We start from the raw sequence: 72,089 nt of genomic DNA, 5'->3' as shown, positions 1-72,089 counted from the left end.
ATACCACATTATAGCATGCAAGCTTTGAGTCATATATGCATGATGTAGATGTTCGTTTAATTCTTATAGTTCATTTCATTCAAAATCATTTAGTTTTTATAAGAAAGCTAATCTATTTTAAGATTCATGGAATTGTGCATCGTAAGACATAAAGTAAAAACAAATAATGGCAAATCATGTAGAAAAACATTTGGGCAATTCTGATACCGAAGATTCTAGAACAAATAAGAAGTGCTTGTGTTTTGATGTTTGTGCATTATGCTTAAGTTCAACCATGGAGTCTTCTAGATTATACATGTGGCGAAATCTGGTGGAATCTAGATGATATCCAATGGCCAGTAGTGCTCAAATTTGCCATCTTTGGACCGTCGGATTCGCCTCATCCAACGACCATCTTTAAAAGTTAAAGTTACCCGCACACAATATTAAAAAATATAAAAAATAATATATATAGGGGTATAGATATAGATATGTGATGCGAAAGCCGCCCATCATCTCCAATTAGAATAGTGTGTCCATGCACGGATGCGACGTGGCCAAATGATGTCTCCCATCGGTATCTCAAATTCAAATCAGTCTGACCTTGTTCAATGTGTATACATTACAACATGCTCGTTTCCAAACCACACCGTGCAGATCTCCGTTATATTCATGCATGCATGGGTTTCAAACATCAGGATCTCTTATTCAAATATTTGAATTCAACTTTACATTGATTATGACCTCACCTATTCTTCTACACCCACACAGTAGTCTTATCTTTATAATTGTACCACTAACTTTCTCTCGTGCATGCATGCATACACACTACCAGTCGGCATTATCCATCGCACGCATGCAATGTTTTTCTTCAGGTCGGTCTCCCATGAAGGCACACACCCACACACATCCCCCTCTCCATCATATCAGGAATTCTTTATCTCTCACGCGTGCATGCGCAACGATTGATGTTCCTCTATGTATGTGTGTATATAGCTAGGTATTTCATAGTTTTCCACACAAACCGATCAATCGATATATCCAGTGAGGTCTCACCCTCTTTTCCACGTCCACACCGATCAATCTATACCTCTCTATATAGGATTAACATATATAGCTAATACACCCACATTAATTATATATCCAACGTCCCCCTCTCATCATCAATGCCTTCCGCTTCATCTCTCAGATGCATGCACAATGGCGAAGACAGGGGGCAGTAAGGGCCCTGCCCCCTCCCCCCTAACATCACTATATATCGAGGCTAATAAGAATGTGATCATTAGACAATTGCTGCTAAAAATGGTTTAAGTTCATGAATTGACCCTCCTCGTAAAGGATTAGCAATGCTTGGCCCCCTAGCTCATTTATTTTTCATGGCTCCGCCACTGCGTGCAACAGCACACGTGTTCGCCCCCTCTCTCTAAATATCGATCTCCCACTTGTGCATTCCTTCATAGTCTCCCTCCACTCGGCCCCTCGCACCATCTTCTAGCCCCCACCAGATTTTCCCACATGTACAATCTAGCAGACTCCATGGTTGAACTTAAGCATAATGCACAAACCTCAAAACAACAGTGGTTCTCTTTTGTTCTAGAATATTCCGTATCATAATTTCCCAAACTTTTTTTCTAGTTGAATTGCCATTATTTGTTTTTACTTTATGCTTTACAACACACAATTCCATGAATCATAAAATAGATTAAGGGCTTCTTTGATTCAAAGGATTCTCAAAGGAATTTTGGAGGATTCTAATCATTAGGAATTTTTCCTATTTTGGTTGTTTGATTCGTAGGATTGTAAACCATAGGAATTTTTCCATATGATTCATTTGCACTATATTTCATAGGAAACATCCCATCCACTCAAACCTCTTTGAAAGAATTCTGCGTTTTTTCTATGCACAATCAAACACTCATACAATCCTGTAGGATTCCAGACGACATTCCACTATAATCCCATGTTTTTCCTATTCCCGTGTTCTTAGATTTTTTTATAAAAACTAATTGATTTTGAATGAGATGAACTATAAGAATTAAACGAACGGCTACATCAGGCATATATGACTCAGAGCTTACATGCTATAGTGTGGTATTTATTCATAATTTGGTTGCAAAATCTGATGCGTGCAATGCGCGTGTACCTTACTAGTACTTCAAGTATGTGAAAAACACGTAAATTAGAATACCAATGGCACGCTACACAGTGTCTCTCTTATAGTTCATGAAGCCACGTGGCACATGTGGAGGCGTTGTCACGACCTCCTTGCGTGGATTGATCACAGTGACGTGCTGCTGGTTCCAGAAGAATGTACTCGTCCTTCCTGAGCCATACTGGCGGTACATGCATGAAGCGAAGATGTGCACGCACGCCACGCACGCACTCATTCCCTCACACACACATGAGAGTACACGAGCGGACGTAATTTTGTACCAAGATCCACCCCATGTGATAATTTGACGCGTGTAAAGTCATTCACTTCATTGATGGTCAATTAATACAGCGCATGCAAATTGAGTGGACGTGAGGGCGGAAGAAAGACATTATTACTCCACTGCGCGCATGCGAGTAGTTAAATCGTGGGTTGCTAGTAGTACTTCCATTGGTCTCCTTCGTATTTTGTGCCAATTTTTGACAGTAACATAATATTTACGCATTTGAGCAGTGTAGTACTTGAAATTTATGTTCTGCTAAACTCATCGGGAGCCGTTTCGGGCCTCGAAATCAAAACCATCAATTAATCTTTACCTTGTTCCCATCACATTCGAAAGCCTGCTCACACCTACTAGTATGTACCAAACCTGAACGTGTTCTCACTATGCAGGTATTAGTACTAGTGCTAGTACTTAGGTTATAAAAAGGGGAACTACATAACCGAAAATTACTCTACCTTTCCTCCTCATAAGTGCTTCTTCTTCGTCCGTCGTTGCCATGGCCGGTGAGCAGAGCTCTAGGTCGAGAACTACTCGTAACAAGGGAGCGGCAACCAAGGCTGTGGAAAGAAAAGAGGGCTCGCCGCCATGCAGAGACCTCGAAAGATCTCTCACGGGCAGGCGATGGCTCCCAGGAGCGCCCTAGCCGCGGAGGCGAACATGCCGAGCCGGCGGAGCTGGAGTCGTTATCCCTCGACGGCATGCCCGATCTGCTCAATAAGCACCTCAATAAGCAGACGGAGTTCATCCAAGGCTTGATGGAGTTGCTGAAGGAGAACCTCGATGACATGCCCGCTGAGCTCAATCAGCAGGGGGAGTTGACCGCCAGCTTGGTGATGCTGCTGAAGAAGAGCATTGCCTCAGAGAAGAAGGCGACCGGTGAAATCATGCGACTTCAGGAGGACAAGGCGAAGCTCTGCCACAAGATCGACCTGTTGAAGGAGAAGAACGCCGGCTGGAAGAAGCCGCATGAGAATAGTAGTTCCTCGATGAAGATGCTGCAGGCCCTCGTCATGGAACAGAAGGAGGAGTTGGCGAAGCTCCGCATCGAGCACCCGGCTGCTATCAAGGTACGTAATGCGGCCGTGGAACAGATGATGAAGGCTCGCGTTGAGAAATCCCGCGTCATGGACAAAATGAAGAAGATGGCGGAGGAGACGCGCAAGGAGATGGAGGTCGGGGAGGAGATGAAGAAGCAGTTACGACTCCGCGGCGAATTAGATCATTTGGGGTGATAATCTTCCTTCTTCTTTTGCTCCTGTGTTTCATCTTTTGCTTCGGGTGTTTCTCCGCACGTGTCACGTTCTCTGCGAGGCATGAATAGAACAATGGTTTTTTTGAGGGAATGAATAGAACAATGCTAACAATGAGATGACTAGCAAATTAGATCATTTTTATCGCCATATGGCACTGGGTTGCCGTGTTTCGTGCTCCTTCATCGCAGTACTACTCGAGTGGAAAACTTGAGTATACCGCACGGTTCTTTGCTCCTCCTCGATGAGGCCGTCGGCGCATTTATACGAGCAGTCAAATCACAAGGCCCCGCCTTCCAGCAGTAATGAGCTGTCAAATCAGAAAGGCCCTCGCCTCTCGTGAAACTGACCAAGCTAGACTGCCCCGCCCTCTAGCCTTTTAAAAAATGTATACTTTTGTACAACAGTAGTATCGATGGATTGCGCCATGGAGCAAAACTTGAAATTAAAAAAAGATGGTACATATGGAGAGCGCTCGTCGCCAAATTATGCATATAGTACTATTAAAAAGGCTAGTCACAATAATGGTGTCCAGCACAACCCACCCCTCAAATAAAACTAAGAGGGTGCTTGGATACGTTTTAGTCCCATGACTAAAAGTAGTGGGACTAAAACATGCTAGCCTCACCCATGCTTGGATCCAAATACTAAAAAGGCTAAAATCAAGTTAATGAGCATTTATTATCCTCCAAACCCTCCAATCCAGAACTCGCCCGTGTTAAAGGAGAGGAGTTAAATGAGTAGAGAGAGGACTAATCCACATTTTAGTAGGGGTACCCCTGACTAAAAAAAATTTAGTCTCAAGACTAGTTTTAGCCCCTCTTTAGTCAGGGGTGCTTGGAACTTTAGCCTCTTAAAGAGACTATTTTTAGTCAGACTAAAATAAGTCCCTTGGATCCAAGCACCCTCTAAGCATCCTGGAATTCTTTGACAAAGCTAAGCACCCTGAAATTCTTTGACAACTAAACTACTGGCTATATGATGTTTGCCATATATATTGTACGTATATAATGTGAAGAAACGAGTGGTAGTACTATACCAACTAAAAGATGAAATGTAAGAAATACTAGTATGTACGTACTGAAGAGTTAAAGTAATGAGAAGAAACATAACATAGTTCTGCTGGGGGCTCAGCACAACACACCCCTCAAATTAAATTAAGCACACCTGAAATTAAACTTTGCAACTATTCCGGTAGACACTGCATTAGAACCACCATGAGCAACGACAGTGCCACCTTACTCGGAGTCCTCGTCCATGTCCTCGACTTCGTCCTTGTCCCTCTTCCTCTTGGCCGATACTTCTTTGCTTGAACCGCACACTTAGCTGTTGCTCTTCATCCAACCCTTGTAGATATTGAAGCAAAGGTAGCCATCCATTGCAGCGTAGTGGATGTGGTCTATATCTAGTACATTCCGCTGCCATGCATGACGATGAAACGTGTATGGAGGTTTCTCCAGTTTACCGTATGAAGGATGAACCATGGCTCCTGCCAGGGTCAGCATTGAAGGCTGACAAGAGGACACCAGCCGATTCTTCTGGAGGTCGAAGGGGTTGCCTACAACGAGACCTATCCGACGCAGGACATCCCTGTCATTCTTAAAGTCTATAGTAACAAATTTCACTATTTTGTCCTCGAGGAAGTTCTTAAAATCCTGGCACTCAACGTCGTCATGGCATATGTGGTAGACCAAGCAAACGTTATGTACGCAAACCTGGATCACAGCGGGCTTCTTCCTCTCTTCGTCCTTTAGATCCTTCTCTGGTCCCAGGACTGTGGTGTACTCAACATCTAGCCCAGCAACCCACTCATCATCTGAGTTTTCGAACATGCGTCTGAAGCGAGAAAGGCATCCTTTCACCATCGCGGAAGAACGGGTGTAGATGACGTCGAACTCATCGCCTGTGATGGTTCTAACCTTGTACTCACCGTCGATCGTGGAGATTTGGGACGCCATGGATTTGGGAGGAGGGTTAGGATTAGTGGAACTACCGTAATGTGAATGGATGGAACGACTAGGAGCGAACCGTCGTAGTATTGAAGGACGTGCAGGGACGAGTAGGAGCGAACTGCCAGCGTGCGAACGGCAGGGTAGTGGCTTTCCATTCTCCCATGACACGGGCTTCCGAGAGCCCTTGGATCTGAGATCGAACGGTTGCATGGCGTGATTCTAGACCTATGGGTGAATATCCTATCCTGGAGGGTTATTCTGCAAATTTTCAGCAACTTAGCATGCGATCGTTTGATCTCAGATCCAAGGGCTGCCAGCAGCCCGTATCATGGTCGTGCCTACCATGACCGTCGTGTCGCTCGCGCGGTCGCGCCCTTGGAGATTTAACACGGTGCGTTAGGCTATCTGATGTTGGCATGTCATACATAGTCATCACTTAGTCACTCATACTACAACAAGGTTGGCTATAAGGTTGCCTATAAGTGTATTTTTTACTCATCTCTATCTCTTTCTTCGTACTCCCTCCATCCCATAATATAAGAATGTTTTTGACACTAGTGTAGTGCCAAAAACGTTCTTATATTATGGGACACAGGGAGTACTAGTATTTATTGCATTTGCCAAGGAGTGACCTCTTCCAATAAAATGGTGTTGCTAAGTTTGCTTCATTTAATTAGCTATAGACTCAAAATTGTCTTTTCACCTAGGTACACGCGCTTAGCACTGTTTCTTCCTTGGGTCACCAAACTAGTCTCTCTCTTCTTGATTAACTTGCCACATCAGACTTTATGCCTATGTGGCAAGCTTAAGCACCTGTAGGAGCAAGTAAAAGTAAGTACAATAGTGCGCTTTACATGGCATTTTTGCATATGTGGAGGAAAGAGAGGCAAGGAAAAAGTGGAGAAGTGGGCTCTCATGCAAGAGCCAGCCTCTACTACTTGGTGGAGCATTGGGAGAGGCACCTGTATGGAGGTGGTCAGGAATCGGGAGACTCACTCCGGTCATAGCGCCGCAGTTAAAATGATAATGGCAAGTCAAATCACGGGGCCCCACCTGTCCAGCAGTAACTCGCTGTCAAATCACACAGCCCTACGTTTGCAGCAGCCTACTCCCTCGTCTTCTCGCATCTCTGTCGAACCGACTAGGCGGAACTGCCCCGCCGCCTACCACGCAGGAAAAGCCCCACCCTCGACTTTTAAATAGTATATAGTATACTAATTTTGTGTCCATGGATTGCGCCCGCGCCATGGAGCAAAGCGTCTAGAAAATGGAGGAAAGACGCTGGTCTTGCAATAGAGAAGAGGGAGAGGCGAGACGGTGGTTTTGGAATGGAGATGATGGAGAGGAGAGGAGGTGGTTTTGCAATGGATAAGATCAGAAGAGGGAGAGGCGAGATGGTGATTTTGGAATGGAGATGATGGAGAGTAGAGGAGGTGGTTTTGCAATGGAGAAGACGGAGAGGAGCGTGCGGCAGCGATTTAGGATTGGACGAGAGGGCCGGCGCACTGTGACTGGATCAAAATCAAAATCAATTTACCCTTCAATTAATAAAGCGACCCCACATTAACTAGTCTCCCTTTTATTCTGGTTCATAATTGACCATGATTTTTGCACATAAAATATAAGTTATACATTGCAAAAATAATATAATTTGAAAGTACACTCAGATACGAACCAAACGATAGAATTTTTGGTGACATGCATTCACATTTTGCTTGTCAAATACAGTACGTGGTCAAACTTTGACCCAAAATACGAAAAACAACAAAAAAACTTCCAAGACCAGCGCCGCTCTTCCGCTCTTCTCCTCTTAAACCACCGCCGCTCCTCTCCTGTTCCAATCTAAATGTAGTGTCGCTCCTCTCCTCTTCCATTTCAAAACCACCGCCCCTCCTCTCCTGTTCCAGTCCAAAACCAGCGTCGCTCCTCTCCCGTTCTAATCCAAAACCAGCGCTGCTCCTCTCCTCTTCCATTCAAAAACCACCGCTGGCAACTGAAGGTGCTATGGAGAAGTAGATCGATGAAGGAGTACAACCGATACGCGAGGATCACAGACGGTGACCCTGTGAAGCTAGCTAGGATGTTGGAGATACAGTCTTGGTTTGACAACAAGGACCAACTAGCGGCGATGGCGACATCCATGGTCAAATACCTGCAACAGAGCGAAAAGGCGGCGATACTCCCGGAGGGAGTCGCGCTGGAGTACATAGAGCTGCTCCTCTGGGCCATGGAGCAAACAGATTCACCGAATCTGATCGTGAGGGAGCGGTGGTGGGAGTATCGATCCCAGATGGAGCATCCACCAGAGATTGAAGGATCGAGCATCTACAGGGTGTCGTTTGTGAGAGTGTCCTTCCAGAGCGAGCCGGTGGAGTCTTCATCGACCGAACCCAACTACAAGAGGAGAAAAGCAGTTGGCCCAACGATGCTTCCCCACCATCGTCTCCCTCGCCGTTCACATCGTCTCACGGGGCGGTTGTCTGCCACCGAGGAATAGGAGGGGTCTCCCCCCCAGCCCAATAGTCGGGCAGGTTGTGAATTGTCTGGAGGAGCTTAGGGTTGTTAGTATTTGCAGGTTGTGAATTGTGTTTTGTGTTGTGTATTTTGAGAGTACTTTCAGATATGAATGTCTTTGGAATTTCAGATTTGCAGTATTGAGCATATGAAGTATTTTATGAATTCTAGATATCTATTTTTAGCACTTAAAAAATGTAGTTTCATAGGAGTATAAAAGTGAAGACAATGTGATTCTCAGATAAGAAACTGCAAGTTCAGTTTCAGATAAGAAACTGCAACTTTCAAAGGCAGAGCATTTATATTAACACGGCCTTTTCAAACAGGGTTAACATCATGTTGGAAGTTTTATTCATGGTCGAAAATGGAACTACCAGCCAGTTAACATCATGCTGATCAACATTCATGCATAGCACATCTTCATATGATGCACAGTCAAAATGCCCACACAATGTCGAGTGTGCGAAACACAAAGAAAACGAGGGACGAAGTTTTGGCAAGTGTTGGACGTGGTTTTGGGCTGCCCCGTCTAGGCTTTCATTTTTAACATGTGCAACCCACGACCTCGGATGGGAGGTCCATAGGCCTGTTTGTATTTTCTTAGGGCCGTCATGTATCGACCGGCCTATGGACCTCCCATCCGAGGTTTTATTTTTGGTAGCCCAATTTATATATTTTTTTTGAAGAAAACGAAGAGGTCTGTTCTATTTTTCTATATAAGAATAGGAACGCCATGTCCAACTTATGTTTCCCTTCTAACTATATTATATATATTTAAGTTATTTTCTACGTTGACTGTTTAGTTCACATAATTGGCAAATAGATGACCGCTCTCGCGATCCCCTTCGCCCCCGCCACCACCTCCACCCTCGCCGCCGCCCCCGCCACTACCTCCACCCTCGCCGCCGCCATAGATCTCACCGCCACCACCCGCCCCTGACTCCGGGCGTGCCTGCCCCCCTCAGCAAGTCTGCTCACACACCCCATGGAGTCGCCGGCCATATCCACGGGGGAATGGCTGGAAGATAGGCAGATGTACAAGATGCATCTCCCACATGTCTACAAAGCCTTCCCACGGATGCTCCAGCCGCTCAACTCTGTCACGCCGGCGGTGCTGCAGGAGACTCGAGGGAGGAGGTAGAGGGAGCGGGTGATGCGGATCCGCGATGACGCTCTCTCCTGGACCCAGTGCACGCGCGAATGGATGGAGGCAGAGGAGGAAGCTACGAGGGAGGAAGCCAAGGAGGGACCGAATCCGTTCTCTCACTCGCGCAGGTATGCTCGGATGTGCAAGGATCATGTGGATTGGGAGCTACTGAATCTAGCCCTGCGGATCTACTTCGAAGGATATTTCTCGGAGAAGCACAGGATGCCCCACCACAGGGAGCCGCCAATTATGTCCGTTCGATGGGCGGAAGGAGAAGTGAATTCAGGAGATCCACGCCGTGCTGCGAGATGGGAATGCTTGACTGGACTCATGCCCACCAGCATGCCACCGGAGCCGGAGCAGGTGGATCCCCTACCTTACCTCTCCCCCAAACCTGCAGAAGATTGAAATTAGGCTTGCAATCTGCTTCAATTGAGCTGTCTAGTGGTTATTTCTGCTTCCTGAGATACAACATCTGGCTGGAGGACGAGAAGGAACTGGGAACTCCGATTAATTTCCCCTATCACAATGGGAGGCGCCGGTTGGGCAGTGGTACGGACCACCTCCACCCCAAATGGGGGCACAATCTGGGCAGGCTCCTGTAATTGCCCAAGATCAATCTGCTAGTGGTTCTGACTCTCAGATCAGTGGGAAATCTCAAGGCAAGAATCAGCAAAAGAAGAGACAGGACATCCAGAAAACTGCTCCTGCCCCTGCTTCGGGCCTTATGGCATACTCTGAGGTGATCTGCTACAACTGTGGGGAACCAGGGCATCATTTGGATAAATGTGTCAAGCCCAAGAGTTGTTTTATCTGCAAAATGGTTACCCATAAAGTTGAGAATTGCCCTGTCAGAAGGAAAACCCACAGTTCTGCTACATATGTTGGAAGTGCTGCTCCAGGATTAGGGTTCTACCACATAGACCCACCTGATGAAAATGCTCAGTATCATGGCTCCCTGAAGAATGTGGGGATTGTTCTGGTAGAAGCTGGTGAAGTGACCAAGCGGGAACTTGCCACTAAGTTTGCAGACATTTACAAAACCAACTGGCCCTGGCCAATCAATGCCCTAGATGAGTGGACATTCTTGGTCAAATTCCCTTCTGAAATAGATGTAGTTCAAGTTGCTGGATACCCCTGTTTTTGTCTCAAAAAAGACAATGTTGAAGTTTGGAAAGGCGGGATTGAGGCTGAAGAGGACCTCCAGGAAACTTGGATCAAGATCAGGAAATTGAACCCCCAAGTGGTGTGACTGGACTATGCTGGATCAAATCACTTCCACTCTGGGGTCTTACTGGATGTGGATTGGCAGCATAATTTCAAGTCATTCTATGAAACTATTAGGGTCAAAATCTTATGTAAAGATCCCTCCAAAATCCCTGCTGAAAGGCTTTTTGGAGTTGGGAACAAAATCTACAGGCTACTCATTGAGGTGGACTCTTAACCCCCACTGAAACTGTCACCTCCACCAACCTCTCTGTTGGTACATATGTCTCTGCAGCTGAAACTGGTACCAATCTTACTGAAGATGTTGAATCCAACAGGAGCTCTAGATCTGAATCAGATAAAGGGCCTGCTGCCAATTCTGGGGCCCCTAACATCAGAGGACAGTCTTTTGGCCACAATCAGATGCTTGGAGAAACTACACCCACTTCAGTCCTCAAGACACACCTCCCTGATTCTCCATACACTCCTCAACTCAGCATCCAGGAAAAGATCTTGAATTCTGTGCTTGATGAAACTGATGGATTCAACCTCCTCAGGGAAATGGAGCTCCTGGAAGATGATGATCTGATGGAATTAGAAGGTTCTGTAGATCTACAAGAGGATCAAGAGGCACTTGTTGAAACAACTGAACTCCCAGACAATTTGGACTCAAAATACAACTCCGACTTCCCCGCCCTTCCTAAGGAGAAGCACCTTCCCAAATGGGGTCCTGTTCAAGCCACCAGAACCAGTGCCAGGGTAGCTGGTGACAAGAGAACCATTATTGAAAAGGCTCAACAGCTCAAAGAGGTTCAGAACTTGGAAGTGCAAAAACCCCAGGGTATGAAACACACTTCCTTCTCCAACTTTAATGATCCTTCATTCAATGCTATTGCTGCTAAGATTGGTGTCGATGTTACTTCTCTTAATGATGGCATTGAATGCTCTTCCTTTATTTACCCTCACCAAAATAGATCTAAAGGCTCTGTTTGTGAGAATTTTTCTCTAGATGGTAGTTCTAGTTTAGACTACCTTTGATAAAGTTGACCTTGATTTTCTTATGAAACTCCTGGAGCTTAGAGGTTTTGGGGGTAAATGGACTAGTTGGATCCAGCAACTTCCTCATGGGGGGTCTGTTGAGGTCAAGTTAAATAACTGTGAAAGTGATTTGTTCCTTGCTGGTAAAGGCCTTAGGCAAGGTAACCCCATCTCCCCGCTTTTGTTTAATTTAGTAGTGGAAGTTCTTACTAAAATGCTGAGCAAAGCTGCTGATCATAGTATGATTGCAGGGCTCTATCCTGAGGTGTGCCCTGGTGGCATCATCTGCCTTCAATATGCATATGATACCATCCTTTTCTTAGACAATGACTCCACACATGCTAGCAATCTGAAAACTGTTCTAACCTGTTTTGAACAAGTCTCGGGCATGAGAATCAACTACTCTAAAAGTGAACTCATCTCTATCAACATGGATGATCAGGAGTTAGCTGACTTCCTCTCTATTCTAGTCTGTAATAAAGGTAACGTCCCCATTAAGTACCTAGGTATCCCTCTCCACTTTGATAAACTGAGGAGAGAGGATATCCAACCCCTTCTGGATAAAATCATTAAAAGGATTGATGGGTGGAGGGGCAAACTTCTCTCTTACAGAGGTAGATTGATCCTCATACAAGCTTGTTTGGCTAGCATTCCAGTGTATCTCCTCTCCTTCTTCAAGTTCCCTAAATGGGCAGTGAACCTCATCAATTCTCAGATGTCTCATTGCTTGTGGAATGATTTTGAGGGAAATAGGAAGCTACACCTTGCTAATTGGGCCCTAGTATCTATGAAAAAAGATTTTGGAGGCCTAGGCATACCTAACCTCCAAGAAATTAACATATGTCTTCTAGGGTCTTGGATTAAAAGATTCTATGAGGAAGACCTGAAACCCTGGAAGCTTCTTATTGCCCATAAATACCTAGGAAATAAACCTAATATTTTTGTCCCTTCCTCCAACCCTAAGACCTCTAGATTCTGGAAATGATTAAAATCTATTATGCATACTGTGAAATTTGGCTACAGATGGAACATAGGGGATGGGAGCAGAACCAGGTTCTGGGAAGATACTTGGTTTGGCACATCCCCCTAGTAGTCCAATTTTGGCCTATTTACTCTGTCTGCAATGAGCTTAACAAAAGTTTCAATGAAGTTTGGGATGGTCAATGCCTAAAACTCTCTTTTAGAAGGAACTTTAGTGATAGTCTCATGGAACAATGGTTCTAGTTGGAGGAAATTGCCAAAAGCATTACCTTTACTGCCGAGCCGGATGCCCTGATTTGGCAGCTGGACAATAAGGGGAAGTATTCCTCCAGCTCCCTCTATCATGTTATCAACTTTAGAGGGGTTCAACCCATGTTTATCCCTGCTGTCTGGAAATTGAGAGTCCCCCCTAAAATTCATGTATTTCTCTGGCTTCTCTCCAAAAAAATTGATGACTAGGGATAACCTTCGGAAGGGACACATCATCAAACCCCTTGATTGTGTTTACTGCTTGGAACAAGAGTCTTGTTCTTACCTATTTTTTTGAATGTATAGTTGCTAAACATCTCTGGGCCCACACTGAGGAATATTTCTCTAGTCAGATTGGCTCATCCTTCGAATCTGTCGCCAGATTCTGGATTGCTACCAAAAAGTGCTCAGTTTTAAATACTGTTAGCTCAGTTGTCCTTTGGTGCCTCTGGAAATATAGAAATGCTATGATTTTCAGTAACACCTCCTGGATTTCCATTCCGCAGGTCTTAAGGTTGATCAGGAACATGGTAAGGAACTGGGCGATTCTCTCCTCCGGATCGGACAAGGACAAGTTGATGAGCTTCGTGGAAACCCTAACAAGATCCCTCCAGAAACCGTTGGCGATCACTTGTGGCTGAATAAGGCTCGACCTGCTCTGGGGCTGGACCCGTAGGCTCATCTCAAGATCTCTGATGAAGATGATGGGCACCTGGCATCGAAAAAGAGGGACATCCACCATGCTATGCCTTCCAGCCCGGTGTCTCCGCTTGCTTACTAGTCGCCGTGGGCTGACACGGCCCCTCGACTGAAGACCATGAAGGCTTCGCTAGACCCTCCTTGTGTCATTTGAGTGCTCTATCCGCTCTTCCTTTGGCACCGCTCGGGTGATTTGTGTTATTGAGAGAACTTGTTCATCCACCCCCTAGTTTGTAGCTTTTCTACCTTTGCTTTCGAACTGCTCTTTGAGCTGCTGTATCGAAATATGTTGTGGTTTCGTTCTCAGCAATGGAACCGGGGAGATGCTCCCTATTTTTCTAAAAAAATTATTTTATATGTTATTATATGTTATTTTTATTGTCATCATATATTTAACAGATACTTACATATGTAAGAAAACAATATCCCACATCTTATTAACTTATAAAAATAATTTCTTAACAAATAAAATCCTGGATTGATTTGGCACGAAAATCCTAGTGATTGTGTACAAAAGCTTGGTAAGATTTAAGGACGGATGTAATAATATCACTTATTATAGAAATATATTTATAACAAAATGCTCAGCCCCTTTTTATTTTTTGATAACATTGCTGGCCCAACCCAACATTATAATTAGAATCAGCCCAGCAAAATCGTGTAATTCAAGAAAGTGCAAATGGCCTGTAATCTTTTAGGAAATAAAATAAATGGGCCGCATGGACGCTACATTATTTGTTCACCCAGCCCAGCTAATGGCTGTAATTCAAAAAAAGGATCAAATTGACTGTAAATTCTACCGTGCAAAAAAAAGACTGTAAATTCTGAAAAAAAAAATGGGTTGAATACGTGCCACATTTTTGGAGGCTGAAATGTGGGCCAATAGGTCAAAGCCAACGCAAGTCGTTGTCAATTTAGTCAACAAATGATTCTGACATGTTAGCCGTTGGATTTACATCCAACGACCGGCATCCATCTTCAATCTCTCGTCTTCTTCCTCCAACGCCGCCGGGATCACCTCCCGCCTCCTGCTGCTAGCAGCTCTGCTTAGCACGCTTTGCTATGAAGCGCTACTCCACCATTGGCCAGGTCATCCCTCCATCCCTCCACATCTCCTGTTCTTCTCCACCGACTGCCGAACCACATCGCACTAGAACCAGTTAACCCTAGTACACCTCTCTGTCTGCGACTCTACTCCCGCGTCTTCCCATCTCCGGCTCGTTGCTGTCCGAGGCCTCGCCGTTGTCCACCACCTTGGATGCACTCGGCGCGGCATGGTCAACGTGGTCAACGAACGACACCATCGGAAGTAGACTGTGCGTGGAGAGGCTGACAGCTGGGTCCACGGTCGCACACAAGGAAATGCCTCCTTATTACGTGCAAAATAATGATTCCTCCACCTAACATCTGGGACCCACCGGAAGGGCCTCTGTATTTCACGAAAATAACGTGCCCCCCGCTAACATGTCGGACCCACCAGCTATCTTCGCATGCAAGGAAGTGCCTCCTTATTACGCACACAAAAATGAATATTCTCCCTGCGAGCTGGAACCCAGCATAGTGGGAGGCTGACTTGTGGGCCTACCAAGTTGACGGGGACGGAGGGCTTTGTCAACTTAGTCAATATGAACGATTCTAGCTCATTATACCGTACGATGTTCATCCAACGGCCGTAGTGCTTCTTCAACCTCTGGTCTACTTGCTCCAGCCGCCCAAACCAGCGCCGGTCGTGTCGCGTGCTCCTGCCTCCCGTGGCCGGCTGTGATGCCGCGGAGGCCTCACCGCCCCCTACCACTCCCACCGCTGGCCAGGCCATCCCTCTACTCACCCACACCCCCTATTATTCTACGACGACAGCAGCCTCACACCGCAGCCGAACCAGTGAACCCTCGTACTCCTCTTCGCATGGGCATCCACTGCTGCGTCTTCCCCGGCTCTGAGTCGTCCCCTTCCTAGTCCTCGCTGTCGTCCACCGCCGTGGTGCTCTCGGCGCGGCGTGGTCAACGTGGTCAAGGAACGACTTCCATCGGACATGGACTGTACGTGGAGAGGCTGACAGCTAGGTCCACGGCCGCAGCAAGGAAGTGCCTCCTTGTTACGCGCAAAATAATGATTCCTCCACCTGACAGCGGGGACCCACCGGACGGGCCACCGTATTTCACGAAAAAAACGTTTCCCCCTGACAGCTGGGACCCACCAGCTACATCTTCGCACGCAAGGAAGTGCGTCTGGGCAAAAAAATACGATTCGCCCTCTGACTGCTGGGACCCACCAGCTACATCTTCGCACACAAGGAAGTGCGTCCGGGCAAAAAAAACGATTCACCCCTGACTGCTGGGACCCACCAGCTACATCTTCTCACGCAAGGAAGTGCCTGACAGTCAGGACCGACCTTGTCAAAGCGTATGTAGCGTTGTCATTCTGGTCGCGAACGTGTACATACATATATACTGGTGGATGTAGAGGCGCGCACGTGTCGTAGTAGAGGCGCACACGTAGCATGTACACGTACGTACAGCGGCCAGGGTGCAATAAAGAAAATACGGCCAAGTATGTGTACATACGGGCGGGGTCTCGAACGCCTACTCGCGCATACGTACGGCCAGGGCTCGTGTACATGGCTGGGTCGGAACGGAGAAACAACGTCGTTGTCGTGTTCATGGGGAGGCAACGGAATGCGTTGTGTTCATGGGGAGGCAACGGAATGCGTCGTGTTCATCGGGAGGCAACAGAATGCGTGGGAGCCAACCGGCTGGGTTGGAACGGAATGCGTGGTCGTGTTCATCGGGAGGGCTTGGATGGAATAGGCGATGGAAACGAGGCCTGGCGTACCGCAGAACGGAGGAAACTGACCTCCTATGGTCTAAACGGGGGTCCTGTTGATCGGGAGGGGTGTGGCGTACCGCAAAACGGAGGAAACGGACCTCCTACGGTCGAAACGGGGTCCTGTTGATCGAGAGGGGTGTGGCGTACCGCAAAACGGACGAAACGGACCTCCTACGGTCGAAACGGGGGTCCCGTTCATCAGGAGGGGTGTGGCGTACCGCAAAACGGGACTCCACGGGATACTGTTCATCTCCACCGTCGACCTCCTCCAGCCTCCACAGGCTACCGTCGACCTCCTCCAGCCTCCATGGGCTCCTGTTCATCCAGCCTCCACCGCACGCTACTCCACCGGCTACTGTTCAACCACCCCTCCACAATCTACTGTTCATCCATCCCTCCACACCACGGGGTCCTGTTCAACCACCCCTCCATGGGCACCCCTCCATCGTCTACTGTTCATCCAGCCCTCCACACCACGGGGTCCTGTTCATCCAGAGGCAACGCCACTGCTCACTGTTCATCCAACCCCCCCCCTCCACACACACACACACAACGCTCACTGTTCATCCAGAGGCAGCATCGATCGGCTTCAGTTAGCAGCAGTAGCGAAGGAATCGCTCAATCGGGTTCAGTTAACAGCCATCGATCGATCGCTCGGGTTCAGTAACGCTTAGCCTACAGTGCAATCGCTCGGGTTCAGTTAGAGCCCAACGCCTCACTTGGGTTCAGTTAGAGCCAATGCCTCCCACACACGCGCGTACATGTACGAGAGAAACGCGCATCGCTCAGCCCCCGACCTCCCACCATAACCGGGAACTCCCCAAAATTTTCCTCCCCCTCGCTTCTACCATGGTTTTTTCCGTCATGGACGGCCCAAAGAATGTCATGCAGCTGCGTCTCCGGCCCGCCTAGGACGAAAAGCCCATTTTCTGTCATGATTTTTGTCATAGAAGTAGGAGCCCACCACATCTATGATGATACCGGGTTTTGCCACAATTATCGTCATAGAAGTGTCATATGTATGACAGAAAAAAAATTCGTTCAACCCAAAATGTCACGGATGTGTCTTTTTTTGTAGTGTCTCATCATGTACAACCTTTGACGTTGTATGTACTATGATAAGTAATAAAGCAGGACCTCTGTCCTTTTCCTTTTCAATGATTATAAATCTTTACTCCTTTTTACTATTTAAAATGACTATTAAGGAGCTGATCATATCTGAATCAAGTCTAACCTTTTTGGTCCGGCTTATGATCGTATTCGAATCTAGTTGTAAACCTCATGATCACTTGGGGGCTTCCTGTTCAAACATAGGTCGTATTCGAACCAAAGAGAACATAGTTGTCATAACCCTCTTGATTGGCTCAAAGCCAAACTCACTAGGGGGCTTCTTGATCGTATCCGAATCATAGCTTAACCCCTTTTGGGTCTGTCGGTGTCAAAACCGGTGGATCTCGGGTAGGGGGTCCCGAACTGTGCGTCTAGGCCGGATGGTAACATGAGTCAAGGGACACGAAGTTTTACCCAGGTTCGGGGACTCTTTATGGAGGTAAAACCCTACGTCCTGCTTGATTAATATTGAAGATATGGGTGTTACAAGAGTAGATCTACCACGAGATCAGAGAGGCTAAACCCTAGAAGCTAGCCTATGGTATGATTGTATGTTGTGATTCTTGTCCTATGGACCAAAACCCTTCGGTTTATATAGACACCGGAGAGGGTTAGGGTTACACAAGGTCAGTTACAAAAGAGGAGATATCCATATACGTATTACCTAGCTTGCCTTCCACGCCAAGTAGAGTCCCATCCGGACACGAGACGAAGTCTTCAATCTTGTATCTTCATAGTCTAACAATCCGGCCAATGGAGATAGTCCGGCTGTCCGGAGACCCCCTAATCTAGGACTCCCACAGTAGCCCCCCAACCAGGCTTCAATGACGACGAGTCCGGCGTGCAGTATTATCTTCGGCATTGCAAGGCGGGTTCCTCTTCAAATTCTATGTACCTGTCGAAATAATGTCTGTTTCCTTGTGATGGTTTGTACTTCTTGGCTTCTATGCCCAATAATGGCTACTTTCCACGTGTCGAGCGAATGTGAAGAGCTAGGGTGTTTTCACATTTACCCCTAGCTATGTAAATGAGGCGTCTATTTAAAAAGACGAGGATTCAGATCCAAATCACATCATCCTCCCTTGCCAAGTCTTCATCAGAGCGTACCCGACAGAGATCCATTCCACCATGGCCGGTTGACGCAGCTCCTCCTCTCGCACCCCTAGTTCCAAGCCTAGAGATTGGGAGAGATGTTCCATCCCGCACAGCAAATTGGTGATGCTTCAGTCCAAGGGATTTCTTCCCCCAGCGTACCTGGTCCCGGTTCGAGCCGGGCTTGCCACTTATAATGGCGGAGAGCAAGCGGAGAGCCGTCCCAATCCCTCCAAGGGAGAGCGGGTATGCCTTGTCCCTTATCTGGTAAGAGGGCTCGGATTCCCAATCCATCCGTTTATCCAAGGGCTTCTGGAGTTCTATGGCCTCCAGCTGCACAACCTCACCCTGCCTCCCTGCTACATATCGCGGGATCCGTAGCCCTTTGCGAGTTATTTTTGGGTTGTGAGGCTCATTTCGCTCTGTGGAAGAAGCTGTTCTGCCTGGTGCCCCGTTCTAAGAAGGGATCAATATATCAAGTGGGCGGAGCCGAAGTGTGGCGTATCGCTGGGACCGAATACCTATCCGGGACCCCGAAGAAGATGTCCGAAGACTAGCCTTCAGAATGGTTTTATATAGAAGATGTCCCCCTTCCGGACCCTATTCGGATCGGCCTTCCTGAGTTTGACAACGCCCCTTTGGAGAAGCGCCAGAGCTGGCGCCCACGGAGCCCCCTGGAGGAAGACGACCGGGACATTCTTTATCTGATGAGCCGGATAAGCTCTTTAGCTCGATCCGGATTGACCATGATCGAGGTCATGGCTATATGCATTATGCGAGGGGTGCAGCCGCTCCAGTATAGAGACACCCCATGTGGGATTTCAACGGGGAGGATGACGCCACCCGCCACGGCCGCAAAGGGCCAGGATTGGCTGCTGATCTAATAAAGATCTTATCCACTTTGTACAAGGGAGAAGAGGAGGAATTCCTCTATGTCAACCCGCAGGGCGGATTCTCCATGTACAATCCTTCGAGCTGGGTAAGCGGAGATTTTTCTCGCCCATCCGTTTCGTATTCCCGTAGTTTAAGTATTCATTCTAGCGATTTCATCGCAGGAGCTCCACCAGGCAGTAAAGGAGATAAATAGCCCTCCTCCGCAGCCCGAGGACCCTGGACGGTCCCTTGACCCGGCCTCCCAGGAGGATCTGGACATATCCGTGGAGCTGATCGACGGGGTATTTTACCAAGGGAGTAATGACAATACCTTGGTGGCCATTACGGCCGATTACCCTGGGCTAGTTCCAGCCTCACAGGTGACTGAGACCGAAATCCCAGCACTTAAAAAGGGATCCGTCCTTGTGCTCTTTTTATTGTCATATAACAGCCGTGTTTTGCAGGGGAGGTCCTCGGGGCCGAAGGCCGAGCCCGTGGCAACTAGCCACCAAGGGGCCGCTAGGCCAGGCAGGCTGAAAAGATCCGCAGTCCGGATCGAGGCACCGGCGCAGCGGTATGGCGCGTCGTCTTTATTACAAGACATTATTTATAGAGGCGTACTAATGCCCATGCCTTCTTTTCAGGAAAAAGAGTGCTCGCCGGACTATACCCGGAGAGGCTACCAATCGCGCCTCCACAAGCTAGGCTCCAGGGCCGGACTCAGAGGTGGGAACGAGTACAAGGCGTGCGTCGGGTGCTCCTCCGACAGAGGATACAGATAGACTGTCCGCCACCCATTCCGAGGTGGAAAGTGCCATGAACCACAGGCGTCACCGGACTGTTCTTCGTGACACCTGTTTCTCCCCAGAGGCATTGGATGCCTTCAACTCGGGAGACGCGCACCTCCGTGCCGCTCAAAATGGTCTAGCCAGAGCCACAGAGCAGTATGTAAAAGACATACGGGTGAGAAAATTTGATGATTATATATATCAGTAGCCCCTGAGACTTGAAACAGTTAGGATAACTGATTTAAGGATCATTTGTTATGTAGGTTCTTACATAAAAGAATACTCAAGTGTCCCAGGAGCTGGAGGAGTGCAAAGCCCAACTTCAGGCCGCACTGGCCACAGCAGGGGAGCCGAAAGAGACGCCCTCTGGTAACATATCCGTCAAATGATAAGTATCATATTAGAATGCGGCTTTACATGCCGATCTGACGATAAAATTGCAGATGACGTAGGAGTGAATCCGGATAAGCAACAGCTCATACGCCAGCTGAAGGCTGGTTAGAGCATGCTTACAAGGGTGAGGCAGGAGAAGAATGATCTCCAAGATGCCAACACCAAGCTGGGCGTGGAACTGAAAGATGTTCGTGCCCAACTGTCGGACTCTGTTAAGGAGAATCGACGGCTTCGACGCGGCATATTTAGTAAGTGCTTGAACGAACTTTCAAAAAGAGTTTGGCGAGGAAGCTGGCTGACAGAGTTATGTCTGTAGGTATGTTAACAGGTCGTCCTGCCGAGGAGATGCCTAGTTCGATGGGTGATATTCTTCCCAAGCTCGCACAGTTGCACGAACGAGTTCGGCAGGTGATGCAAGGCGTTTCCCAGGCCTTGTGGCTGTCCGTCTCCATACCTGAAGGCCTTGGAGAGCTTGTAGAAGAGCTAAAAGGAGCACGGCGGCGCTTCCGATTATGGAAGATATCGGCCTGCCGTCAGGGCGCCAGGGAAGCTTGGGCGATGGTGAAGACACGGTACATGAAGGCTGACCCGAACCACATGGCCGAAGTCGGACCTGTGGGGCCTGATGGCAAGGAGATCCCTGTGAATTTAGTGTACGGCCAAGTAGAATTGGCCGCAAAGTATTCCCAACAGGACTGTAGACTAGACAGCCTATTGGATGGCATTGAAGAGGAATTCAACCAGTCAAATTGACTATGTAATTGTAAAGCGACATATATGATGCCTTCTAGCCGGATTGTAGATCGTTTGTCGTGGCGGACCTTTTCGCTTCAACCTCGGGACCCGACAGTCCGGAGTGTATCCGAATACCCTCTCGGTTATATAAGAACCGGGGCATGCGTGGAGACTAGGCGTAGGGGTCATTAGTGCTTTATCAGACAAGTGCCCAACTAGTTATGTTATATTACATGGGTAGTAAGAAACATCTTCCAGAGAGAATAGTTCCGTTAAGGGTTCCTTTCCCTGGGTAGGCATGTCCTAAAGTGCATGTCCGAACTGTGACAAGAAGCATAGTAAAAACGTCTAGGGGTAGATATGGTTAATAAATAAAGGTCATCTTTTGTTCACCGACCGAATATTCTCTTAAGAACGCTAGCTTTCGGCTTCACCCAGTCTGAGGTACACGTCCGGCTGACCCGGCGGTAACAATCGCAGAGGTGCTCCCCTTATGCCCTAGCCAAATTAACGGGAATGTAGGGCATAAATACAAGAGCCAGGCAACCCAGCTTGGCCAAAACTTAAGTCATATCGATGCATATAATGGTGAAAAAAGGTACATGCGGAAGTATAACGCATGTGTTGGGCATGATGCCCAGGTAAATAATTTAAGCTTCTGTGAAAGAAGCCCCCAGGTGTAGATAGTGCGGCTAGCACCTCTATAGTATACAAGTGAGGCACAAGGTGACCCTTGAAGGCCTAGAGGAATAAAAGAAAGAAAGGGAAACAAGACAGACGATGCACATGCAGAAAATGGACAAAGGGAGGGGACTAACATAAAGTCCGGTGCTAGGCGTAGAATCTTCGGAGCCTGGCTACGTTCCATGGGTTCAGCTCGAGTCGACTAGTCAACGCATCCCGCAGTCGGTACGCTCCGCCGGTCAAAACTTGGTCGATGATGAAGGGACCTTCCCATTTGGGCTCTAGCTTGTTCTTTTTCTTATCCGGCATCCGGAGAACTAGTTCGCCAACGTTATAAGTTTTGGCTCGTACTTCTCTGCTTTGGAATCTGCGAGCCTGTTGCTGGTAAAATGCGGAACGGGCTTTGGCTACGTCGCGCTCTTCCTCCAAGGTGTCCAGGCTGTCCTGCTGATCGAGCTCGGCTTCTTTTTCTTCGTACATGCGCACTCGAGGTGAGTCATGAATTATGTCACAGGGCAGGACTGCCTCTGCGCCGTACACCATAAAAATGGTGTGTATCCGGTACTACGATTCGGCGTGGTCCGCAGCCCCCAGAGTACGGAGTCGAGCTCCTCTACCCAGTGCGTGTCAGACTCTGATAAGGAGCGCACTAGTCTGGGTTTAATGCCGCTCATTATAAGACCATTTGCTCGTTCGACTTGATCGTTGGTTTGTGGATGGTAGACTGAAGCATAATCGAGCTTGATGCCCATTTTGCTGCACCAGAGTTTTACCTCGTCGGCCGTGAAGTTCGTGCCGTTATCAGTGATGATGCTGTGGGGGACGCCGTGGCGATGTACAACCCCGGATATGAAATCTATCACCGGTCCGGATTTGGCTGTTTTAACGGGTTTGGCCTCTATCCATTTGGTGAATTTATCCACCATGACCAATAAGTATTTTTTCTTGTGGGTTCCACCTTTAACGGGTCCAACCATGTCAAGCCCCCAGACCGCAAAGGGCCATGTAATGGGGATTGTGCGGAGGGCGGTGGGTGGCATATGGCTTTGATTTGCAAAGAGCTGGCAACTGGCGCAACGCTGGACTAAGTCTTGTGCGTCTGTCCAGGCCGTTGGCCAATAGAATCCTGTATGGAAGGCCTTGCTCACAAGACCCCAGGCTGCGGCGTGATGACCGTCGAGTCCGGCATGAATTTCCGCCAAAAGGTTCCATCCTTCCTCTTCGGAGATGCACCGTTGAAGGACTCCGGTAGCGCTTTTTTTGTGCAATTCTCCCTCGTGGACCCTGTAGGCCTTTGATCGCCGCACTATGTAGCGTGCCTCATTTTGGTCCTCCGGGAGTTCCTGCCTAGTTAAGTAGGCCAGGAATGCTTCTGTCCACGGGGCAATAATGGCCATTATTTCGTGGGCTGATTGTGTTATTTCGGTGGCGGAGCCTCCGATTGTGTCAGAGAGTTCGGTATCGGGTATTTTGGCCGGGTCCGGACTGTTGTTACCGGTGTCCCCTTCCCATGCTACAGATGGCTTGAAAAGCCTTTCCAGAAAAATGTTGGGAGGGACGGCGTCACGTTTTGCGCCAATGCGGGCGAGGATATCCGCCGCCTAATTGTTTTCCCGAGCCACATGGTGAAATTCGAGCCCCTCGAACCGGGCTAGCATTTTTAGGATGGCATTGCGATAAGCGGCCATTTTTGGATCCTTGGCATCAAAGTCTCCATTTATTTGGGATATTGCAAGGTTTGAATCCCTGCGCACCTCTAGGCGTTGAATGCCCATGGATACTGCCATCCGGAGACCATGTAGAATTGCCTCGTATTCGGCTGCATTGTTGGAGTCCGTATACATTATCTGTAGTACGTATTGAACGGTGTCTCCTGTTGGGGATGTCAAAACGACACCAACCCCCAGACCAGCCAACATTTTGGAATCGTCAAAGTGCATGATCCAGTTTGAATATGTGTCGTACTCTTTAGGGAGTTCGGCTTCCGTCCATTCAGCGACGAAGTCAGCCAAAACTTGTGATTTAATAGCTCGTCGTGGCTTGTAAGTTATGTCGAACGAGAGGAGCTCAATGGCCCATTTGGCAATTCGACCCGTCGCGTCGCGGTTGTTTATAATATCGTTAAGTGGTACTTTCGAGGCTACCGTTATCGAACACTCTTGAAAGTAGTGTCGCAGCTTCCGGGATGCCATAAATACCGCGTACGCTATCTTTTGATAATGCGGGTACCGCGATTTTCATGGAGTAAGGACAGTGGACACGTAGTAAACCGGCTTTTGAATGGGAAATTTGTGTCCGTCCACTTCTCGCTTGACGACAAGCACTGCGCTTACCACTTGATGAGTTGCCGCAATGTATAATAGCATTGGTTCGCCAATGTTTGGCGCGGCCAGGACTGGGTTTGTTGCCAACATGGCTTTTATTTCGTTGAGTCTGGCCGTGGCGGCGTCCGTCCATTCAAAGTGTTCGGTGCGCCGGAGGAGGCGATAAAGGGGTAATGCCTTTTCTCCCAAGCAGGAGATAAAGCGGCTTAGAGCCGCCACGCATTCAGTTAGTTTTTGTATTTGTTTGAGGTTTGTTGGGGTAGCCAACTGTGACAATGCTCGGATTTTGGCCGGATTAGCTTCAATACCTCTACTGGAGACAATGAATCCCAGGAGCATTCCTGCTGGTACGCCGAAGACGCATTTTTCCGGATTGAGCTTGATGTCATATGTTTGGAGGTTGTCGAATGTGAGTCCCAAGTCGTCTACTAGAGTTTCGACATGCTTGGTTTTAATGACCACATCATCCATGTATGCCTCCACTGTTTTGCCGATTTGGTTTGCCAGGCATGTCTGAATCATGCGCTGATATGTTGCACCGGCGTTTTTTTAGCCCGAAGGGCATTGTGTTGAAGCAGAATGGGCCGTATGGTGTGATGAATGCCGTTGCGGCTTGGTCTGGCTCTGCCATTTTGATTTGGTGGTAGCCGGAGTATGCGTCGAGGAAACACAATGAATTGTGTCCTGCAGTAGCATCGATGATTTGATCGATGCGGGGGAGGGGGAAGGGATCCTTTGGGCAGGCCTTGTTAAGGTCCTTAAAATCGACGCACAAGCACCAGGATTTGTCCTTCTTTGGTACCATCACCAGGTTTGCTAGCCAGTCCGCATGTTTTATGTCTTTGATGAATCCGGCCTCCAATAGCTTGGCTAGTTCCTCTCCCATGGCTTGTCTTTTAGGCTCGGAGAAACGTCGAAGAGCCTGCTTGACTGGCTTGAATCCTTTTAGGATATTTAGGCTGTGTTCAGCTAGCCTGCGTGGGATTCCTGGCATGTCTGAAGGGTGCCAGGCAAAAATGTCCCAGTTCTCGCGTAGGAACTCTCGCAGTGCGGCATCAACATCAGGGTTTAATTGTGCCCCGATGGAAGCTGTTTTTGTAGGGTCCGTTGGATGGACTTGGAATTTGACTATTTCGTTCGCCGGCTTAAAGGAGGTGGACTTGGATCTTTTATTGAGTATCACGTCGTCCCTGTTCACCGTGGAGCGCAGCGCAGTTAGCTCTTCGGCCGCTAGGGCTTCGGATAGTGCCTCAAGGGCCAGTGCAGCTGTCTTATTTTCAGCGCGGAGTGCTATGTCCGGATCACTAACAAGAGTGATGATTCCATTGGGCCCGGGCATTTTGAGCTTCATGTACCCGTAATGGGGTATGGCTTGGAAGATTGTAAACGCCTCCCGCCCTAATAAAGCGTGGTATCCGCTGCTGAACGGGGCCACTTGGAATGTAATTTCTTCGGACCTGTAATTATCTGGCGTGCCGAATACCACGTCTAGTGTGATTTTTCCGGCGTAGCGTGCTTCCTGACTGGGGATGATTCCTCTAAAGGTTGTGCCGCTTTGCTTAATGCGGCTCCAGTCTATTTCCATCTTCTGAAGAGTTTCCTCGTAGATGAGGTTTAATCCGCTGCCGCCGTCCATGAGTACCTTGGTGAGTCGAAAGCTGTCCACGATTGGACTGAGGACCAGTGCGGCTGGTACTCGGGCTGTTCGGAATTTAGGTTCGTCACTGGCATTGAAGGTAATAGCCGTGTCGCTCCAAGGATTTGTTTCTGCTATGTGGCAGATTTCGGACGTGCTGCGGAGTGTTCGCTTCCGTCTTTTATTTGACGCGAAGGTCTCGAAGACCGTTGAGACCGTACTGTTGTCCTCGGGGTGGTGCTCTGTGGTTTTTGGGAGGAGTTGATCCTCACCACTTTTGGCCACCTGCCGGAGTATCCAGCATGCTCTAAGGCTGTGCGTTGGTATCGCATTCGTTGTACTATGAATTTTGCAGGGTCTGTTGAGCCATCCCTCCAGTACGGTTCCTTGCCCCGTAGAGGGCTTTTGCTTTTTGGTAGTTAACCCAGGTGTATTGTGATAATGCACCCTTTTATTTTGGACTGGGTTTGTATTCAGGGCCGGATTATCCCAAAATTTTATTTCGGTTTTCCAGGCGCTTTCCATCGCACAGTACTTTCGCACTATGGACACCAGGTCGGCAAAGCGTGTAATTTCGCGACGACTTATGGCGTTGAGGATTCCCTTGTCCGTGCAATTATTGCAGAAGAATGAAATTGCGTCTTCCTTGCGGCAGTCCTTTATCCTGTTCTTGACCAGGAGGAATCTGGCCCAGTAATGGTGTACTGTTTCTTCGGGCTCTTGCCTAATTTGGGATAGATCGCGTATGTTTGGGTGGGTGGGTGGCATTGAATCCGAATCCTCACCCGATCTGAGGCTCACTGGCCAAGGAGTTTCTGAACTCGAAAGCTTGGATTCTTGGACGTTTTCCGGTAAATCTAGCCCGATGCCTGATTCTGGGTTCAGGATTTGAGTGACGTCCTCCCCTCCGCGGGTATCTGGTTTGGGGGGATCGGGAATCTGGACGTAGCTAGTCCTTAAGATAGATGAAGTTTTTCCGCATTGTTCTTCCACCACTGCAACGTGATGGGTGACCTGGGGAGAGTTAATTTCTCTTAGATCGGGTTTAGGCCCAATCCGATCGTAGTCTGTAGTGACTCCCAGGGCGGCGATACGATCCAAGAGCTCGTTCAGGGAAGAGAGCTCCATTGGATCTAACTGCTCGGCGAGTTCCGAGTTGACGTGAAGATTGCTTTCGATGACCCGAGAAGTCATCGTCGACGCAGCGGCCAAACAGGCGGTCACCACCTAGCCGGAGAGTTTGGCCGATAGCCAGAGCTCCCTCAGTGATAGTGCCGTCTTTAAAGACGGGAGGAGACATCCTTCCTTGTGGCGACGGCACAGCGGAACTCTCAATGAAAGCACCAATGTCGGTGTCAAAACCGGCGGATCTCGGGTAGGGGGTCCCCAACTGTGCGTCTAGGCCGGATGGTAACAGGAGGCAAGGGACACGAAGTTTTACCCAGGTTCGGGCCCTCTTGATGGAGGTAAAACCCTACGTCCTGCTTGATTAATATTGAAGATATGGGTGTTACAAGAGTAGATCTACCACGAGATCAGAGAGGCTAAACCCTAGAAGCTAGCCTATGGTATGATTGTATGTTGTGATTCTTGTCCTACGGACCAAAACCCTTCGGTTTATATAGACACCGGAGAGGGTTAGGGTTACACAAGGTCGGTTACAAAAGAGGAGATATCCATATACGTATTTCCTAGCTTGCCTTCCACGCCAAGTAGAGTCCCATCCGGACACGAGACGAAGTCTTCAATCTTGTATCTTCATAGTCTAACAGCCCGGCCAATGGAGATAGTCCGGTTGTCCGGAGACCCCCTAATCCAGGACTCCCACAGGGTCTGACTTGGATCGTATTCGAATCAGGGTCTTTAAAAACCTCTCAAGGTCATTTGGGGGCTTCCTGTTCAAACATAGGTCGTATTCGAACCAAAGAGAACATAGTTGTCGGTACCCTCTTGATCGGCGCAACGCCAAAGCCACTGGGGGCTATTTGATCGTATTCGAATCTTAGCTTAACCCCTTTGGTCCGGTTTACTGATCGTATTCGAATCAGAAACCCCCAACCTTTAGTTACAAGGTTATTTATATTGTTTGTCACCTGGTGTTTGTCCTATTGGTCTTTTATTGTCTTAATTTTAAACAATCAGCATGGTTTTTTCGCCGGCTTGACTATTTGACAATAAACGGCCAAGGCATAAGAATCATCAGGTATTCAAAAGCATTGACTTCTCAAAAAAAAAGGACTGGATCGTCACCTCATCACCCGGGTCATATAAACCGGTGGTCCAGAGGTCGAAGATACAGGTATGACTGTTGTTTATGAACAATTCCTTTATGTGGTACTCCAAGGTTATTTCAACCCTGTTTCTTTTTACGTTTAGTTCTGTTTGTCTACTATGATAAAACTTTTTGGTCATGAACCGGGTATTCTGACCCGTTCGGTGTTAAACCGCCAAGCAAGTATTTCCTTTTTACAGGAACAGAGCGGAAATATTACAAAGATAACCATGAATGTGACGCATATATTGACATGAGGAAGCACAGAGTCACAAACGGCGTCTTATGCATGATGGCATAGGCAAAAATTTGCAGTGTTCAAAGCTAATTCTATTACAAGGCTTTTACAAGCCCACAAAGATGGTTCTCATTCTTCCCTTGCCGGTTCACCTCCTTCTGTCAACTGAAAGCTAGGATTGGACCAGTCAAAGCCGTTCACGGCAACGAACTCTGATTCATCATCAATCAAGCCAGTTGGATCAACTTCTGGTGCAAACATGTGTTGGCGAACCGGCGGGATAAGGTATGTCACCTTATAGGAAGGAGTCTCCATCTTCTTATTCTCCAAATCAAAACCCGGCTGGTATTTGTCAATATTAGTTTCATCTCCATGGATGGTAGCTTGAGGTCGAACTCCCCTCACGCAAGCCATGAAGTCATCCTGCTCAAAGAGAGACCCATCTTCCTTTACAGTCGGGTACCCCCTAGCTATATCCACCGGGTCTAGATCTGGCACCCAAGCCTTGGAACGGCTCAGAGCAGTCAAAGCTCTGGCTCTAGCGCAGTATCGTTTGACCTCTTGGAACCTGGCGGGTAAGATTGACAGTTTCTTCAAAACGTCACTGAGCCGGTTGGGTCCTTGATTGGTGGGAGAGATAGCAGCGAGTGCTCGTTGGGCACCAATGTACAACTGCTCCACTAAAGTATAAACAGCCTTTAGTTTCGTCATGTTATCCTGGTTCAGGTTTTTGCTTCGCGGGCCTGCACATAAATTTTCAATTAAGGGGTCAACAGGCGGTTTATCTTTCGAGTCACAAGAAGGTGAAACAGATCAATACAGACTGCTTACCAAAGATGGCGAAAACCATTTGAGACACCCGGTTCTTTAAACCGGTCAGCTCCGTAGTAACCTCCTCAAGAGCTGCTTCAGCTTTTTCGGCGCGTTGTGTCAGCAGTGTTTTCTCTTCAGCCCAGGTTTTCTTCTTGGCAGTCAAGCTGTTTCTCAATTTTTCTGTCTCAGCAAGACTTAATTGAAGCTTAGAGTCAGCAGCCTTGATTTCTGCCTCCTGATCCACCAGCCGGGTCTTGGCGTCAGTTAATTGCGAACCCAATTCAGATAAGGCATTCTGCAAAACATATACAAGTGTGTCAAAGCTCAAGAGTCAAGATTCAAGTCTCAAGTTCCTTTGCACTGCAAAACCACATGAGACTTGGGGGCTAATGTATGCCAAAACAGTTTCTTATGACTAACGTATTTCAAGTCCCAAGTACCTTACAAAGTAACAACACTTGGCACTTGGGGGCTAATGCATGATATTCAGAAAGTCTCTCAAGATTAAGCCGGATTACAATATTAGTTGGGTTCCGCACAAGACAGTTATGAAATTAAAAGTACCGGCTCATTTATGATCAAGTGAACCGGCCCTTGGGGACTACAGATGAAGTTTATTCTAATTTATTGGACTTCAGAAAAATCTAAAGGTAAAGCTTTAGCCTATATCATAAGTCTACAGATCATTCAGGTTTTATCATAATCTACAGACTTGGGGGCTGGCAGAATATAAGTAAGACAGAAAAACATACCTCATACTTCAGCTGCAACTGCTTGACCATTTCGATTTCCGACTCACTGCTGGAGTGCACATGGCTGAGATAGCCGGACAATATGTCATTGGCGTTCAGATGGCTATAATGAGAAATATCAAAATGCACTCTCTGTCTCTCCAGGGCCTCTTGTTTAGCGGTGTGAAGGGACAACACGGTGGGATTCCCCGACTCAACAAAGCGGCTTCCAGTGATCAGAACGTCCCGGGCAGACGGTGATGGTGGGTTGGCCGAGCTGGATGGTCCGGTAGCAGAAGGGTTAACGATGGTATCGTCAGCTGATGGCTCAGGAGGATCTGTTTGAGTATTGGCCGTGGGGTCTTCTGGTGCTTCAGTTGGAGGGGGAGAAGGTGGCATGGCCGGTTCAGGTGCAAGGACTGGCGGGTTTTCCGCCGGCCTAGTCACCTTGGCTTTCTTGGACTTGGCTTGGTCACTAAGAAAGATGTTATGAAACAGTTAGTATAAAGAAGCAGTTTGAAAGACACAGAGGAAAGATAATTTCTTACTTACCCAGGGCCAGTCTTAAAGGCTGGGAATTGAGTTTGAGACGAGTCGCCAAAAGAGCGAGACACCTCCTGCAAAGATAAAAATAAAGTTAGTAAGGCAAGGGAGAAGATCCATTAATGAAAAGTAAAAGACGAAGAAATAAACCTCATTCGGGCGTTTTTGAGGAGTTTGCTGAAGAACGGAAGGCGGTTCATCGTCATTCCGGGCCTGACAGCGGTTCTCATGTTGCTGTTTTTTCAAAAGAAAATGAGGGTCCAGATAAGCCAAAGGGTGTGAAAACCTTACTTTCCGGGTTACGACTCGAAGTTTCTGTCTTGGCAAATGGGCTGAGTCGGAGGAAATAGTTACCTCTTCTTCCACGGCCTGATTGGCCCCCGTGTCGTCCTGGCAATGATCAGTGTTAATAAGATTATTAAAAAGCTGGCCAAGGGAGTCAAGGGCTACCTCTGACTCAGAAGTATCATCGTCAAGCTTCAACAGATCCTCAGCAGTGCTCTTCATCTTCTTCTTGGATCTCTGGGTCGTCTTATTGGTGGTTATGGCGGCGGCTCTAGCTTTCTTGGCGGCTTCGTGATCGTACTTGGATTTCCAGAAATCAGATGTGGCCTATAAACAAATAAGCAAGGTGAAAGGTCATGCAGGTATTTAAAACAGTTGAGGAAAATACAAAGAGGAAGAGAGCAGATGTTTTTACCTCTGGCACCGGGTTAAGCTTGCAGAAGGGGTTTAACCCGACTTTACTGCAATCTTCGTATTTGCCGTTCACCAGAAGGGTTGACATTGCAACAATATCTTTTTCAGTTAATTGAACGGAGCTGTGACGAAGAGAGTCGTCTGGGCCTCCACCGTATTCATACATCAATTTGGATCGGCGGCTTAGAGGGATGACCCGCCACGCAACCCAGCACCGGGTCAAATCAACTCCGGTTAAGTCGTTCCCCAATAAAGCGTTAATCCTTTTAATGGATGGAATCAGCTTCTTGCATTCGGTGGCAGTGAGTTTTTCAGGGAGTGTAAACTTTGCGTCAAGACGCTCTGCGTGATAACCCGGCAGCGGCTTCTCATTTGCTGGTGAAGTGTCTTGACAATAGAACCAAGTCTGATTCCAGTCCTTGGGATGACTCGGGAAGACTATTAGGGGGAAGACGGCGCCCTGTCGACGTTGAATTGAGATACCCCCAAGTTACAAGCTAGGGCCATTGGTGCACTCATTCTGGTGGTTCAGATAAAAATACTCTCTAAAGAGTTCCACAGTCGGTTCTTCTTGAAGGTACACCTCGCAGAGGACTTGGAAGTTATTGGATATGGAATTAGGCCTGATGTCTTGAGGGTGGAGTTCGAAAAAATGGAGGACATCTCTGAAGAACTTTGAGCCGGGTGGGGAAAAGCCACGGTTCATGTGATCAGAAAAGACGATAACTTCACCATCTTTTGGATTGGGTCATTCCTCGTTCGGGTCAGGTGCACGATAAGACATGACATTCTTCCCTGGCAAAAATCCTATGGAGAAGAACTCCTTCAAATTGTCCTTAGTTACTATTGAGGGAACCCAGTTGCAGACAGTCGATGCTTTGGACGGCATGATGTTCAAAAGACGAACTGAAAAGAAAGCAACATGTCGGTTCAATTCAATGATAATGGTATAGGGGAGTAATGGCGGCTTAAGTAAGGGCTAATGTCATATAAGGAAACGTAAGCCGACGCAATAAACCGCCATGACTACAGATATTTGAGAAAGAAGATTCGGCTAAGTGTTGAGACAAACAAGTTTCCTAATTGCTAGATATTATTCCAGATCAAATGGCTATTCAAAATGAAAAAAAATCTAGACCTAAAAGTTTAGCGCAGATGAGTTTGTAAATCCTAATGAGGCCTTTATACTGGGAAAAGGGAACTACTAGTGTCAAGAGTAGGCACAAAACAACTACCGCACAAACATATATCTCTTTTGGGATCAAGAAGAGGCTACAGGGAAGAACTACGGAGAAACTGCGATGAACTGCGAAGAACATGCAGAAACCTAGAAAGCTCTAATGCAGATTTGAGGAGCAAGAAGGGAAACACTTACAGCCACAGATCTTCCGAGGAAGGTCACCGCCGTTTTCTTCTGGACTGATTCCGGTCGATGCAGCGGCCGAAGTCGACGGAGGTGAGGTGCTCTCTGGCAGCGGCGGAGCTCGAGCAGCAGCGGAGGTTGCGAGAGGAGGAAGATGAAGAAGAGAGAAGAATGAGAAAGACCGGGGCATGCCTATTTATAAGGGAGTAAGCGAACAGGCGGGCATGAAAATCGAGGAGAGCCGAATAATGATATCCAATGAGATCCGTTGAGAGATGATGTCACAATGGTTTTTTGTGTTTTCAAGAAATGACGTCATGGAGGGTTATAAAAATTTCTGCGAAGAAAGGAAGATGGATTTTTTCTAAGAATTGAAGATTGACAAAGAACAAAGTTCAAAGTCAACCTGGGACCTAATGTTGGGGATATAGCTATGACCCGCCCAGGAGGGGCCGGGTCAGTCCCAATGACGGGTCACAAAGGAAGCCCAGAAAACATTCAAGGTGATAGTTTATTAAGGCTTATAGAAGGCCTAAACCTAGAGGTGGCTTAAGGCCCAATATTGTAAACCGCCGTATGTAAGGAAAGAATTGTAAGGAAAGGCATGTGAAACAAGTCACCGAGCCGGACCCGTTTTATGAGCCGGCCGGGACTCTGTAGGCCGCCAGGCGTCAACCCGTGTATATAAGGGGACGACCCGGTGGCGGCTTAGGGCAAGAAACAAGAGATCGATAACCAAGCCGGCGGATTAGCCTCTTGGTGATCGAAACCCCAGCAATTCCAACACAACTAGACGTAGGCTTTTACCTTCATCGTAAGGGGTCGAACTAGTATAAAACCTCTCGTGTCCTTTTTCCCGATTAACCCCGTTAAGCTTACTAGTTGCGATGGCCCTATGACTAAGTCCTTTTGCTAGGACATCTGCCGTGAAAATTCCACGACACGACTCCTGCCTGCATCTACTACTATTACTCCACACATCGACCGCTATCCAGCATGCATCTAGTGTATTAAGCTCATGGAAAATTGGAGTAATGCAATAAGAACGATGACATGATGTAGATGATAACCCACAAGTATAGGGGATCGCAACAGCTTTCGAGGGTAGAGTATTCAACCCAAATTTATTGATTCAACACAAGGGGAGCCAAAGAATATTCTCAAGTATTAGCAGCTGAGTTGTCAATTCAACCACACCTGGAAACTTAGTATCTGCAGCAAAGTGTTTAGTAGCAAAGTATTATGATAGTGGTGGTAGCGGCAACAAAAGTAAAGACAGCAAAAGTAATGTTTTTGGTATTTTGTAGTCATTGTAACAGTAGCAGCGGGAAAGTAAATAAGCGAGAACCAGTATATGGAAAACTCATAGGCACCGGATCAGTGATGGATAATTATGCCGGATGCGGTTCATCATGTAACAGTCATAACATAGGGTGACACAGAACTAGCTCCAATTCATCAATGTAATGTAGGCATGTATTCCGTATATAGTCATACGTGCTTATGGAAAAGAACTTGCATGACATCTTTTGTCCTACCCTCCCGTTGCAGCGGGGTCCTATTGGAAACTAAGGGATATTAAGGCCTCCTTTTAATAGAGAACCGGAACAAAGCATTAGCACATAGTGAATACATGAACTCCTCAAACTATGGTCATCACCGGGAGTGGTCCCGATTATTGTCACTTTGGGGTTGCCGGATCATAACACATAGTAGGTGACTATAGACTTGCAAGATAGGATCAAGAACTCACATATATTCATGAAAACATAATAGGTTCAGATCTGAGATCATGGCACTCGGGCCGTAGTGACAAGTATTAAGCATAGCAAAGTCATAGCAAAATCAATCTCAGAACATAATGGATACTAGGGATCAAACCCTAACAAAACTAACTCGATTACATGATAAATCTCATCCAACCCATCACCGTCCAGCAAGACTACGATGGAATTACTCACGCATGGCGGTGAGCATCATGAAATTGGTGATGGATGATGGTTGATGATGACGATGGCGACGAATCCCCCTCTCCGGAGCCCCGAACGGACTCCAGATCAGCCCTCCCGAGAGGTTTTTGGGCTTGGTGGCGGCTCCGTATCGTAAAACGCGATGATTTCTTCTCTCTGATTTTTTTCTCATCGAAACTCAATATATGGAGGTGGAGTTGGAGTCGGAGACGCAACAGGGGGCCCACGAGGTAGGGGGGCGCGCCCTAGGGCGGCCCACCCTCGTGAGAAGGGTGTGGGCCCCTTGGTCTTCATCTTTGGCGAGGATTTTTTATTGTTTTTTCTAAGATGTTCCGTGGAGTTTCAGGTCATTCCGAGAATATTTGTTTTCTGCACATAAAACAACACCATGGTAATTCTGCTGAAAACAGCGTCAGTCCGGGTTAGTTCCATTCAAACCATACAAGTTAGAGTCCAAAACAAGGGCAAAAGTGTTTGGAAAAGTAGATACGACGGAGACGTATCAACTCCCCCAAGCTTAAACCCTTGCTTGTCCTCAAGCAATTCAGTTGACAAACTGAAAGAAAGAAAAACTTTTACAAACTCTGTTTGCTCTTGTTGTTGTAACTATGTCAAGCCAGCATTCAAGTTTTCAGCATAGATCATAACTAACCAAACTTGCAATAATTCTCAGGTCTCATCATTACTCATATCAATAGCATAATCAACTAGCAAGTCATAATAATAAATCTCATATGACAACACTTTCTCAAAACAATCATAATATGATATAACAAGATGGTATCTCGCTAGCCCTTTCTGAGACCGCAAAACATAAATGCAGAGCACCTTTAAAGATCAAGGACCGACTAGACATTGTAATTCATGGTAAAAGAGATCCAATCATAGTCAAACTCAATATAAATTAACAGTAATGAATGTAAATGACAGTTGTGCTCTCCAGCTAGTGCTTTTTAATAAGAGGGTGATGACTCAACATAAAAGTAAATGGATAGGCCCTTCGCAGGGGGAAGCATGGATTTGTAGAGGTGCCAGAGCTCGGTTTTGAAATAGAGATAAATTGTATTTTGAGCGGTATACTTTCATTGTCAATGTAACAACTAAGAGATGGCGATATCTTCCATGCTAAATACATTATAGGCGGTTCCCAAACAGAATGGTAAAGTTTATACTCCCCCTCCACCAACAAGCATCAATCCATGGCTTGCTCGAAACAACGAGTGCCTCCAACATACATCAGGTCCCAGGGGGAGTTTTTTTTGCAATTAATTTTGATTTAGTTTGCATAAAGCATGGGACTGGGCATCCCGGTGACCAGCCATTTTCTCGTGAGTGAGGAGCGGAGTCCACTCCTCTTGAGAATAACCCGCCTAACACGAAAGATAAGGACAGCCTTTGTTGATACATGAGCTATTCGAGCATACAAAACAGAATGTTTATTTGAAGGTTTAGAGTTTGGCACATACAAATTTACTTGGAACGGCAGGTAGATACCGCATATAGGAAGGTATGGTGGACTCATCTGGAATAACTTTGGGGTTTAAGGGATTGGATGCACAAGCAGTATTCCCGCTTAGTACAAGTGAAGGCTAGCAAAAGACTGGGAAGCGACCAACTAGAGAGCGACAACAGCCATGTACATGCATTAAAATTAATAAACATTGGATGCAAGCATGAGTAGGATATAATCCACCATGAACATAAATATCGTGAAGGCTATGTTGATTTTGTTTCAACTACATGCGTGAACATGTGCCAAGTCAAGTCACTTAAATCATTCAAAAGAGGATACCACCCCATCATACCACATCATAATCATCTCAATAGCATGTTGGCACACAAGGTAAATCATTATAACTCATAGCTAATTAAGCATGGCACAAGCAACTATGATCTCTAATTGTCATTGCAAACATGTTTATTCATAATAAGCTGAATCAAGAACGAGGAACTCATCATATTTACAAAAACAAAAGAGGTCGAGTTCATACCAGCTTTTCTCATCTCAGTCAGTCCATCATATATCATCATAATTGCCTTTCACTTGCACGACCGAACGGTGTGAATAATAATAAGAGTGCACGTGCATTGGACTAAGCTGGAATCTGCGAGCATTCAATAAACAGGAGAAGACAAGGCAATATGGGCTCTTGGTTAAATCAACAATAATGCATATAAGTGCCACTTCAACAATTTAATTATGGTCTTCTCCTACTGACCCCCAAAGAAAAGAAATAAAACTATTTACACGGGAAAGCTCCCAACAAGCAAAAGAAGAACGGAAATATTTTTGGGTTTTCTTTTTTATTATTACTACTACAGCAGAAAAATAAACTACTACTAATATTTTTTTTTGGTTTTTCTTAAGGTTTAACAGACACACAAGAAGAAAGCAGGAAAAGGAAAATAAACTAGCATGGATATTACAGTGAAAAAGTATGAGCACCGACATCTAGAAATGAGTGTGTGTGAGCATAAATGTAATGTCGGTGAGAAATACGTACTCCCCCAAGCTTAGGCTTTCGGCCTAAGTTGGTCTATGGCCACGGCTGGCCTGGCGGATATCCATAATAATAGTTGTTGGGGTCGTACTGTGATGAGGAAGAATAGTTAGGATCATACTATGATGAAGAAGAAGACTCTGACTGCCACTGGCTGACAGTCATCTCTGGATCCCAAGAATAAACAGATTGTCGTGGAGGAAAGTGGTGAGGCCTGCATTGTGAGCCAATTCATGAAAATCTTCATAGATACCGGCTACTCTCAAGAAATCATCAGAAGGCCATTCACATGCCCGAATCTCCGTGGTGCGCGGCAAATTATACTTAGGCTTTGGTGCCTTTTCCTTCGATCTTTGGCTCGATGAGCCCCTCAATAATCTCCTCATCATTTTCTGAAAAAATCTGAAATTTTTAGTAACTTCAAACAAAGGTGAACCAACTTCAATACAACTGATAGCAACTGCTCCTACAAGTGCCTAGAGCCTATATCAAGCATTAGAACTACTTGGAACCATATAAATTTGACATGCAATCTCAGGAACATGGTCACCTATGCAGCATAAATTTGCAAAGAATAAAGCACTAGAACAAAAACTAATTGGACCAATGGAGGAGTCACATACCAAGGAACAATCTCCCCAAGCAGTTTTGCGAGAGGTGCTTTGAGCAAGGAGATCGAAAATCACAGCAAAAGTGGCTGGAACTCGTGCTTGAGTTGGTTTTTCGGGTTTGTGTGAGATAGAGGAAGAAGATGGGTGCTGGGATAAGTGGAGGAGGGCCACCGTGGGCCCACGAGACAGGGAGGCGCGCCCACCACCCTCGTGACCAGGTGGCAGCTCCTCCCGCGGTAATTTTTGCACAGTAAATCCTCAAATATTCCCGAAAAAACATGTTAAATTGGCATGGCATTCTGAGGACTTTTTTTCGGGATATTTTTATATTGCACGGATAAATCAGGAAACGGACAGAAAATACTATTTTTACTTTATTTAATATAAATAACAGAAAGTAAAAGTGGGGTACAGAAGGTTGTGCTTCTAGTTTCATCCATCTCATGCTCATCAAAAAGAATCCACTAACAAGGTTGATCAAGTCTTGTTAACAAACTCATTCCGATAATCATGAAACCGGAGAAATTTCGAATAACACTAAGTTACCTCAACGGGGATATGCACATCCCCAATAATAAGAATATCATATTTCTTCTTGACAGTAGGAAGAGGAAATTCAAAACCTCCAAATATAATCGATGGAAATTTTCCAATAGAGTTGATACTATGAACTTGAGGTTGTTTCCTCGGAAAGTGTATCGTATGCTCATTACCATTAACATGAAAAGTGACATTGCCTTTGTTGCAATCAATAATAGCCCCTGCAATATTAAGAAAAGGTCTTCCAAGAATAATAGACATACTATCATCCTCGGGAATATCAAGAATAACAAAGTCCGTTAAAATAGTAACGTTTGCAACCACAACAGGCACATCCTCACAAATACCGACAGGTATAGCAGTTGATTTATCAGCCATTTGCAAAGATATTTCAGTAGGTGTCAGCTTATTCAAGTCAAGTCTACGATATAAAGAGAGAGGCATAACACTAACACCAGCTCCAAGATCACATAAAGCAGTCTTAATATAATTTCTTTTAATGGAGCAAGGTATAGTAGGCACTCAGGGGTCTCCAACTTTCTTTGGTATTCCACCCTTAAAAGTGTAATTATCAAGCATCATGGAAATCTCAGCTTCCGGTATCTTTCTTTTATTAGTAATGATATCCTTCATATATTTAGCATAAGGATTTGTTTTGAGCACATCAGTTAATCTCATACGCAAAAAGATAGGCCTAATCATTTCAGCAAAGCGCTCAAAATCCTCATCATCCTTTTTCTTGGATGGTTTTGGAGGAAAAGGCATGGGTTTCTGAACCCAAGGTTCCCTTTCTTTACCATGTTTCCTAGCAACAAAGTCTCTTTTATCATAACGTTGATTCTTTGATTGTGGGTTATCAAGATCAACAGCAGGTTCAATTTCTACATCATTATCATTACTAGGTTGAGCATCATCATGAACATCATCATTAATATTTTTACTAGGTTCATGTTCATTACCAGATTGTGTTTCAGCATCAGACATAGATATATCATTTGGATTATCAGGTGGTTCAGCAATAGGTTCACTAGAAGTTTGCACAGTTCTATCATTTTTCTTCTTCTTCCTTTTAGAAGAACTGGGAACATCAATATTATTTCTTTGAGAATCTTGCTCAATTCTCTTAGGGTGGCCTTCAGGATACAAGGGTTCCTGAGTCATTCTACCAGTTCTAGTAGCCACTCTAATAGCATAATCTTTTTTCTCACTATTCATCTCATCAAGCACTTCTTTTTGAGCCTTAAGTACTTGTTCTACTTGAGTGGTAACCGTAGAAGCATGTTTGCTAACAAGTTTAAGTTCACCTTTAATATCAGCCATATAATCACCCCAAGCGTCTAATCATATAAGCATTTTCTTTTAATTGTCTACCAAAATAAGCATTGAAGTTGTCTTGCTTATACATAAAGTTATCAAACTCATCCAAGCACTGACTAGCAATTTTAGTAGGAGGAATTTCATCTTTATCATATCTATAGAGAGAATTTACCTTTACTATCTGTGTCGGGATATCGGGATCAGGAGGTTCTTCAGTAAATAAATAATTAAGATCATATGTTTCTTCAACAGGCGGTATATTAAGACCATGTATTTCTTCAGTAGGAGGTAAATTCTTAACGTCTTCAGCTTTAATACCTTTTTCTTTCATAGATTTCTTTGCCTCTTGCATATCTTCGGGACTGAGAAATAGAACACCTCTCTTCTTCGGAGTTGGTTTAGGAATAGGCTCAGTAATTGGAGCAGGAGATGGCTCAGGAGCTGGCTTAGGAGGTGCCCAAATATTTTCATTTGTCAACATATTATTCAATAGAATTTCAGCTTCATCCGGTGTTCTTTCCCTGAAAAGAGAACCAGCACAACTATCCAAGTAATCTCTGGAAGCATCGGTTAGTCCATTATAAAAGATATCAAGTATTTCAGGTTTCTTAAGAGGATGATCAGGCAAAGCATTAAGTAACTTGAGAAGCCTCCCCCAAGCTTGTGGGAGACTCTCTTCTTTAATTTGCACAAAGTTGTATATTTCCCTCAAAGCAGCTTGTTTCTTATGAGCAGGGAAATATTTAGCAGAGAAGTAATAAATCATATCCTGGGGATTAAGCACACAACCAGGATCAAGAGAATTAAACCATATCTTAGCATCACCCTTTAATGAGAACGGAAATATTTTGAGTATATAGAAGTAACGCGATCTCTCATCATTAGTAAACAAGGCAGCTATATCATTTAACTTAGTAAGATGTGCCACAACAGTTTCAGATTCATAGCCATAAAACGGATCAGATTCAACCAAAGTAATTATATCAGGATCAACAGAGAATTCATAATCCTTATCAGGAACACATATAGGTGAAGTAGCAAAAGCAGGGTCGGGTCTCATTTTATCTCTAAGTGATTCTTTGTTCCATTTATTTAATAACCTCTTAAGCTCATATCTATCTTTGCAAGCAAAAATAGCGGCAGAAGATTCTGTATCAAAAAGATAACCCTTAGGAATGACAGGCATATTTTCATCATCACTATCATCATCGTATTCAGATTCAATAATTTCTCTTTCCCTAGCCCTAGCAATTTGTTCATCAAGAAATTCACTAAGGGGCATAGTAGTATCAGGCATAGAAGCAGTTTCATCATAAGTATCATGCATAGCAGAAGTGGCATCATCAATAAAATGTGACATATCATAACGTAGCAGCAGCAGGTGTAGGTGTCGCAAACTTACTCATAACAGAAGGTGAATCAAGTGCAGAGCTAGATGGCAGTTCCTTACCTCCCCTCGTAGTTGAGGGATAAATCTTGGTTTTTGGATCTCTCAAGTTCTTCATAGTGTCTAGCAGATATAAATCCCAAGTGACTCAAAGAATAGAGCTATGCTCCCCGGCAACGGCGCCATAAATTAGTCTTGATAACCCACAAGTATAGGGGATCGCAACAGCTTTCGAGGGTAGAGTATTCAACCCAAATTTATTGATTCGACACAAGGGGAGCCAAAGAATATTCTCAAGTATTAGCAGCTGAGTTGTCAATTCAACCACACCTGGAAACTTAGTATCTGCAGCAAAGTGTTTAGTAGCAAAGTATTATGATAGTGGTGGTAGCGGCAACAAAAGTAAAGACAGCAAAAGTAATGTTTTTGGTATTTTGTAGTGATTGTAACAGTAGCAGCGGGAAAGTAAATAAGCGAGAACCAGTATATGGAAAACTCGTAGGCACCGGATCAGTGATGGATAATTATGCCGGATGCGGTTCATCATGTAACAGTCATAACATAGGGTGACACAGAACTAGCTCCAATTCATCAATGTAATGTAGGCATGTATTCCGTATATAGTCATACGTGCTTATGGAAAAGAACTTGCATGACATCTTTTGTCCTACCCTCCCGTGGCAGTGGGGTCCTATTGGAAACTAAGGGATATTAAGGCCTCCTTTTAATAGAGAACCGGAACAAAGCATTAGCACATAGTGAATACATGAACTCCTCAAACTATGGTCATCACCAAGAGTGGTCCCGATTATTGTCACTTCGGGGTTGCCGGATCATAACACATAGTAGGTGACAATAGACTTGCAAGGTAGGATCAAGAACTCGCATATATTCATGAAAACATAATAGGTTCAGATCTGAAATCATGGCTCTCGGGCCCTAGTGACAAGCATTAAGCATAGCAAAGTCATAGCAACATCAATCTCAGAACATAATGGATACTAGGGATCAAACCCTAACAAAACTAACTCTATTACATGATAAATCTCATCCAACCCATCACCGTCCAGCAAGCCTACGATGGAGTTACTCACGCACGGCGGTGAGCATCATGAAATTGGTGATGGAGGATGGTTGATGATGACGACGGCGACGAATCCCCCTCTCCAGAGCCCCGAACGGACTCCACATCAGCCCTCCCGAGAGGTTTTAGGGCTTGGCGGCGGCTCCGTATCATAAAATGCGATGATTTCTTCTCTCTGATTTTTTTCTCATCAAAACTCAATATATGGAGGTGGAGTTGGAGTCGGAGACGCAACAGGGGGCCCACGAGGTAGGGGCGCGCCCTAGGGGGGGCCACCCTCGTGAGAAGGGTGTGGGACCCCTGGTCTTCATCTTTCGCGAGGATTTTTTATTGTTTTTTCTAAGATGTTCCGTGGAGTTTCAGGTCATTCCGAGAATATTTGTTTTCTGCACATAAAACAACACCGTGGTAATTCTGCTGAAAACAGCGTCAGTCCGGGTTAGTTCCATTCAAATCATACAAGTTAGAGTCCAAAACAAGGGCAAAAGTGTTTGGAAAAGTAGATACGACGGAGACGTATCAGTAGACAAGATCCGTTTATATATATGGTGGTAGATATAGATCTCGTCTTTTTATCCTTAGTAGCAACGATACATACGTGTCGGTTCCCTTTGTCACTAGGATCAAGCACCGTAAGATTGAACCCACTACCCGGCACCTCTTTCCATTGCAAGATAAATAGATCGAGTTGGCCAGACAAAACCCAAATATCAGAGAAGAAATACGAGGATATAAGAGATCATGCATAAAAGATATCAAAGAAACTCAAATACTTTCATGGATATAAAAACATAGATCTGATCATAAACTCGAAGTTCATCGATCCCAACAAACACACCGCAAAAGAGTTACATCATATGGATCTCCAAGAGACCATTGTATTGAGAATCAAGAGAGAGAGAGAGAGAGAGAGAGAGAGATGAAGCCATCTAGCTACTAACTACGGCCCCGAAGGTCTACAAAGAAGTACTCACGCATCATCGGAGAGGCACCAATGGAGGTGATGAACCCGTCTGTGATGGTGTCTAGATTGGATCTGGTGTTTCTGGACTCTGCGGTGGCGGGATGAATATTTCGTCGACTCCCCTAGGGTTTTGGGAATATTTAGGTATTTATAGAGCAAAGAGGCGGTCCGGGGGCACCCGAGGTGGGCACAACCCACCTGGGCGTGCCAGGGCCCCCTGGCGCGCCCTGGTGGGTTGTGCCCCCCTCGGGGCACCCCCCAGGTGCAACCAGGGCCCATCTGCTTCCTTTTGGCCCATAAAAATCATCATAAAGTTCGTGCCATTTGGAATCCGTTTGATATTGATTTCCTGCGATGTAAAAAATATGGGAAAAACAGGAACTGGCACTGGGCACTATGTCAATAGGTTAGTACCAAAAAATGATATAAGATGATTATAAAACATCTAAGATTGATAATAAAACAGCATGGAACAATCAAAAATTATAGATACGTTGGAGACGTATCAAACAACCTGATGGCTTTGTAGTAGATGGTCGGGGAGGAAAGGTGTGTAAGCTATTGAAATCTTTGTATGGCCTAAAATAAGCACCTAAGCAATGTCATGAGAAGTTTGATAAAACTTCCACACCTATTGGCTTTGTTGTTAATATACTATCGTCATGGTGGGGGCAAAGGAGTATTGTGCTTGTATGTCGATGGCATACTGATATTGGAACTAAACTCAAAATCATTGAGGAGGTTAAGGCTTTTCTATATCATAAGTTCGAGATGAAAGACCTAGGTGTGACTGATGTTATCTTGAACATCAAGTTACTGAGAGATAGTGAGGGTGAGATTACACTTCTGCAATCTCACTATGTTGCGAAGATTCTGAGCCACTTTGGGTATTCATATTGCAAACCTTCTCCAACACCATATAATTCTAGTGAGTGAATTTGGAAGTTCGAAGGCACCGCTATAGATCTGATGAGATACTCTCAATTGATTGGTTCATTTATGTACCTAACTTGCACTATGAGGCCTGACATCACATTTTCTCTGAACAAATTGAGCAGGTCTGTTTCCAATCTGGGAGATGTACATTGGCATGATGTTGGAATAGTTATGCGCTATTTGCAACGTACTATGAGCCATAGACTTCGCTATATCGGATACCCGACAGTAGTTGAAGGGTAGAGTGATGCGAATGATCTCTGATGCTGATGAGATGAAAGCCACAAGTTGATATGTATTCATACTTGGTGGTGGTGTTGTTTCCTAGAAGTCTTGCAAGCAAGCTATCTGACCGAAGTCGACAATGAAAGCAGAATTCACAACACTAGATAAATCATGTATAGAAGCGGAATGACTTCAAGAGCTTTTGATGGACTTGCTAGTGGTTGAAAAACTAATTCCGACTATCCTTAGGAACTATGACAATTAGATAGTAATTGTCTAGGCAAAGATTTCAAAGCAAAACATGCAATACAAAAAGCATATAGAAGGAGGTTGAAATTTGTCAGACATTTAAGAAACTCCAGAGTAATAGCATTGGATTATATCCATCCGGTAAGAACCTGGTAGATCTGTTTACAAAAGGGCTATAGTGAATTGTGATAAAAATGCATCGAGGGAGATGGGTATGAGACCCACATGAGTTATCATGGTGGTAACCAAATCTGTGTGATTGGAGATCCCGTGAAATAGAACCTTGGAAAACAAGCTACTGGTCTACTGAGGTGAGTAACCTTACTAACCCACTCCGTTGGAGATTCAATATTCTCACAATCAGTATGGCAGGTTGAATTTTGTCTTAAATGTGTTCTGAGGCTTGTATAAGTAAGATGTTGCCCTATAAAGTGATCTTAAGAACACACATATATGAACCTAGCTGCTGGTCATGGTATATGAGATAGGGTAATCTCTAGGATCTCATGAACATGTAACTAGTGTGATTAATATGCTCCCCCCATGGGGTTAGCTAGCCTTAGCCTAGTACTGGTAACAATCAGTGAAACTTTACGCCAAACTAATAATTCAAGACACAATCCATTGTTTAGTTGTGGAGAAGTGCAACCCTTTGCTCTAGGTGGATGTTAACCTTAACAGGTCTCCATTGAAAATTCTGGTATTCAAAATACTGTTTGGAAGAGGATAACACAATTTTCCTCTGAGATTTGATGGGAGATTGTTCAATTGTAGATGGGCCTTGGGCCCATATAAACAATAATTCCTGATTAATGTCTAAGACTCATATGAGGTGTCATGACATGGCGGGAAGTTTAGTACCATTGCCGTTAGTGGAGGAGAGTTGAGACTTTTTTATAAGGAATTCTCTTCTACATGCTATTGAAGCTTGAGAAGAGGTGTGGTGCATGCGCTCCTCCTCCTGATCTGCCCCCTCGCCCCCACCCCCGCGCATCATGTTTCATGAAAGAGCCTAGCCTAGTTCATACCTATGTCATGCGTGCGCTTTATTTTTGTCGGTCAAGAATGGTTAATTAATTAGAGATTAATAATGAGTCACTAATGAAAATGCCACTGCCTGAGACACTATGGAGTCTGGAGATGATCCTTATATTATGCTTCGAATTTTATGGGGAACAAACAGAAGTAACTTCGCCAAAGCAATCAGAAGCAAAATTCTGTTGTGCTAGAGAGAGCATATTAGGAAAGTGGAAACAAATGAGCCAAAGTCCCAGACACATAATAAAGGACCAAAACAAATAGGTTTTTTTAGGCAAACCAAAACAAATAGGTGACTACAAAACATATTCCACTAGCCAATTCCATAGTAACGCAAACAACGGTGCAACTAAACTTTCGCACAACCATCAACTAATTAGGGGATAGTAGATCATGATCATAAGTGTACTGTGTACACTAAGCTGAAATTCCAGTGCTGCCAATGTGAAGTCGTCACTACTAGTGCAGATGCCCCATCAAACTTCATGTTTTGCATATGATATGGACATTCATCACACGATTTTTCTTTTGCAAGGGCTCGAAGAGACAAAGGTCTCCTACCTTCAGATTGTTGTCATCTGCAAATTCTCTCCAACCTTGAAAAAGCCTGTTGGTGTTGTTCTTGTTTATATGGAACAGTACTTTCCGACTCTTGTCGCGGCATTGGAGCATCAATGTTTGGTCCTCACGCGGAAGATATTCATCAGCATATTTGCTAGATAAATCCTAATTGCAGAGGGAAGGAGACCTTAAATAGCCAAGTAAACTTAAAAAATAGACATGTAATTCTAGCTCATACATGTGTCGCATTAACATGCACTAGATAAGTTGCATTTTTCACTGATGTAAATATGATTTAAATAAATAGCCTAGCAAAACAGATGTATGATGCTACTAGAGTTCTTATTCAGAAAATAATGAGCAAAAAATCAAGCAAATCAAGGAAGGGAAATTTGTTTTTATAAAGTAACTAGAAGAACGCCTGTGCGTTGCAACGGGGCCACATTAACTTTAAGAGTTCTATATTAATCATGTTAATATTACATTTAATATTCCCATGCATATCAAGTGATATTGGCGACCTTTTTTACCATCAAATCCTCACACACACACTCTCTCTCCCCTCTCTCCCTCTCTCTCTAACACACACACATATCCATCTTATTGGGTACGGGATGTAGAGGTTAATTGTTTCCTTTGTTTTGAGATTGAATTGTGCACAAATCAAATATGTTATGACAATTTGAAAGAGGGCACTTTTGCATGTCTAGCATACCAAATTAGTGAGAACTTTAAAGGGAAATATTCATATAAGCAAGCGGTAGTGGAGTAGAAACTGCAAGGCAATAGTGAGTCTACAATTTGAGAAGCTCTAACACTTGGAGAACATGGAAGAGCTAGTCTTAAAATGGCCTAGCTTCGTCCCAGCTAGTAATTCTTCCGGTTAAATAAGGAGTAGAACAACTACGTCGATATGTCGTGGATCAGCAGAAACACACACCCTAGTTAACTCAACCATTTGAATGTCTTGCAAATTCACCGGTAAATATACCAACATACATAAATAGTTCTGGTTCTTCTGGAAATTTCTTTACCACACACAACACAATGCATACATGCATGGAATGGAAAAGGGGGGAACATGGAACTTGGGGAAAATATAATGAATCAAACTATGGAACAATGTGAAGTTGGTGTTGGAGAGCTTCTTCTTGCCATCCTTCCTCCACTGGTGACACATGGCGTAGGTGTTTGCTCCTCCTTCCTGGAATCACCATTCAAAACAATGGTTTAGTAGGAGAAAAAGATCAAGAAACTCAAGTAACAAGGCATGGATCTTTTGCTGAAGGAAAGTAAGAATGAAACTATATGTGCAGTAGCCAGTAGGACTACTGACATGCGCACCGCGAGGCGGGGCTGATGCATAAGCACAACATGGCCTTGTTGAAGCCAAGGAGAGACCATAGGTCGGCTGCGCTATGGAGTCAGGTGACATCGCGTCAGTGACCAGGTCCAATGCATCTGTCTGAGCACCTCTTGCAATGGCATGCTGCACGCAGTCTTGGACCCGAGACCGGCGGCAACCCGCGTCACCGTGCGCCCCTGCGCGTCCTCCGTGTTGGCCTTCTTGCATCCTCCCGGATCTGAGTATTTGATGAGGTTGAGGATGTAGGGGAAGGGGCCGTCGGATTGGAGTGGCTAGGGCTCCATGGATGACGGGGGTGGTGGCATGCACGACGACCATAGCGCCACATCGTGCGCCGACACGGGAAACACGGGGTGGCCGGAGGCGTGGTGTGATCTAGCAGGAGGCAGCACTCTACCCCTTTCTTCTCTCTAGGCATGTCCATCTGCAGTTAATCGATCGGATCAAAGGGGATTGTCAGCCAATTTATTTCCTTGGTAAACACATGCTTCACATGGAAGGAGGGATTGCTCATTGATTTCCTTCCTTGGGTGGGACTCGGGGGAGGAGCGAGCGACGCAACAAAAAATCAGAGGGATTGTGTATCGATCGGTGGAACCTGGTAACGAATGGTTTTGGTACGTGAATAGATTGTGATACGTGAATTGATTGTTGCCTTGTACGTTTGGTTTTGGTATTTGAAGATTGATTACCATCCGTTAGTTGGGTTACCAAAGAAGAAATCAATCACCATATGTGAACTCATTGTGTTATCAAATAAACGTTGGGTTTGTCCGGCCAGTGGGAGGGGGGCGAATAAAAAACCGACGAAACTAGGAGGTGGGATCGTTACTGCGGGGGAATTGGGAGGTGGGACGAAAATTAACTGCGGAGACTACCAACTGAGACATTAAGAATAGAGACTACAAAGCTGGTAAGTAGCCTACTTTCAAAGACTACACATTGAACATAAAAATAATCGTCCAAGCACAGATACTTGAACTCACCAGAATATAAGGGCTTCCAAAAATGTTACAGTTTGTCATGACAGTCCCATAGATGGGTATTTTGGAATGAACGGCGTCGACTTTTTCATTCATCTTCCTCTCCTGAATATTCGTTAGATTAGCCCTGTTTCGGAGAATTGGTCTAGGAACAAAAGACAATTCCTGGTTATCTTCGGAAGATAGACCGTCCCCTGTACAAAATTAAACTATAAAGTGTGATGTAAGTGAAGCCTACAGGTACACTCATTTCTAGTAGAATTTACATTGGCAATGCTACTCCAAATATTTAACTTCAAACCTGATGAGTCGGACGATGGATCACTCAATGAACTGAGAACGATACTATTTTCCCCATGGTTTGAGTAATCCCATTGTATCATAGTTCCCCTTTCACTTTGTGGTGATATGATCATGGGAATATCATTGCGCATGCTCAGGGTTCCAGTGAGTTTTTCTCCCTACTCTTGTCCATCATGGGGAGCAGTTTTCATCGGGAGGCAGCTTGACAACAATCTCTCGTAGCCACTCGGATCAAATATTAGAACCTTAACTCAGAGTTCCCATCATAGTTGAATACCAGGAAATCACCCATGCTTATGCCATGAGCACTTACAAACACCTCCCATCCAGACTGGAGGACCAGTTTGTGCAAATCCTCCTTAACATGAACATCAAAGTTATTTCCATTGTGTGATTCCAGCTTCATAGTTCTTGTTATTTGCCTCCTCATTTTCTTCACAAATTGGTCTGGTATTTTCTGCAGCATCAAGGATAAATAAAAAATCAAATACGCAAAGCGTGTGTATCATTCCATTGATAGGAGAAGAAGAAGAATCAGTGCATGGGGTACAACACATGACACGAATGCAAACAGGCATGAACATGATGCCCAGAGCAGAGTGACAAGGGATGCTTGGCTTAAACATAAGATACATCACAGCTAAATCCACCAGACCCGAGCCAATAGCAGCGCTACCAAAACCAATGAGAACTACAACATCGTCCAAGCCAAAACCGAGGGCACCGCAACCGAGCAAGATAGTGCCTTCAAGAAGGAGAACGATACCGAGACTCCGTCACTATCTGGTCCGGGAGACCCGGACCAAGGGTTTCCCCCGAGCTTGAAGAGGGGCCCAACTAAAGAAGGCCTTGGCAGCGCCTCCATGGAGGAAAATGACACCCGCGGGCGCCATCGCTGCCAGCACCGGCGAGCTGAGCAGAGATCTCTCCCTGGCCTGAAGTTGAGAGATCCCATAGCCACCGAATCTGGGATCATAGATGGGAGGCCAACGCTGGTTGGAATCACCGAGTCAGGGGGGTTGGTGGGGCTGCACCTGCCGTCGGAGGGTGGCACCACCTCCATGATAATCCCCAAGTGCAGGGAATCATCGTGGCAATTCCCAAAGGTGGAAGTGATAAGTATGGAGTGTCGAACCCACAAGGAGCTAAAGGTAAGATCAATATTCTCTCAAGTCCTATCTGCCACTGATACGACTCTACGTACACCGAACGTTTGCTTCCAACTAGAAATGAGAAATAAAACTATGTTGTGGGTATGAAGAGGATAACTTTGCATGGTATCGGAGAGCTAAAATATAAAAGTAGGTGCTGTTATCATAAAGTTAGAATATATTACTAAATATTATAAATTGCGAGTGTGGAATAATGATGGGTCGGTGTGCGGAATTGTCTTAGGCAATTGTTAACAAGACCGGTAGTCGTCATTGCAATTTCATATGAGGGAGAGGCATAAGCTAACATACTTTCTCTTCTTGGATCATATGCACTTATGATTGGAACTCTAGCAAGCATCCGCAACTACTAAAGATCATTAAGGTAAGACCCAACCATAGCACTAAAGCATCAAGTCCCCTTTATCCCATACGCAACAACCCCCTTACTCAGGTTTATGCTTCTGTCACTCAAGCAACCCACTATAAGCGAATCATGAACGTATTGCAACACCCTGCAGCAGGAATCCCTCACGCTTGCGCAACACGGAGGGCACAATAGGACAGCACCAAAATAAAACATACAACTCATACCAATCTAAATCATCAATCAACCCAAAGATAAAGGATATCTACTCAAAACATCATAGGATGGCAACACATCATTGGATCATAATATGTGGCATAAAGCACCATGTTCAAGTAGGGATTACAGCGGGGTGCGAGAGAGTGGACCACGTAAAAGAGATGAGGATGGTGATGATGATGGTGATGGTGATGTTGGTGAAGACGATCACCGCGGCGATGATTCCCCTCCCGATGGCACTTCGGTGCCACCGAGAGAGAGGAAGAGATGTTCTCCCTCTTGTGCTTCCTCCTCCATGGCCTCCCCCTGGATAGGGAGAGGTTCTCCCTCTGGTCCTTGGCCTTCATAGTGATGATGGCCCCTCCGGGATCCTCCTCCATAGCCTTCGGTGATGATGGCCCCCTCCGGCAGGGTGCCAGAGAGGGCCTAGATTTATTTCTTGTGGCTACAGAGGCTTGCGGCGGCGGAACTTCCGATCTAGGTTATTTTCTGGGGTTTTTTGTATTTATAGGAATTTTTGGCGTCGGTTTCACGTCAGGGGGGTCTTCGAATTGTCCACAAAATAGGGGCCCACGCCCAGGGGGTAGGGTGCGCCCCCCATCCTCGTGGACAACCCGGTACTCTTCTGGCCCAACTCTTTTACTCCGGGGGCTTCTTTTGGTCCATAAAAAATCATCCAAAATTGGCACGTCAATTGGACTCCGTTTGCTATTCCTTTTCTGTAAAACTCAAAAATAAGGAAAAAACAAAAACTGGCACTGGGCTCTAGGTTAATAGGCTAGTCCCAAAAATCATATAAAATAGCACATAAATGCATAAACATCTAAGATGGATGATATATTAGCATGAATACTTCATAAATTATAGATACATTGGAGACGTATCAGCATCCCCAAGCTTAATTCCTGCTCGTCCTCGAGTAGGTAAATGATAAAAGAAATAATTTATGAAGTGTGAATGCTTGCAGGTGCACAAGTTTGCTCAATGATAATTTCAATCACCTTTTATAGCATCATTATATTTCATAATAGTAGCTCATCTCATAAAACTTTTCATGATCAAGTAACAAGCTATTCACATGTTAAAGTATAGATCATAAACTTTCTTGAAAACTAACAAACCGTGATCTTAGTCATCAAACAATTGCAATTCATCTTATTTTTGGGAAGGGTCTATGTAAGAGCTTTGATTCAGCAAACTCCACATACTCAACTATCATTTAATCTTCCACAATTGCTAACACTCACGTGATATTTATGGGTTCAAAGTTTTAATCGGACACAGAGAAAGATAGGGGCTGATACGTCTCCAACGTATCTATAATTTTTGATTGCTCCATGCTATATTATCTACTGTTTTGGACATTATTGGGCTTTATTATCCACTTTTATATTATTTTTGGGACTAACCTATTAACCGGAGGCCCAACCCAGAATTGCTGTTTTCTGCCTATTTTAGGGTTTCGAAGAAAAGGAATATCAAACGGAGTCCAAACGGAATGAAACCTTCAGGAACGTGATTTTCGGAACGAACATGATCCAGGAGACTTGGACCCTACGTCAAGAAATAAAGGAGGAGGCCACGAGGTAGGGGGCGCCCCCCCCCCCCCCCCCCCAGGCGCGCCCTCCACCCTCGTGGGCCCCCTGTTGCTCCACCGACGTACTCCTTCCTCCTATATATACCTACGTACCCCCAAACGATCAGATATGGAGCCAAAAACCTAATTCCACCACCGCAACCTTCTGTATCCACGAGATCCCATCTTGGGGTCTGTTCCAGAGCTCCGCTGGAGGGGGCATCCATCATGGAGGGCTTCTACATCAACACCATAGCCTCTCCGATGAAGTGTGAGTAGTTTACCTCAGACCTTCGGGCCCATAGTTATTAGCTAGATGGCTTCTTCTCTCTTTTTGGATCTCAATACAATGTTCTCCCCCTCTCTTGTGGAGATCTATTCGATGTAATCTTCTTTTTGCGGTGTGTTTGTTGAGACCAATGACTTGTGGGTTTATGATCAAGATTATCTATGAACAATATTTGAATCTTCTCTGAATTCTTTTATGTATGATTGGTTATCTTTGCAAGTCTCTTCGAATTATCAGTTTGGTTTGGCCTACTAGATTGATCTTTCTTGCAATGGGAGAAGTGCTTAGCTTTGGGTTCAATCTTGCGGTGTCCTTTCCCAGTGACAGTAGGGGCAGCAAGGCACGTATTGTATTGTTGCCATCGAGGATAACAAGATGGGTTTTTGATCATATTGCATGAATTTATCCCTCTACATCATGTCATCTTGCTTAAGGCATTACTCTGTTTTCATGAACTTAATACTCTAGATGCATGCTGGACAGCGGTCGATGAGTGGAGTAATAGTAGTAGATGCAGGCTGGAGTCGGTCTACTTGTCTCGGACGTGATGCCTATATACATGATCATACCTAGATATTCTCATAACTATGCTCAATTCTGTCAATTGCTCAACAGTAATTCGTTCACCCACCGTAAAATACTTATGCTCTTGAGAGAAGCCACTAGTGAAACCTTTGGCCCCCGGGTCTATCTTCATCATATTAATCTTCCAATACTTAGTTATTTCCTTTGCTTTTTACTTTGCTTTTATTACACTTTGCATCTTTATCACAAAAAATATCAAAAATATTGTCCTATCATATCTATGAGATCTCACTCTCGTAAGTGACCGTGAAGGGATTGACAACCCCTTATCGCGTTGGTTGCGAGGAGTTATTTGCTTTATGCAGGTACGAGGGACTCGTGCATAGCCTCCTACTGGATTGATACCTTGGTTCTCAAAAACTGAGGGAAATACTTATGCTACTTTGCTGCATCATCCTTTCCTCTTCAAGGAAATCCAACGCAGTGCTCAAGAGGTAGCAGGGGCTTATAGTTTCGCCTCCCAACCTTTTACCTCAAGGGTAATGTCAACAATAATAATTTATGAAAACCTACATCCAAGTGGATATATATATATATATCCGGATCGCTCCAACACAAAGTTCTTCCCAAAGGAAAAAGTGTAAAAAGGGCAAGGTGATGATCACCATGACTCTTGTATAAGGGTAGAAGATAAAAGTAAAAGATAGGCCCTTCGCAGAGGGAAGCAGAGGTTGTCATGCGCTTTTACGGTTGGATGCACAAAATCTTAATGCAAAAGAACGTCACTTTATATTGCCACTTGTGATATGGACCTTTATTATGCAGTCTGTCGCTTTTATTTCTTCCACATCACAAGATCCTATAAAGCTTATTTTCTCCACACTAATAAATCATACATATTTAGCGAGCAATTTTTATTGCTTGCAACAATGAAAACTTACTTGAAGAATCTTACTCAATCCATAGGTAGATATGGTGGACTCTCATGGAAAAACTGGGTTTAACAATATTTGGAAGCACAAGTAGTATCTGTACTTGGTGCAAAGAATTTGGCTAGCATGAGAGGGAAAGGCAAGCTCAACATGTTGGATGATCCAAGACAATATAACATTTCGGATATAGGAAAACATAACCCATTAAGTTGTCTTCCTTGTCCAACATCAACCTTTTAGCATGTCATATTTTAATGAGTGCTCACAATTGCAAAAGATGTCCAAGATAGTATATTTATATGTGAAATCTCTCTTCCTTCAATATTCTTTCATGAATTGTTCAAGTGACCAATTCTGCGTTTGCTAACTTCCAATAAGTTTACTACCTATATTTATTATGTGTGAAGTCATTACTCCCCATGTTGTAAGCATATGAAATGTATATAAATTCATATTTATGATATTCAATTCATTCAACCATTTACTCATAGGATATATGTGAAGAACGTGAGTAAATGACAAACTACTCCAAAAGATATATGTGAAGAATACTGAGTAGTCAAATAATTAAATAGCCATGGGATGATTCTTTTTCATTCAAGATTTCAGATCCAATGATTTTATTCAAACGGCAAGTAAAATTGAAAATACGCTCCAAGCAAAACACATATCATGTGACAAATAAAAATATAGCTCCGAGTAAGGTATACCGATAGTTTTGAAGATGAAAGAGGTGATGCCTTCCGGGGCATCCCCAAGCTTAGGTGATTGAGTCTTCCTTGAATATTACCTTGGGGTGCCTTGGGCATCCCCAAGCTTAGGGTCTTTCCACTCCATATTCTCCTCATATCGATATCTCACCCAAAGCTTGAAAACTTCAATCACACAAAACTTAACGGAACTTCGTGAGATAGGTTAGTATGATAAAGAATAAACCATTCACTTTGGTAATGTCAAAGACAAGGCTCATAATTGTTCTAACACAATGCCTACTGTACCATATCATTTCTACAATATATATTGAGAAATATAAGCCATATAAAATAGAAAATAAGCAAACTATGCAACAAAAACAGAATCTGTCAAAAACAGAACAGTCTCTAATGATCCGAACACCAACCATACTTATGCTACTCAAAAAATTCTGAGATAAATTGGTGGACGTGAGGAATTTGTCTATTAATCTTCTGAAAAAAGAATCAACTCAATCACACTCTTCTGTAAAAAAAATCATAGCTAATCTCGTGAGCGCAAAGTTTTTGTTTTTACAGCAAGATCACATTAACTTTCACCCAAGTCTTCCGAAAGGACTTACTTGGCACTTTATTGAAGCAAAATATATAATACATTATTAATACAGTAGCTTAATCATGAGAACACACAAAAATAGTAAGGGTAAATATTGGGTTGTCTCCCAACAAACGTTTTTCTTTAATGTCTTAGCTAGGCATGAAGATTTCAATGATGCTCACATAAAAGATAAGAATTGAAACATAAAGAGAGCATCATGAAGAATATGACTAGCACATTTAAACCTAACCCACTTCCTATGCCTAGGGATTTTGTGAGCACACAATTTATGTGAACAAGAATCAACTAGCATAGGAAGGCAAAACAAGTATAACTTCAAAACTTTAAGCACATAGAGAGAGGAAACTTGATATTATTGCAACTCCTACAAGCATGTATTCCTCCCTCATAATAATTTTTAGTAGCATCATGAATGAGTTCATCAATATACCCAGCACATAAAGCATTCTGTTCATGATCTACAAGCATAGAAATTTCACTAGTCTTCACATAAGCAAAATTCTTCTCATTCGGAATAGTGGAATCATTACTGACTAAAGTTGACACTCTTCCAGATCCACTTTAGATTATAGTATTATTCATACTCCAAAAGATATAAGTGAAGTTCATGGAGCATTCTACAATTAATATAGATTAACCAATATCCAAGCTCAAAATATATAAGTGAAGTACACGAAGCATTCTATAAAACCATACTCAAAAGATTTAAGTGAGGCACAAAGAGCAATTCTATAAGATCATACTTAAAAGATATAAGTGAAGAACATGAAGCATTCTATAAATCAATGAAGGGCTATCTCATACAAGCATGGTTCTTAAAGGAAAAGCAAAAAACACAAAGGACACAAATCATGTGAACAAAACAAAAACTGAGGTATACCGATAATTGTTGAAGAAGAAAGATGGGATGCCAACCGGGGCATCCCCAAGCTTAGATGCTTGAGTATCCTTAGAATATTTACTTGGGGTGCCTTGGGAATCCCTAAGCTTGAGCTCTTGCCTCTCTTTATTCTTCTCACATCGGTAACTCCTCGTTCTTTGAACACTTCATCCACACAAAGCTTTAACAAAAACTTTGTGAGATCCGTTAGTATAATAAAGCAAATCACTACCTTCCGGTACTGTTGAAAACTCATTCCAATTTAATATTAGAACTATATCTACTTTATTCCAACTTCACCATGGTTCATACCCCCCGATACTACCCATAGATTCATCAAAATAAGCGAGCAACTCATAGAAAACAAAATCTGTCAAAAACAGAACAGTCTGTAGTAGTCTGGAAGTTTAGTATATTTCTGTAAATCCAATCATTCTAAAAAAATATGAAAATTTGAACAATTTATACAAAAGTAAGGTGAAAAAAGTTTCAGACCCATTTGACTTTCTAGTAAAAATGTAAATTCACGCGCTACAACCAAAGTTTCTGTTTTTGTACTGCACAAAGTAAACAAGCAATCTAATCATCCTAAAACCAAGGCTTGGCACATTATTTTTATAATACATTGGATATATACAAGGCGATAATTATTTTCAGAGAAGCTTCCATGAATTTTTTTACATTGTTTCCATGAGCATGAACACAAGTGTTCAAGGTCAACCCTCACTTCTCCAATGCATAACCTTCCAATCACTTCTCTTATTGAAAAACTTTTTAGGTATGAGAGGAAACTAATTTTTTGTATTTTCATTCTTTAATTTTTTTTGTATGTTTCACCCACAACTAAAGAGAAACAAAAAAAATAAAAATAAAATCTACTTAGTGAAGAAAGCTAACAAGCACACACGAGAATATCAACCCCACGCTATTGCTCCCGGGAACGGCGCCAGAAAAGAGCTTGATAATCCCCAAGTGCAGGGATTCATCATGGCAATTCCCAAAGGTGGAAGTGATAAGTATGGAGTGTCGAACCCACAAGGAGCTAAAGGTAAGATCAATATTCTCTCAAGTCCTATCTGCCACTGATACGACTCTACGTACACCGAACGTTTGCTTCCAACTAGAAACGAGAAATAAAACTACGTTGTGGGTATGAAGAGGATAACTTTGCATGATATTGGAGAGCTAAAATATAAAAGTAGGTGCTGTTATCATAAAGTTAGAATATATTACTAAATATTATAAATTGCGAGTGTGGAATAATGATGGGTCGGTGTGCGGAATTGTCTTAGGCAATAGTTAACAAGACCGGTAGTCGTCATTGCAATTTCATATGAGGGAGAGGCATAAGCTAACATACTTCCTCTTCTTGGATCATATGCACTTATGATTGGAACTCTAGCAAGCATCCTTAGCTACTAAAGATCATTAAGGTAAAACCCAACCATAGCATTAAAGCATCAAGTCCCCTTTATCCCATACGCAACAACCCCCTTACTCGGGTGTATGCTTCTGTCACTCAAGCAACCCACTATAAGCGAATCATGAACGTATTGCAACACCCCGTAGCAGGAATCCCTCATGCTTGTGTGACACGGAGGGCACAATAGGACAGCACCAAAATAAAACATACAACTCATACCAATCTAAATCATCAATCAACCCAAAGATAAAGGATATCTACTCAAAACATCATAGGATGGCAACACATCATTGGATCATAATATGTGGCATAAAGCACCATGTTCAAGTAGGGATTACAGCGGGGTGCGGGAGAGTGGACCACGTAAAAGAGATGAGGATGGTGATGATGATGGTGATGTTGATGAAGACGATCACCGCGGCGATGATTCCCCTCCCGATGGCACTCCAGTGCCACCGAGAGAGAGGAAGAGAGGTTCTCCCCCTTGTGCTTCCTCCTCCATGGCCTCCCTCCTGGATGGGGAGAGGTTCTCCCTCTGGTCCTTGGCCTTCATGGTGATGATGGCCCCTCCGGGATCCTCCTTCATAGCCTCCGGTGAAGATGGCCCCCTCTGGCAGGATGCCAGAGAGGGCCTAGATTGATTTCTCGTGGCTACAGAGGCTTCTGTATTTATAGGAATTTTTGGCATCGGTTTCACGTCAGGGGGGTCACCGAATCGTCCATGAGATAGGGGCGCACGCCCAGGGGGGTAGGGCACGCCCCCCACCCTCGTGGATAGCCCGGTACTCTTCTGGCCCAACTCTTTTACTCTGGGGCTTCTTTTGGTCCATGAAAAATCGTCAAAAATTGGCACGTCAATTGGACTCCGTTTGGTATTCCTTTTCTGTAAAACTCAAAAACAAGGAAAAACATAAACTGGCACTGGGCTCTAGGTTAATAGGTTAGTCCCAAAAATCATATAAAATAGCATATAAATGCATATAAAAATATAAGATGGATGATATATTAGCATGAATACTTCATAAATTATAGATATGTTGGTGACGTATCACTCCACACCAAAGGGCACAGGATCTGGCAAAAGGGGAGGCTTTGAGGCATATATGGTAGGGCGGACGACGAGGCAAAGTACGCGGGAGGGTCTTGCCGCGACGGCGTCCAGAGACGCCTGCAACAAAGGACTGGAAGCACATAGATCCGAGCTATCGTGGCCTTGACCGTCGGGATCTCGGCGAGCCAGGTAGGCTGGAAGGGGCGCAGCTACCTGGTCGCCGGGCCGAAGCAGCCCGGTGGAGAACGCCGGCAGCGAGGGACACCGGAGAGACGCGGGCTTATAGCCGCCGGGGCCGGAACAACACCAGCAAAGACCCGCCGCGAGGGGCCCCGAGCCATCCACAACCGCGTACACTTAGACGCCTCCGCGCGAGAGCCACCACCGTTGCTTGGGGATGGGGAGGGCTACCAGAGACGAGGGGGCTGCCTGCACGAGAGGGCAGGCCGCGAACGCCCCGCAACTGGCCGTCGCCGTAGACTGCAGGCTCGAGCAGCAATTGGAGGGGGAGGCCCGAGAATCGCCGGAAAAAGACCGGGTCGCGGGCAGAGAGGGAGGCGTGAGGGGAGGGGCATCCGCAGCGGCCGAGGATGGCGGGGCAGGGGGCCGCGGCCAGCCGGCGATGCGCGGGGCCAGGTCGCCCCAGGGGAGGCCGGATCAGCCCCCGCCGGACCAGCAGAGGCGGGTGCCGCCGCGGCTGGACGGGGTAGGCGGAGTGTCGGGGGCGTTGGGGCACGAGGGTCCAGATCCGCCCCGCCGCCACCTTCCTGGGGTCCGGCCCAGCTTCGCCGGCGGGCCGGAGGGTGATGCGGGCGGGGGGGAGGGGGCTGGGTTCCAGCAAGGATAAATAAAGCTTTATATACTTTATAACAGAGCCGTTCTCAGGAGATGAGGCAAATTAAAGCATTAATACGGCTTGCATATAAGGTGGTGACGACTCTTGGTTGTGTGCATCCCAAGATGCAAGATGTAGAGGAAGAAAGGACTTCTCATTATAAACACTATTATGGTTTATTTATGAAAGTGCATTCTCTTTACAAGTAAGTAGAACACATCTGAGATAACAAACCAGGAGCATTCAAATCTATATGCAGTTCCATCCATATGTATGTACTACATGTTATATTAATAACTAGATCAGGTTTACTAAGAAGAAAACTTATTCTTTGACTTTATTTAAAGAAAACTTGATATAGTGCAGCATGGCAAGATTCCAAGAACTCGTCTTCTGGTTGAATCTACTCTACCAAGTGGGCTTTTGAGTCTTTAATTAAAAATAAAAGTGGGCTTTGGAGACACTGAACAAAACACAGAAAGAAGAAGATGGGGTTGCAGAAAGGAAATCCAGCGCAGATCAAAATATCTTACCATTCAATCAAGGAAATCCACTGACGTACTCCTTCCTCCTATATATACCTACGTACCCCCAAACGATCAGATACGGAGCCAAAAACCTAATTCCACCGCCGCAACCTTCTGTATCCACGAGATCCCATCTTGGGGCCTGTTCCGGAGCTCCGCCGGAGGGGGAATCCATCATGGAGGGCTTCTAGATCAACACCATAGCCTCTCCGATGAAGTGTGAGTAGTTTACCTCAGACCTTCGGTCCCATAGTTATTAGCTAGATGGCTTCTTCTCTCTTTTTGGATCTCAATACAATGTTCTCCCCCTCTCTTGTGGAGATCTATTCGATGTAATCTTCTTTTTGCGGTGTGTTTGTTGAGACCGATGAATTGTGGGTTTATGATCAAGATTATCTATGAACAATATTTGAATCTTCTCTGAATTATTTTATGTATGATTGGTTATCTTTGCAAGTCTCTTCGAATTATCAGTTTGGTTTGGCCTACTAGATTGATCCTTCTTGCAATGGGAGAAGTGCTTAGCTTTGGGTTCAATCTTGCGATGTCCTTTCCCAGTGACAGTGGGGGCAGCAAAGCACGTATTGTATTGTTGCCATCAAGGATAACAAGATGGGGTTTTTATCATATTGCATGAATTTATCCCTCTACATCATGTCATCTTGCTTAAGGTGTTACTCTGCTTTGATGAACTTAATACTCTAGATGCATGTTGGATAGCGGTCGATGAGTGGAGTAATAGTAGTAGATGCAGGCAGGAGTCGGTCTACTTGTCTCGGACGTGATGCCTATATACATGATCATACCTAGATATTCTCATAACTATGCTCAATTCTATCAATTGCTCAACAGTAATTCGTTCACCCACCGTAAAATACTTATGCTCTTGAGAGAAGCCACTAGTGAAACCTTTGGCCCCCGGGTCTATCTTCATCATATTAATCTTCCAATACTTAGTTATTTCCTTTGCTTTTATTTCACTTTGCATGTTTATCACAAAAAATATCAAAAATATTTTCCTATCATATCTATCAGATCTCACTCTCGTAAGTGACCGTGAAGGGATTGACAACACCTTATCACGTTGGTTGCGAGGAGTTATTTGCTTTGTGCAGGTACGAGGGACTCGCGCGTAGCCTCCTACTGGATTGATACCTTGGTTCTCAAAAACTGAGGGAAATACGTACGCTACTTTGCTGCATCATCCTTTCCTCTTCAAGGAAATCCAACGCAGTGCTCAAGAGGTAGCAGGGGCTTATAGTTTCGCCTCCCAACCTTTTACCTCAAGGGTAATGTCAACAATAATAATTTATGAAAACCTACATCCAAGTGGATATATTTATATATCCGGATCGCTCCAACACAAAGTGCTTGCCAAAGGAAAAAGTGTAAAAAGGGCAAGGTGATGATCACCATGACTCTTGTATAAGGGTAGAAGATAAAAGTAAAAGATAGGCCCTTCGCAGAGGGAAGCAGAGGTTGTCTTGCGCTTTTACAATTGGATGCACAAAATCTTAATGCAAAATAATGTCACTTTATATTGCCACTTGTGATATGGACCTTTATTATGCAGTCCGTCACTTTTATTTCTTCCACATCACAAGATCGTATAAAGCTTATTTTCTCCACACTAATAAATCATACATATTTAGCGAGCAGTTTTCATTGCTTGCAACAATGAAAACTTACTTGAAGAATCTTACTCAATCCATAGGTAGATATGGTGGATTCTCATGGCAAAACTGGGTTTAACAATATTTGGAAGCACAAGTAGTATCTCTACTTGGTGCAAAGAATTTGGCTAGCATGAGAGGGAAAGGCAAGCTCAACATGTTGGATGATCCAAGACAATATAACATTTCGGATATAGGAAAACATAACCCATTAAGTTGTCTTCCTTGTCCAACATCAACCTTTTAGCATGTCATATTTTAATGAGTGCTCACAATTGCAAAAGATGTCCAAGATAGTATATTTATATGTGAAATCTCTCTTCCTTCAATATTCTTTCTTGAATTGTTCAAGTGACCAATTCTGCGTTTGCTAACTTCCTATAAGTTTATTACCTATACTTATTATGTGTGAAGTCATTACTCCCCATGTTGTAAGCATATGAAATGTATATAAATTCAGATTTATGATATTCAATTCATTCAACCATTTACTCATAGGATATATGTGAAGAACGTGAGTAAATGACAAACTACTCCAAAAGATATATGTGAAGAATACTGAGTAGTCAAATAATTAAATAGCCAAGGGAGGATTCTTTTTCATTCAAGATTTCAGATCCAATGATTTTATTCAAACGGCAAGTAAAATTGAAAATACGCTCCAAGCAAAACACATATCATGTGACAAATAAAAATATAGCTCCGAGTAAGGTATACCGATAGTTTTGAAGACGAAAGAGGTGATGCCCTCCGGGGCATCCCCAAGCTTAGGTGCTTGAGTCTTCCTTGAATATTACCTTGGGGTGCCTTGGGCATCCCCAAGCTTAGGGTCTTTCCACTCCTTATTCTCCTCATATCGATATCTCACCCAAAGATTGAAAACTTCAATCACACAAAACTTAACGGAACTTCGTGAGATAGGTTAGTATGATAAAGAGTAAACCATTCACTTTGGTAATGTCAAAGACAAGGCTCATAATTGTTCTCACATAATGCCTACTGTACCATATCATTTCTACAATATATATTGAGAAATATAAGCCATAGAAACTAGAAAATAAGCAAACTATGCAACGAAAACAGAATCTGTCAAAAACAGAACAGTCTCTAATGATCCGAACACCAACCATACTTATGCTACTCAAAAAATTCTGAGATAAATTGGTGGACGTGAGGAATTTGTCTATTAATCTTCTGAAAAAATAATCAACTCAATCACACTCTTCTGTAAAAAAAATGACAGCTATTCTCGTGAGCGCAAAGTTTTTGTTTTTACAGCAAGATCACATTAACTTTCACCCAAGTATTCCCAGAGGTCTTACTTGGCACTTTATTGAAGCAAAAGATATAATACATTATTAATACAGTAGCTTAATCATGAGAACACACAAAAATAGTAAGGGTAAATATTGGGTTGTCTCCCAACAAGCGTTTTTCTTTAATGTCTTTTAGCTAGGCATGAAGATTTCAATGATGCTCACATAAAAGATAAGAATTGAAACATAAAGAGAGCATCATGAAGAATATGACTAGCACATTTAAACCTAACCCACTTCCTATGCCTAGGGATTTTGTGAGCACACAATTTATGTGAACAAGAATCAACTAGCATAGGAAGGCAAAACAAGTATAACTTCAAAACTTTAAGCACATAGAGAGAGGAAACTTGATATTATTGCAACTCCTACAAGCATGTATTCCTCCCTCATAATAATTTTCAGTAGCATAATGGATGAGTTCAATAATATAACCAGCACATAAAGCATTCTGTTCATGATCTACAAGCATAGAAATTTCACTAGTCTTCACATAAGCAAAATTCTTCTCATTCGGAATAGTGGAATCATTACTGACTAAAGTTGACACTCTTCCAGATCCACTTTAGATTATAGTATTATTCATACTCCAAAAGATATAAGTGAAGTTCATGAAGCATTCTACAATTAATATAGACTAACCAATATCCAAGCTCAAAATATATAAGTGAAGTACACGAAGCATTCTATAAAACCATACTCAAAAGATTTAAGTGAGGCACAAAGAGAAATTCTATAAGATCATACTTAAAAGATATAAGTGAAGCACATGAAGCATTCTATAAATCAATGAAGGGATATCTCATACAAGCATGGTTCTTAAAGGAAAAGCGAAAAACACAAAGGACACAAATCATGTGAACAAAACAAAAACTGAGGTATACCGATAATTGTTGAAGAAGAAAGATGGGATGCCAACCGGGGCATCCCCAAGCTTAGATGCTTGAGTATCCTTAGAATATTTACTTGGGGTGCCTTGGGAATCCCTAAGCTTGAGCTCTTGCCTCTCTTTATTCTTCTCACATCGGTACCTCCTCGTTCTTTGAACACTTCATCCACTCAAAGCTTTAACAAAAACTTTGTGAGATCCGTTGGTATAATAAAGCAAATCACTACCTTCAGGTACTATTGAAAACTCATTCCAATTTAATATTAGAACTATATCTACTGTATTCCAACTTCACCATGGTTCATAACCCCCGATACTACCCATAGATTCATCAAAATAAGCGAGCAACTCATAGAAAACAGAATCTGTCAAAAACAGAACAGTCTGTAGTAGTCTGGAAGTTTAGTATATTTCTGTAAATACAATAATTCTAAAAAATATATGAAAATTTGAACAATTTATACAGAAGTAATGTGCAAAAAGTTTCAGACCCATTTGACTTTCCAGTAAAAAATGTAAATTCACGTGCTACAGCCAAAGTTTCTGTTTTTGTACTGCACAAAGTAAACAAGCAATCTAATCATCCTAAAACCAAGGCTTGGCACATTATTTTTATAATACAATGGATATATACAAGGGGATAATTATTTTCAGAGAAGCTTCCATGAATTGTTTTACATTGTTTCCATGAGCATGAACACAAGTGTTCAAGGTCGACCCTCACTTCTCCAATGCATAACCTTCCAATCACTTCTCTTATTGAAAAACTTTTTAGGTATGAGAGGAAACTAATTTTTTGTATTTTCATTCTTTAATTTTTTTTCTATGTTTCACCCACAACTAAACAGAAACAAAAAATAAAAATAAAATCTACTTAGTGAAGAAAGCAAACAAGCACACACAAGAATATCAACCCCATGCTATTGCTCCCGGCAACGGCGCCAGAAAAGAGCTTGATAATCCCCAAGTGTAGGGATTCATCGTGGCAATTCCCAATGGTGGAAGTGATAAGTATGGAGTGTCGAACCCACAAGGAGCTAAAGGTAAGATCAATATTCTCTCAAGTCCTATCTGCCACTGATACGACTCTACGTACACCGAACTTTTGCTTCCAACTAGAAACAAGAAATAAAACTACGTTGTGGGTATGAAGAGGATAACTTTGCATGATATCGGAGAGCTAAAATATAAAAGTAGGTGCTGTTATCATAAAGTTAGAATATTACTAAATATTATAAATTGCGAGTGTGGAATAATGATGGGTCGGTGTGCGGAATTGTCCAAGGCAGATGTCCTAGTGTGAGGACTTAGTCGCGAGGCCAACGCATCTATGTGGTAGCTTGAGAGGGGTTGAGCAGGACGAGAGACACGATGTTTTACCCAGGTTCAGCCCCTCACGGTGGAGGTAAAAGCCTACATCCTGCTTCATTGATATTGATGATGATGATCATGGTTACAAGTGTGCTCTATCTCGAGAGCTATTGTCTAAACCTAACTTGTCCAACTTGTGGAACTTGTGAATCTTGTCCCTTTTGAGGAGCCCTGCGCCTCCTTATATATGTTGGAGGGGCGGGTTACATGTGGAGTCCTATTAGGATTAGGACTAGTCTATCTCTAACACAAACCGGATACAAGTCCAGGTCTTAGCTCCTTGTAAGATAATATTCCTCTTGCCTTTCCTCTTAAACCGGCCCACCATTAAACGTGAACCGGCCTTCTGGGTCTTGGGCCTTGTCATCTGTCTATCCCGCATGCCGGATCACCAATGAGTCATAATGACCAGGTGGGTTTCCGGTAAACCGCCAGGTCAAGGCGGGTCGCCAGTAACTCGCCAAGTGTCAGCGGGGTCTTCAGATAATCCGCCAAGTCCGGCCGGGTTAACTTCCGGCCGGTTTACACCGCCAATCATGTAAACCGCCAATCCTTTGGCGGTTTACCAATGAAACGCCTAGTCCAGCCGGGTTACACTTCCAGCCGGTTTACGCCGCGGGGTATATCCCCGACATTAGCCCCCAAGTTTAGCTTGGATTTATCCATGGTAAACTTATGTTGCAAAATAAACACAAGAACAAATTTGATAGGTTATGCTCCGGGTTAAGAATTCTTGTAAACCGGTACCTGGTCACCCTTAAGTCCTTGTTATTTCCTCCTTCTAGAAAATCCGGGTTAACAAGCCAGCTTCATACTCAATTTGCTGACATTGATTTCTCACAGAGAAATATTGTGAAGAATAATCCACTTGAGTCGGCTTCCAAAGCGCCGGTTTAAGAAATATAGGTCTAATACTTATCTGATATTCAACCGGTTTGAAGATGTAAAACTTGTTGATTTAATATTACCAAAATAGCCGGTTTATAAATATTGATGGCGCCGGGTCATAATTGTTGTCGACACCGGGTCATGTAATTGATCTTCCTGATTTGCTCAAAACTGATAAAATGAAGATGTTCCTCCTTTATATGCATAATACATGTAGCCCCCAAGTCTTAAGAGGAGAACATAGTGATAACTTAAGACTTGCTCCAATAAGTGTTTCAACCTTGAAGAAATCCGATTAGTTCATCTCAATCATATAAACTGAATACTCCATATATGTAGCCCCCAAGTGCCGGGTTGTCATGCTTGCAGCAACCTGGGACTTGTAATTTCCCGATGCTCATAGAAAACTTCAACCAGTGTAGCCCCCAAGGGCCGGGTCATTATATAAAGAATGAGCAGGGACTTTGAAAATATGATCATGTAGACTTTAATAGCAACGTGTAGCCTCCAAGGGCCGGCTCAGTAAGATAATATTGAGCTGGGACTTTATATATACTTCATTGAGAATAATATTATATTATGTAACTCCCATCATGGGGCTTGAACCCACGTCCACAAGGTTAAGAGCTTTATGCTTTACCAACTGAGCAATGGATCCTTCAATATTGTGGATGAAAACTTGTGTACCTTGAATTGTTGACAGGAGCAATTGGTAGCCCCCAAGGGCCGGGTCATGATAATATGATGAGTCGGGTTCTTCAGTAAGACTAAAAATGACTTGGCATTAGCCCCCAAGTGTCATGATGCATGCTTGCAGCGACATGAGACTTGCATGTAATCTCGATTTGAATAATGTAGCCCCCAAGTGTCGGGTTGTAAGCCTGCAGCGACTCGGGACTATTCCTTCCATTGTAAAATAAATCATATCCTTTGATAAAATAATAGCCATTGCGCTAAAGCGACTTTGAAAACTCAATAATACCGGTTATTAATAACCATAAAAATCCAGCCATGTTGGCTATTCAAGATAATATAATATGGTGAAAACCTTATTCATTCAATATCATAATGAAAATTCAGCCAAGTTTGGCTATTTGAATAATATAACTCAATGATTTATAAGTGCATAATTCCGATGGCGCAATCCAAATATATATATACTGGCGACTTATAGTCCAAAAACCAGGCCGGTTTAACAAACACCGGATAATTTCTCATCATACTGGCGACTTATAGTCAAAAGCCAGGCCGGTTTAACAAACCTGTTTCTGCATACAACAAGTTTAAAGTGTCCTGGCGGTTTACCGCCGGACGGGTCATAATGCCCAACATATAACCCGGGTTTATAACCAAGGCTGCACTTAAGAATAATCAAATATGAAATAGATCATACCTATGGCATTGAATCACATTGTTGGTTTTACCGACTTTTTGTAGTAAAGGTGATAACCCCAATCTTGAGTATTGATAACTCCTTCCATATTGTGCCGGTTTATGATAAAACCGTGCCGGGTTGTGATAAACACCGTGTTACTCCATAAGAGGATGTTAACAACAAGGATCAAACCGGGCAAATAGTCTCCGGATTGACGTGAACTGTGTTCCGTCAATTGATTGGTTGAAAACTTTGTCGGTTTAAAAAAACGCAATAAAAAAGAAAAAAGTATCTTGCAAAGAAAAGTGCAAAGCAAAAGAAAAGACAAAACCGTTTGCAAAAAAGGTTTATTTGAGCTGATCAAATGGCGTTACCATGGCCGAACACGACCAAGCTCCCGTTAGGTGTAACTATGGTTCTAGTCAGCTAGGTCCCCAAATGAAACCGTGGCATTTATGCCAACCAAGTGGCATGGCAATGGTTCGGGTTTGACCAAGCCCCCAAGTGATTCTGTGGCCTTAGGCCGATCAAGAGGCATGACTGGTTCAGACGTGACCAAGTCCCCAAGTGATCTGGTGGCTCTCGCCTATCAAGAGGTATTGTATTGGTTCGGACACGACCAAACCCCCAAGTGATATAACATGATGCTTTTTAAAAAAAAGGCAACTCCAGGGGTAAACCAGAGGCCGCTTTAGAACAACTCCGTGTAACCACACATGATGTAAAAGAACAGAGACCCCGCTTTATGAAGCAGAAGCCCCCATGTGATCAATAATATGTCAGGCCAGTAAGGCGGGATACCCATGTTTGAACCGCGCATCATGGCAGCAGGTCCTCTTCGGCAATTTTTAACTTTTTGCAAGAGATAAATTCTTCTTGAACCGGGATCTTGAACCGGATATGGAGACCTTCAAAGCTTTGTGGGAGACATCTTTCCCTTGAACCGGATTTTAAACCGGAATCTTCATTTTTAGCCAGAAATTTTCTGACGGCCTTTAAACTCGAACTTGCGAGAAGTTAATTCCTTTTTGAACCGGAAATTCTTAAACCGGATTTGAGAGCTTCAGAGCTTTATTGGAGAATAAATTTCCCTTGTACCGGATTGTAAACCGGAATCCTTTTCTGATGACCCGAAACCTCTTCATTGAGCCGGGATTTTGTAACTGTCATATACTTTCTAATCCGGAAACCTTCTGACGGCACGATGTGAATCCGGGACCGGGTTATCTTTCCCTCCAACGTATTGGGGTTCTTGACTTCACTGAAAACCGGCAATGTTTGCTAAGTCATATCATTGTAGCCCCCAAGTCTCGAGGTGACTCAAGGAGTTGGCTTGAGATTCTCCATATTTGACCGTGATATAAATCGGCATAACTTGTATATCATTGGTGTTGACAGCACGATGTGAATCCAAAGAAGGTTGAGGTGACTGCGGCGGGTTACAAATGATCCCGTATGAGCCGTGTTAGCAACTCGGCCAATGGTTCCTTCCAACTGGCTCCTTGAAGTTTAACCAAACTGTAGTAGCGGCGACTTGTGTGCATGTCCATTGAACCATCCAGTGCAAACGACGGTTGATGATAATTTGCCTCCAATTTGTGGGAAGAAAGGCGGGTTACCCATGTTCATACTCAAGAAACAGCTCATGCAGATAGGTGCGGCCCGGTATGTTGATGTAGACTAGGCCGCGAGAGACGGGCGACCGCAACATCAGAGGCAGCTCGGACAGATGAGTCGGCCGCGGTATTGTAAGCTGGTGCAGACGGGGAAGATCGGCACCGATGTCATAAACCGGCTCGGACGGGCGAGTTAATCGCGGGCGCGGTCCCGGTGAGTCGAAGTAGTCCGGGCCACAAGGGCGGCGTCTTGCACACATATTCTTTGATCATTGTGGCACGGTCATATGCTAGCACATGACAGTAATTACGCAATTTATATATCCATGATCCGGCCATCGGCTTTGCAATGACCAATTGTTCTGCATATAAAATGCAAATACGAAAGTAATTGCTTTGTGACAAAAGCAATATGTGCTAAATCATACTTAGAGGGATATCACCTGATTCGCCCGAACAACAGATGAGTCGGCCGTGGCATTGTAAGCCGGTGCGGACGCGTGAACCGCCGTGAGGGCAGATGGACGAGTCGTCCATGGCTTTTGTAAAGCGGCGCGGGTGGCGATTCAAACATGATGTTGTTTAACCGGTGTAGATGCATGAATCGGCGGCAGGTGCGGACGGATGTAATCCGAACATCGGGGCGGCGACTTGCACGTATATCCGTCGAGCATCCTAGCACGGACAAACACCAATGCGAAAAGTTATGTTGATGCGCCCCCTTAGACGACACCTTTTCGTAACGGTCCTACAAAAATATTACAAGACCAAGTAATTGTTCTTTGATAAAAACAATATGTTTAATAAAATAAACTTTAGATGGATACCACCTGATATGTCTTGTCGGATGTCGAGCCAGTTGTCACGGTGAGACAACTTCGTTCCCTTAACAACTCCAAACCTCAATCACGTTTGTCCTCCCACTGGGCATTTTATTTAACAGCCATCCATGATAACTTCTTCCATCACAATGTGTCCTGGATGTGAGCAGCTCGTATCCTCCACGTCAGTGGTTTAGCAACAAGGCCGCGAGGGCAACTTGAGGTGCAGCTGGAGAAGAGGACGCGGCCGCATCCAGTCGTGGCAGCAAGCCAGCCGAGGGGTCACCCAGAGGCCGGTCAAGACGGGGCAGCTCGGAGTTGACGGCGACGCTGACTTGCTACTGCTGCGGCTGATGAGGCAAAACGTGACGGCAGCGGAGGCTTGTGGCGACGAGGCGCATACCGGGGTCAGCTTGATGCGGCTGTTGCAGCGAACGGCTCACGGTAGAGGCAGAGGCAACTCATCGGCCGGGGCGGCTCAACGGCAGCGGAAGCCATACGAGGCCCGGCCGGAAAAGGGGCGGCTGGGCCCCGGCGCAACAGCGGAGAGATACCTGCAAAGTGAGGCCACCGCCGCCGAAACCGCGTCCATCCCCACGCCCGAGTTGTCGCCGGTTTGGATGAATCCACGCCGAGTCGTATTCTTATCTCTTTTTTTTTCTTCCTTCTTTTCGGTAATCAAGGGTCAATCCAACTTGGTAACTTTTCCCTTCTTAATTCTGGAATTAATCTCGTTGTAACTTCCTTGTAGTAACCAGAATTGTCAAATAAAAACTAACTTGGCCTCTAATGACGTACTGATCCAAAACGTATTCTTCTTGTCTTCTAGTGACGTACTAGTACTTGAAATCACCAGGGTTGATGCTTGATGCGATGGAAACAATGCGCTCGTCTGCACTTTTTGACTTCATCAGAGAAAACAACTTCGGCGACTCTGACAGGAAAAACGTCTGCAATGTCTGCAGCCGCATTGGAAAATTATATCGTTCTTAAAAATGCATGACTTAACGATGGCGCACCAAAAAATCCATCCGCCTTTCGAGTCGTGTGCGACAGCACGCACGGATCCATAATCTCTTGATCGCGATCTTCTACCTGAGACTTGTCAGTGCCGGGTTAACCTGCTCGATTCTTCCGTGCCGGTTCTTCTTTATCCGGCTAATCACGGTCTTCTCGATCCTTGAGAAAAATTCCTCCAAGAACTCAACACCATCGTGCGCAGGCCCCACGGTGGGCGCCAACTGTCGTGGATTTGTCACGGCAGATGTCCTAGTGTGAGGACTTAGTCGCGAGGCCAACGCATCTATGTGGTAACTTGAGAGGGGTTGAGCGGGACGAGAGACGCGATGTTTTACCCAGGTTCGGCCCCTCACGGTGGAGGTAAAAGCCTACATCCTGCTTCATTGATATTGATGATGATGATTATGGTTACAAGTGTGCTCTATCTCGAGAGCTATTGTCTAAACCTAACTTGTCCAACTTGTGGAACTTGTGAATCTTGTCCCTTTTGAGGAGCCCTGCTCCTCCTTATATATGTTGGAGGGGCGGGTTACATGTGGAGTCCTATTAGGATTAGGACTAGTCTATCTCTAATACAAACCGGATACAAGTTCAGGTCTTAGCTCCTTGTAAGATAATATTCCTCTTGCCTTTCCTCTTAAACCGGCCCACCATTAAACGTTAACCGGCCTTCTGGGTCTTGGGCCTTGTCATCTGTCTGTATTAAACTCTCTTGAAAGTGATTGTCATCAATTACCAAAATGGGGGAGATTGAAAGAACATGCGGTGCCCCCATGTTTGGTTTTGGTAATTGATGACAATCTCTATGGACTAATGGTTTCCTTGAGTTATATTTGAAGGTTTTGTCCATAGGCTTTTCTTGGAGTGCATGTGTTGATTTCAAGGAGAGTTTGTGTCGACCAAGGTGTTATTTAAGGAATTATCCAAAGATTGGTCATGTGAGAGTTGAGCTTATTGCAAGCATGTCTTGAAGAAGAAGATTGTGTGATCATTCATGTCTACCTTCAAGACATCATTCAAATGAAGAGAATTGGAAAGGTTCAAGGTTGATCAAGACTAAGTCAAGAGTGAATCAAGTTGATCAACTCACAAAGCGCAGAAGATGTACCGAGAGGGATCAAGTGATCCCATGGTATGGTAAGAATTGTCAATTACGCTTTGTGTACTAACCCATGGTCTTCGTGAGAGTTCTTTGTGGGGTTAGGTTGCGGTGTGCAAGTTCAAGTGGAGCATCACGAAGAGATCAAATGCTTGAAGCTTGCCGTCCTTTGTGGTGATAATGGACTTGTGAAGATGTGTGGAAGAGTGGCTCACCCATAGTGAAGTATGGGGGAGCAATCAACTAGTCTTCATTGAGTCAACACAATCCAGAAAGGTGGTCCAACTTGAGGGAGTCAAGATTGTCATCATCTAGCTCAAGTGGACCATG

Source organism: Triticum urartu, chromosome 4, assembly GCF_003073215.2.
Source record: "Triticum urartu cultivar G1812 chromosome 4, Tu2.1, whole genome shotgun sequence".
Taxonomy (NCBI): Eukaryota; Viridiplantae; Streptophyta; class Magnoliopsida; order Poales; family Poaceae; genus Triticum; species Triticum urartu.
Note: the sequence above shows the minus strand (reverse complement) of the source record.